The sequence below is a fragment of the Mobula birostris genome, chromosome 8 (genome assembly GCF_030028105.1).
Source record: "Mobula birostris isolate sMobBir1 chromosome 8, sMobBir1.hap1, whole genome shotgun sequence".
NCBI classification, from domain to species: domain Eukaryota; kingdom Metazoa; phylum Chordata; class Chondrichthyes; order Myliobatiformes; family Myliobatidae; genus Mobula; species Mobula birostris.
Genome location: NC_092377.1, coordinates 123,620,930 through 123,693,018, shown reverse-complemented (window position 1 = coordinate 123,693,018; position 72,089 = coordinate 123,620,930). Strand labels below are relative to the sequence as shown.

The 72,089-nt window shown below is 43.5% G+C and overlaps 1 protein-coding gene and 1 long non-coding RNA gene across 3 annotated transcripts; one reads left to right on the top strand and one right to left on the bottom strand.

The window, feature by feature from the left end:
* Positions 1 to 15,012: 15,012 nt before the first annotated feature.
* Positions 15,013 to 28,255, bottom strand: LOC140202306 (uncharacterized). 2 transcript variants are annotated; one of them, XR_011887065.1, is made up of 3 exons: positions 28,141 to 28,255; positions 20,015 to 20,122; positions 15,013 to 16,096 (listed from the first exon to the last, which is right to left on the bottom strand). It is a non-coding gene; the product is annotated as an uncharacterized lncRNA (long non-coding RNA). The 2 variants fall into 2 exon arrangements; XR_011887066.1 differs by lacking the exon at positions 28,141 to 28,255 and adding an exon at positions 21,677 to 21,745.
* Positions 28,256 to 28,722: 467 nt separating this feature from the next.
* LOC140202305 (Schwann cell myelin protein-like) lies at positions 28,723 to 47,446 on the top strand. Its single transcript, XM_072267207.1, has 7 exons — positions 28,723 to 28,937; positions 29,895 to 30,263; positions 34,515 to 34,817; positions 37,319 to 37,606; positions 38,551 to 38,641; positions 44,549 to 44,597; positions 46,374 to 47,446. The coding sequence occupies exons 1-7, from the start codon at positions 28,895 to 28,897 to the stop codon at positions 46,530 to 46,532; spliced, it is 1,302 nt and encodes a 433-aa protein (XP_072123308.1). The 5' UTR covers positions 28,723 to 28,894; the 3' UTR covers positions 46,533 to 47,446.
* The last annotated feature ends 24,643 nt before the right edge of the window (positions 47,447 to 72,089 follow it).

Below are 72,089 nucleotides of genomic sequence, written 5' to 3'. Positions count from 1 at the left end.
TGCGAGTTGCCCCGCGCTCGGGGACAAGCGGCATGGCCGGGTGACGAAGGATATCTGCAGTCCAGGACCCCGTTCTTCGCTCGAGGGCCAGCGAGCAGGAGGCATGAGAGTCCACGAGGGCCTATCATTAGTCTAGCACCGAGTTCGGGCTCTCGTCAGCTGCCAGTCCGGTTGACAATACCGAAGTTCGAAGCCCGAATGTTGGACGTTGAACGTCGAAGCCAGTGGCCAAAGACTGGAGGCCTGAAGCTTGTCGTGGGATGGGAGGACACTCTGTGAATAGGTGTGTGTTGTTTTGTGGCATGTGTTCAGTGTTATTCTGTCCAGTATGTTGTGCATACAATGTTGCCACCAGAATCTGAGGCGGTACTTCAGGGCTGCTTCCAGCATATCCCTAAGTTGTGTCGGTTGTTAACGTAAACTGTACATTTCACTGTGGCGTTCGATATACAAGTGATAACTCAATGAATTTGAATATGAAGCTTGCGTTGGGGCGCCCGTGGTCCAAGTAAAGGTGCACGGAACGCACAAGACCTACCTATGGTAGAGAATAGAAGTGGTAAATTCATTCATTACTACCTTACCTCCCATTTTTCTATTTTCTATTTATGATTATAATTTAAATTTTTAATATTTACTAATTTTAACTATTTTTAATATTTTTAACATTTAATATTTGTAATTCAGTGAGTGTGAAGCGCAGATTCAAATATCGCTGTGATGATTGTACGTTCTAGTACTAGTTGTTTGGCGACAATAAAGTATAAAGTATAAAAGTATAAATGTAGGGGACATAGGCATAAGGTAAGGGAACAGTTAGAGGAGATGTGAACGGCTCTTTCTCTCCCAGTAGAGCGTGGTCACCACTTGGAACTCACGAAGTAAATACTATTCCAGGAAATGATCCTCTGCAACTGGAAATTTGTAATCCTCGAGGAGTTACTAAGACCAGTTCCTTCAAGTATTCTGTTCACTTCCTCACGTTCTCACGTTTCCTTACGTGGTAGGAGTGGTCAATCGGCTTGCACTGCATTCACTATCACAGGCACTATCAACTTCTCAGAACTGTCACGATTCTCTTCTCAGCCACTCACCAGCTAGGGCAATGTGTGGTGTCTAATTCTCATTCGACATCTTTAGTCTACATCGACCCCAGTGAAGCCTTTGGCAATGGGACCTCTGGGAGACTGGCTCAGAGTTTTGGGGTTCATGGGATCCAGGAGAAATTGCTAATTGGACCCCCAACATCTTCTAACCAATCGGTTGCAGAACTAGATGGTGGACGGACGGTTGTAAGAGTGTTTGACCAGTTATACTTATACCGATTGGTATTGAGTTATTTACAGTGGTTGTGAACATCAGTAATTCCGAGGTTATCGTAAGATGTATGATTAGTACATTTGCAAATGACAAGAAAATTGTGGGCGGTGTTGATACTGAAGGCGAGAGTCTTGAGATGTCCGTCATTTGGACAGAGAGGTGTCAGATGCAGCTTAGAATGACAGTGTCACAGAGCAATGCAACAGACCAGACCAATATATGATCTCTGGCCCAACTAGTCCATGCTAATCAAACTGTTCCTGATTACCTGCGTTCGCTCCGTATCCCTCGACCCCCTTCTCGCCATATATCTTTACAAGCGCTTCTTAAGTGATAACATTGTACTTAACTCCACCACCTCCTATGGCAGGCAACTTTTCAAACTTTTTAAACAGTCGCTGGGTGGTTGGAGTCTGGAATACGATGGAAGACTTAGTGGTCGAGGCATATATTAATTATCCTCTGGTACAAAGGCTGCCTCACCCCAGGAAAAATTTAGAACTTTTCCCTCTTACCCTAAACCTCTGATCCCAAGTTTTGGACTCCACTACATTGTATAAACAAAAGCCTTGTTACAGTCCCACTTTTCTCTCATAATTTCAAAATCATATAATTTCAAAAAACACAGCCTGATGTTCCGAAGAAGAAAGATCTAGCCTACACACATAAAAATTGGTGGTGAAAGCAGCAGGCCAGGCAGCATCTATAGAAAGCGGTACAGTCGACCACTTCCTATAGATGCTGTCTGGCCTGCTGCGTTCACCAGCAATTTTTATGTGTGTTGCTTGAAATTCCAGCATCTGCAGATTTCCTCGTGTTTGCGAAGATCTAGCCTATACAACCTTTCTCTTTAAATCCAGTATGTAAATCATAACAACTTTGTCCTGAATGCTGAAAGGTGCTGCACTTTCATAATAAATGTAGGATGTTCAGAATGAATGACAGGACTCCAGAGGATGGATAAGGAGGATAAAAGAAGAAGAAGGCAGGTATAATTTCTGTTTTCATTAGCTGAGGGATAGAGAGCAAGGAGGATGTGACATTGTTTTATACCACACTGGCTGGCTCAACTCTGGAATCACGTGCTGAGCCTAAATATGATGTCCTGTATCTAGCCCTCACCTGGAACAGTACATGCAGCCCACATCTGTTCCATACTGTGTGCAACCCACAATGGGGTCCTATGAGTAGTTCACATCTGGACCCCTGTGTACCGCACACATTTGGATTTTGGTGTACAGACCACTTTTGGAGTTTTGCGTGTAGCACATAACTGGATTCCTGTGTACAATGGGCGCCTACATCACTGTGTCCAGTTCTGTTCGCCTCACTATGGGAAGGAGGTGACTGTACTATAGAGGATATCGAGGAGATTCTTCAGGACGTTGCCTAAGATGTAGGATTTCATTTATGGGGAGAAACTTGAATGGTTGAACACAATTTCCCTGTATAAGGGAGCAGTTTTCAGAAGATAAGAAGAGCAAATACCACACCTTAAATTGATTGGACATACTGTAGAAATAACGTAAGGGAAGATATTTAGAAAAGTGTATGAGAGGACTTTTTAAACAGTCGCTGGGTGGTTGGAGTCTGGAATGCGATGCAATGCCCGGTGGTCGAGGTAAACGTCTCTCAATGTTTAAGAAACATTTGCAGGAACACTTGAATTGCCAAGGCAGATTCTGAAAATTGACAGAGGAACAATGAGACGGAACGACTTTGTTGGCTTCTACCAGATTTCGTCAAGTGCAGAGTCTGCGCTCCGGGAATCCCAGGCACTATGCCATGTCCCAGATTGGCTCACGAAGGTTTTTACTCAAAAATAGCCGCAAACATTCAGGTTGGGTTAATGTACTTTATATGGAAATTTAAAAACAATATAACTGACCCATAATTAAATTCAAGAAGATAAAGTAAACTGGAGCAAATATTTAAAAACGCAAACACGAGGAAATCTGCAGATGCTGGAATTTCAAGCAACACACACAAAAAATGCCGGTGAACGTAGCAGGCCAGGCAGCATCTATAGCAAGAGGTACAGTCGACGTTTCGGGCCGAGACCCTTCTTCAGGACTAACTGAAACAAGAGATAGTGAGAGATTTGAAAGTGGTCGGGGGAGGGGAGATCAGAAATGATAGGAGAAGACAGGAGGGGGAGGGATGGAGCTAAGATCTGGAAAGTTGACTGGCAAAAAGGACACGAGGCTGGAGAACGGAGAGAGGATCAAGGGACGGGAGGCCTAGGGAGAAAGAAAGTTGGAAGGGGGAAGCCCAGAAGATGGGCAAGGAGTGTGGTGAGAGCGACAGTGGGAGAAAAAGGAGAGAGAGAGAAAATAATAATAATAATAATAATAATAATAAAATAAATATCGGATGAGGTACAAAGGGGAGGTGGGGCATTAACAGTTAGAGAAATCAGTGTTCATGCCATCAGGTTGGAGGCTACCCAGACTGAATAGAAGGTGTTGTTCCTCCAACTCGAGTGTGGCTTCATCTTGACAGTAGATGAGGCCGTGATTAACATATCAGAATGGGAATGGGACGTGGAATTAATATGTGTGGCCACTGGGAGATCCTGCTTTCCCTGGCCTCCTCTACTGTCAAGATGAAGCCACACTCAGGTTGGAGGAACAACACCTTATATTCCATCTGGGTAGCCTCTAACCTGATGGCATGAAAATTGACTTCTCTAACTTCCGTTAATGCCCCAACTACCCTTCGTACCCCATGCGTTATTTATTAATTTTTTTTTCTATCTCTCCTTTTTCTCCCAATGTCCCTCTCACTATACTCCCTGCCCATCCTCTGGGCTTCTCGCCTCCCCTTTTCTTTCTCCCTAAGCCTCCCGTCCCATAATCCTTTCCCTTCTCCAGCCTTGTGTCACTTTTGCCAATCAACTTTCCAGCTTCTAGCTCCACCCCTCCCCTTCCTGTCTTCCCCCTCCCCTCCCAATTTCAAATCTCTTACTATCTCTTCTTTCAGTTAGTCCTGACGAAGGTCTCGGCCCGAAACGTCGACCGTACCTTTTCCCATAGATGCTGCCTGGCCTGCTGCGTTCACCAGCATTTTTTGTGTGTGTTGCTTGGAGCAAATGCTTGTATTTTTTCACTGGAATCTGGGAGTATGGAAGTGACTACTTTGGGGTCCAGTGGAAATGTGGAAAAAAGCCGCCCCCTCCCAGCTGTACGTGGCAAAATGCAGGCGTGCGGGGTCAGTGGATTAATTGTCTGGCTAGCCCTAACCCGTGTGCTGCTGAAGGTTAGAATATAGTGGAAGTTTGGTAGAACGGAATGGGATCAGCGACCCATGGGGCGAGATCTTGCAGACAGTTGACAAACTACCAAATAATCTTTTAAATATACTTCTTCTTCTTCTTCTTCTTCTTCTTTTGAACTGCGATCAATTTCAGCCTATATCTTCCATTTTAAGGATGTATCTTTGAGTCGAATAAACGATTCGTCACTTCTGCTGTTTCCTGAGTAATTCTGGGCGGATGAGAGTGGAGGGTGGGCCGGTTGCTAATGGCTGGGCACTAACATATGACTGGCTCCATGACACACACGCAGTTTCAAACGTCGAGTAAGATTAAAATCCTCCAGAACGAGAGCGGGAAACAGAATTTCAGTGCCGACTGCCTGCGATTGATCCATCTCTTCTCGCTGATGTCAACGGTCGGAAGGTTCATGAGTCTTGGGGCCCATGCAGCCGCTTTCGGGAGCACCTTATGCCCTGCAGACATCGGGTTACTGCACAGGTTCACTCGCGTCAGCGCTGAACACGCTCCGAAGATGTGGACTCACCTCGGGGACTATGCAGTTCATGTTTGCTGCGTTATTGTTACCCTTTTTTAAAAACTATTTTCCCGAATTGAACAAGGCGTTTCAGTTCTCAATTGTTCTCTCGCTGTGTCCTGCAGCCATCAGGTTCCAGGACCGGCTTCACTCGCCTCAACGGCTATGTGTTTGTGGCCTCACTTTCGGGGTCACTGCGGTCACTGTAATTTGTTTACTTTTTACTGTGTGCATGATAAGTTCTTTTCCCCCCACACATCAGGTGTTTGAGGGCATTGCTGCGTGCGTTTCTTTTCTTTAAACGGGTTCTATTATTTTTCTTTGTTATTGTCGCTGCCTGAATGAAGACAAATCTTCTCTGTATACCGAATAGATACTTTGAGCACAAATGTACTTTGAACTTTGACCATTTTTCCCCAGATGTGGACGCCGGGATCCAGATCAAGTCGCAGCAACGCGACTTCTTCGTTATCGAAGGCCGCAACTTCACCATCGCAGCTGACATTAATATTACCCAGGGAGACACCATTGCCTCGGCTTTCTGGGCTAAAAAGAATGGAGAGCGTCAGATAATTGTCGATTGCTTGCTGGACCAGGTTGAGATAGCAAGCTACTCGAGGTACAAGGGTCGAGGATGGTGCGCAATGCAAGCATAGAGCATAACGTTAACACTCACAAAACTCACGCCAAAAGACAGCGGCGATTATGAGCTCAAGATTACGTTAAATTCCGGTGAAATCGGCACAGTGCACTTCACCGGAAAACTCTACGGTAAGTGATTAACATACGAGTCATGTTGAAGTTTTTTTTGTTCAGATCATATCCATTGACATGGGCCTGCACATCCAGTAAATTAATGCAATGACCTCCATTTCTGCATAATCACAGTATATTAAAATCATAGCAAGCATCAGTTAACATACAACACTCAGACACACACACACACATACATACACACACACACACCCACACACACACACACACACACACACACACACACACCATGCTGGAAGAACTCAGCATGTCAGATAGCGTCCATGGAAGGAAATAAACAGGACCGAGGTCATTCATCAGGACTAGAAAGGAAGGGACACAATAGGAAATTAACATGAACTTAAATTAACATAAATGCTACATAATTCACATTTCATAATAAACAGGAACAGGACATTAGTTCAAGCTAAGCGAAAGAAAGCAGACCGAGGGGACGTCCGAACGTTTCACGAAACGAGTGGACATGGAGAACTGTAGCACTCGTAGAACAAATAACAGTAAAACACAGGACAGGCCCTTCGGCCTTGATGTCGCTGCTGACAACTATTCCAAATTAAAGTAATCTCATCTGCTGACAGATGATCTATATTTTGGTGTCTCATTGCCCTTCATGTGTCTGTCTCAGCACCTTTGTCGTATTTCCCTTCGCCACCACCGCTAGCAGCGGATTCCACGCACGCACCACTCTTCGCGTGTAGAAAAAAAAAACTTGCCTCACACACATCCTTTAATTTCCCGTCTATCACCTTAAATGCATGGCCTCTATATTCAACAGTATGGAAAATGCCTCTCAAAATTTTATTAACCCCAGCAGTATTTCCCTACTTTCGATTATCACCGCTTCAGGAAGAAGGATAGAAAAGACAAGCACTCCGCTGGTCAGTTAGCACCCGAGAAGAGAAAAAATAAATATCTGCAGACTGTGACCGGCCTTGGGGACGAGGGTGGGGTTGCGGGGAGGGACAGGGAGATTGAGAGGGAGAGGGAGAGGGAGAGGGAAAGAGGGAAAGGGGGGGGGGAGAGAGAGAAAGAGAGGGAGAGATTGAGATTGATTTGTATTCTCCAATTTTCCGTCATCCGCCCATGTTTTGATTTTAAATCAGCATCTTGGTTCGAAACCTCGACACTTTATTCCCTTCCAGATGCCAGACCTGATGATTTCGTTTGGCATTTTGTGGTCATTGTTTAGGATTACTAGTATTTGCATGATCGCTTATGATTTCAATTTTAAATCTGCTATTTTTAGTACCTGTGTTTAACGTCACTATCGTACCCCACTGGCAAAAGATCGATCGACAGACCAACCTTACCCTGACATGTAAGGTCTCAGAAGGAACGGACCCAATATTTAACTGGACTACAAGCAACGAGACTATCGCCCACAGCAGCAAGTATGTGATGTCAGCAAACAGCAGTGTCCTAACCATTCTTGAATTCGGGTCTTCTGACTGCCACGTATACACATGTATTGTTAACAATGATGCCAATGTGGAGAAGAAACTTTTCAATGTTTCCGGTAAGTAGTACATTGAGGACGATTCAATGGAAACAAAACTGACCGCAGACTTTGCGAACCGTGACAAGGACAACTACTGGAGGACCTCAGCAGTTAAGCAGCTTCAGAATAACGTATCGGGCCCAGAGCCTTCAAAGGACTGAGGGTAGCGAGCAGAGATGGACTGTTTATAGAGGCGAGCCTCCTCTGGCAGTGTATAGGTGGAACGGGGTGAGAAGAGGATTGATTGGCGGATGGGGTCAGGAGCAGGAAGCATGAGTATGTAAGGAGACCTTTGGGTGGTGATGGTTGGAGGAAACACAAGGCCGCAGATTAAGAAATTTGATCGGGTAGAAGGCGGCGATTGGGACCAGATGAACGAGGGATGGCGGACAGGTTGGGACAGCTGGATAAGGAGGAGCAAAAGGTACTGATTGGATAAAACGCTTGAATGATACGCAGATTGGACACAGTGGGGGAGAGCAGTGTAAATAGTGTCTGTGGCTACGAAGGGAAGTGCGTTGAAAATTAAAATGCAAAAGAATCTGAAACAACAGAATGAAAATAAAACACAAACACGAGGAAATCTGCAGATGCTGGAATTTCAAGCAACATACACAAAAAAAGCTGCTGAACGCAGCAGGCCAGGCAGCATCTATGGGAAGAGGTACAGTCGACGTTTCGGGCCGAGACCCTTCGTCAGGACTAACTACAAAGGGTCTCGGCCCGAAACGTCGACTGTACCTCTCCCTATAGATGCTGCCTGGCCTGCTGCGTTCACCAGCATTTTTTGCGTCTGTTGCATGAAAATAAAAATACAGAACTTTGAACAGTCCTACACAGCATGAGCTCGACATTTCTCGATAATCTACCACCCTTTTAACCCACTCTACCATTAGTCTAACTTCCCCACTTACACAGCGCATGACCCTCCACTTATCAATTTCCCATGTGCCTATCTAAATGACACTAATGTACCAGCTTCTACCACCATCGCCAACAGTACTTTGCAGGTACCCACTATTCTCTATTTAAAATAAATAACTCTGACATCTCCTCTAATCTTTCCCCTATTCTCTTTAAAATGACATCTTCTTGTATGAACTATTTCTGCCCTGGCAAACAGCCATCAATAGTCCACTGCCTACATGCCTCTTATAATCTTATAGAGATCTATCAGGCTGCCTCCCGTCCTTCATCGTGCTCCAAAGCAAATGTTCACTCATTCTTTCCTCATAAATCGAGTAGTCCTAGAAACCGAGACCATCTGTGAGCAAGGCAATTCTGCATCCAGACTCTCACCTTTTCAAGGATCTCATGCCTGATGACCTCCTAGATGAATCTTCCACGTGGAACATTCTTAAAAGTCTTATCAGTATCGAATATGCGATCCATCTACACCAAATGCACCAGCCTACCTTCTTCAAATCGTTTAGTATTTCCTCGGAAATGTCGATCAGGCTCGTTAGGCACGACCTGCCACTCACAACGCAAGGATGACTATCCATAATTAGACTACCCTTTCCCAAATGCTCGGAAATCCAGTCCCGAAGCACGTCTCTCCTTTGGATTCCCATGACTGATGTAGACTCACTGGTCAATAATTGACAGTCTTTAATCTTCTGGGACTAATCCCGTGGCCAGTGAGGATGCAGAGATCAGCGTTAACGTCCCAACAATCTCTTCTCTTACTTACCGTAGTGGCCTGCGACTATTCACAGCAGCTTTTACGGGGTAAACAAAAGTTGCCACCGTCCTATTTCAACGTACGTCTGATGATTTCAAGCTACGCAATGTGCTGCAGTCCGAGTCGACTGAGGTTTGCAGTCAATTAACGAGTGACCGTCATGGTCGCTTTTCTTGTGATCATAAGACCCCTTTGGACTTTGTTCCTCTCGTATGCCGCAAGGCGTTTCGCTGATTATTGGATGCGAGCAGGGCCAGATCGAGGGGGCCTAGTCCTCGGTCGTTGCGAGGACTAGGTCTGAAGTCACGTTGTTGCCTGTTTGTAGCCGCTCGGCGTGATGGGACCACGCCGTTGTGCTTCACTGGGGGTGGTGTGGCACCATGTGTAGAACGGAGTTGCAGTTGCCCTCTCAGCGTTTTGCTGGATAGAAGACAAACTCTCTTGTGGCCGAATGCACATTTTTTAGCGGCACTCATTGGACTCGGGCGTCGAGCTGTGCTATCGCTTGCTTTTCAGCCGCCGGAGGAGAGACGTCCGAGCCGGGGGCGGCGTAATGCAGTTGTGGCGACTGAGGACTTAAAATGGTTTGAGCGGTCTGAAATATATACATGAATATTTGACTGGTTGTGTTTTTACTAATCTATATGTGCTGGTATATGCAACCACTGGGCCTCAAAGCCAAGGATTCGCGTATCGGGAGTCGAGCGTCGGGGCGAGAAATGGACTTACTTGTCTGCATCAAGTAACGGTGACGCGAGGTGTGCCGTGGGTGGGGGGGATGTGGTGGGTGTCGGAACTCTTATTACCTTATTGCCATCTTGTGTGTGCGTACTGTATGTGACTGTTGGTGACATCTTTTCATATTGACCCCGAGGTAACGCTGTCTCGTTTGGCGATATGAATGAGTATTCATTAATGGTTAAATGACAATTAAACTTGATTTGAGTTGAATGGAATTATATCCCGTTTGAGGAATGATCACTCCCAAAGTTTATTAAAAGTTCCAGCTGCCTGTTTCTTTACATTGCCATATTCCAACACAATAGCCTGTTCTGCGTTGAGCTGTCATTCGCCAGGATCTCTTGCACTGCTGAATAATGAACCAATTGATCTAAGAACAGAAGCAGAATCTGTGGAAAAAAAAGCCAGTCAACTCCACCCACCCTCCGCTGAGGGACTTAGAAAGATAAAAGGGACAGTGTCAAGGGCTGGGAATGTGGGGAGGGCACAGGCGGAATCACTGGACGAGTAGGCAGGTAGTGATCCATAGGCACTAACATGGTCTTTGTGAAATATGACAACGATGCAATGTTTTATAGACCGGGGAGCGATGTATGGGCTGGCGATGACGTATATACTGGGTGGTGGTGTATAGACTGGATGATGATATATACCTGTATATATATACTGGGTGATGATGTCTAGACCGGGTAATGATATATAGACTAAGTGATTTTGAAGAGACTGACTGATGTATAGACTGGGTGAAGTATAGCCGGGGATGTTTTACAGACTCTGTGATACTGTACATATCGGGTGCTGTTACTGCTAAGCTTCCCTTTTCTCACTCTCTTACTGTTCCTAGTGTAGTAAATGGCTGTTGAGTGTTCTTTATGCCAGATGTTGGAGTCCTGGGAGACGCAGTCTTCCGGGAAACTACATCTGCGTGAAGTGTATCCGGCTGTAGCTCATTGAATACCGTGTTAGGGATCTGGAGCAGCAGCTGGATGACCTTCGGCTTATATGGGAGAGTGAAGAGATATTTGATCAGAGTAACAGGGAAGGAGTCACCCCGAAGTTGCAGGAGGGAAGTAGCTGGGAAACTGTCGGGAGAAATGGGGAAATAGTCAATTAGCGCAGCACAATGCCGTGACCATTCCCCCGAATAATGTACCATTTTGGATACTGTTGTGGGGGATGACATCCCAGGTGAATGACAGAGGGACCATGTTACTGGCACTGAGCATGGGTCTGAGGTGCAGAATGGAAAGAGGGAGAAGAGGGGAGCATAGTGATAGTCAATAGTCTGACTCAATAGTCAGGATATTCTGTGTACATACTGGGACACTCGAATGGTATGTTGCCTCTGAGGTGCTATGGTCACGGAGCTCCGTATCATGTTCAAAACATTTTGGAGAGGGAGGGAGAGTAGCCAGATATCTTGGTACATGTCCGTATTAATGACATAGGATAGAAAACTTTTTTTATGGAGTGGTATTTTAACATTTGAAACACTCTTGCTGTATGTTAGTTTGTAAAGTGCGAAAGATAAGACTGTATATATTGTGTATGTAGTAAACTTTATACCTTTGTATGTTCTTTGTGTAAATTGTTAATTGTTAAAATTTTGTTCTTCAGCAGACCATTCTTTTTTTTAATTTTGGAGGGAGGTGTTACATACCTCAAGGGATCTTGTGAGAATGATGTAAAGGTCTTTTGGAGGTCACCTGATGTAGTTTTCCCGCCGATGTGAGTTCACGTGAGGACATGTTCACCACGTGTATATAAGGGAAGACCCCAGATGAGGCAGTTAGTTTTTATTTTTTAGTTTTTAGTTTTCCAGCTAGAACGTTAGTCTGTCTCCGTTTCTGTTGAGTATTTGTTTTTATGACGCAGTTTCATCTTTTTAAAACGGAGTGTTACGTTCTGTTGCAAGGTACAATAGTACTGGACTGGCAATTTTTGCTAGATGTGTTGATGTACCTTTTTCCAGCAGTATTGCAGAGGGAAGACTTCATCGAAGTACAGGATATGAAGGGTTAAAATAAATCGGGTATGTTTGGCAATTTAATAAAAGATCGACCTTATTGAGCCTTCGTTGAAGAAGGAGCGACCTGCATCAAGGATAACTCTTGACAAAAGACTAAGGAAGTTCATGCGGGATTTGCTCTCTAGAAACTGAAGTCAGTTGTTTTAAGCAGTTTATTTCCTTCATCGTGAATCCTTTGAACTGAACCAGCAGGAAAGTCATGTCTATGAAGAAATCCTTCTCCAGAGAGGTCTCTCCCAATTGAATCTATAAATCTGTCGGACTTTAGAATTTACCATTTTAAGAACTGTGTTTGACGTTACTGCATTAAGAACTGTTTTCGCATTTAACGCTTTAAGAACCAGTGCCAAGTGACAATTCGTTGAAAGGCCGCATAGCGATTAACTTCCGGTTAAGGTTTTCGTTTGTTTTTTATTGTTTATCCGTGTTTAATGAATGTTTGGTTGTTTTTATATAACCTGTCTCGATTGATATTCATTGTTGCCGGTTACGTAACATCCCTGAGTATAGTCAGAGACTGAAGACTGCAGCACCAGTAGAGAGGCCCAAGAAAGTATGGAAAAGGCAAGCACAGGAGCAGCTACAGGACTGCTTTGAATCATTGGACTGGACTGTAGTCAACGATTCATCTTTGAACCTGAATGAGTATGCTGCAGTCATTGCCGACTTCATTAAAATCTGCGTGGATGAGTGTGTGCCTAGAAGACTTTCAGTAGATCCCCAAACCAAAAGTCGTGAATGAACCAGGAGGTTTATAGTCTGCTGAAGGCTAGTTTGGTGGCATTCAAGTCTGGCGCCCCAGGCCGATATGAGAAAACCAGGTATGATTTGAGAGGGACTATCTCAAGAACGAAGAGACAATTTCGAACGACGTTGGAGGCAACATCGGATGCACGACAACTCCGGCAGGGTTTGCAAGACAGAACTTCCTACAAAGCGAAACCCAACAGCATGAATGGCATCGATGTTTCACTACCAGATGAACGCAACACCTGCTGTACCTGCTTTGAAAGGGAGAACACGACTAAGCTATGAAGATCCATGCTGCGCCTGATGACCCTGTGATCTCTGTCTCAGAGGCCGATATTAGGCTGTCTTTAAAGAGAGTGAATCCTTGAAAGGCGTAAGGTCCCGATTGGGTAGCTGGTAAGGCTCTGAATACCTGTGCCGAACAATTAGCGGAAGTATTCAAGGACATCTTCAACCTGTCACTGCTACGGGCGGAAGTTCCCACTTGCTTCAAAAAGGCAACAGTTATACCAGTACCTAATAAGAATAATGTGAGCTGTCTTAATGACTATCGCCGAGTAGCACTCACATGGACAGTGATGAAATGCTTTGAGAGGTTGTTTATGACTAGACTGAACTCCTGCCTGACCAAGGACCTAGACTCCTTGTAACTTGCCTAACGCCACAATACGTCAATGGCAGATGCAATTTTAATGGCTCTTCACACGGCTTTAGACCACCTGGACAACACAAACACCTTTATCAGGATGCTGTTCATTGCCTATAGCTGAGCATTTAATACGATAATTACCACAATCCTAATAGAGAAGTTACAGAACCTGGGCCTCTGTCCCTCCCTCTACAACTGAACCCTCGACTTCCTAACCGGAGGACCACAATCTGTGCGGATTGATGATAACATATCCTACTCGCTGACAATCATCACTGGGGCACCTCAGGGGCATGTGCTTACCCCACTGTTCTACTCTCCATATAAACATGAAGGTGTGGTTAGGCATAGCTCAAATACCATCTATAAATTTTCTGACGATATACCTATTGTTGGTAGAATCTCAGATGGTGCGAGAGGGCAGACAAGAGTGAGATATGCCAACTAGGGGAGTGGTGCCGCAACAAAACATGGCAATCAACGTTAGTAAGATGAAAGAGCTGATTGTGAACTTTAGGGTGGGTAAGACGAAGGAAAATATACCAATCTTCACAGAGGGATGAGAAGTGGAGAAATTGAGCAGTTTCAAGTTCCTGGGTGTCAAGATCTCTGAGGAACTAACCTGATCCCAACATATCGATGCAGTTATAAAGAAGGCAAGACAGCGGCTATACTTCATTAGGAGTTTGAAGAGATTTGAGATGTCAACAAATACACTCAAAAACTTCTATAGACGTACCGTGGAGAGCATTCTGACAGGCTGCATCACTGTCTGACATGGAGGTGGGGTGTTGGGCTACTGCACAGGACCGAATGAAGCTGCAGAGGATTGTAAATCTAATCAGCTATATCTTGCGTACTAGCCTACAAAATACCCAGGACGTCTTCAGGGAGCAGTGTCTCAGAAAGGCAGCGTCCATTATTAAGGACCTTCAGCACACAGAGCATGCCCTTTTCTCTCTATCACCATCAGACAGGAGGCATCTGGTCTCGCTGTTGTGTTCAAACATCCCAGTCAGATGGTTAATTGGTTTGTATTTGGTGTAAGTAGGGTGCAGGGGAAAAAGCGATGCTATGGGATTAATGAGAGCCAGCATAGACCGAGAGGAACAAAAACCTTAAATATCCTGAGGAATTAGAACATAATTCAATCAAAATCAGTCAGACAATTCCATAACCGGAGGCCTTGCATGAACTATGAGTTCCACAATTTGCCGTGGGCCAGATCAGAGGTATTCAAGTCCGTCAATCATTAAAGTAACAACAGGTCCAGTTGCGATGGCCGGAAACTCTCACAGGCGGAGTTGCAATTCCCTACTAAATTTGAATCAATAAAGATTGCTGATCAATTTCAAAGCCATCTCTGCTCGCTGTGACCGTCAAAACATAAAGCATGGAACAATCATCACGAACTCCCTCAGCCCCCGATTATTCTGTGATTTAAGTTTTTGAGTGCATTCTCCAGCAGATTGAAGCCACGGAAAGCACCCGGTGCAGAAAAGGTAACTAACCGAGTACTAATAACCCGTGCTGTTCAACTGGCTGGGGTGTTCACCAATATCTTTAACCTCTTGCTTCGGCAGGCTGAGTTGAACACCTGCTTTAAGCAGACATCAGTTAAACCAATAGCTAGGAAGAAGGTCCGGTAGCAATGTTATCCATTGCGATCAAATGTTTTGAGAGGTTGGTGATGAATTGCTTGGATCCTTCATTCCTTCACTTGGATTCGCTTTAAATTACATGTCGGCATGAAAGCTCGAGAGTAGATGCCTTTTTATTTACTCTCACACACATCTGTTCGCGGGTTCAAAGATACAAATAGAAACATAGAAGGCTAAGTGAGTCAGACAGAAAAAAATGCATCAGGTTATTTCGATAACGGTGGTTGCTCTTTTTTGCTTGCTAATAGATAGGGTGATCATAGTACGCCAATGTTTCATCAGATGTTGCAGAATTGTTAACATGTATTGGATGATTATTTTCTTTATTTTGTATTTTTTTTTCTCAGCTCAAGCTGGTAAAACCTGGCTAAAAGTGCCTAGCCAAGCACATTCATTTCTCAATTGTTAGAACATTTTGGAGCATTCTAGTGGTGCTTAGTATCGTGACATTATGAAGTTTTATTGTGTTTGCCTATTGTTTAATGCCACTGGGTAGAGGCATTGGGATGATGCCGGTGGTAGATTTTTCTGACTGGACAATGTATAACCTGCTCATGTTCCATAGACGTTCAATTTCCTCTTTTAATTCAGCATATTTCTGATGTTCTTCACTTACTGATTTTTTGTATGTTGTGTGTGGTCGGAATGTCTATATCCATTAAGTAAGTTGTTCTTGTTTGTTTATCCTGTATTATTATATCAGGACTGTTGTTATGGATTGTCCTATTTATAATAATGGATCGGTCATAATATAGTTTGAAGGAATCTAACTCTAAAACTGGATCAGTCTTGTATTTATTGTAGGGTATCGTGTCTTTTATGTTTATATTTTAAATCAGAGTTTTGGTAAACGACGTTTGCCACTTGACTGTGCCTGTGCAAATAATCAGATTGAGTTAAACTGCTGCAGGATCCTGTAATGTGTTGGATTATTTCTGGTTTCCCTTGGCATTTTATACATTTACCTTCTTGACTTTGCTGGTCTTTTATTATGTATTTTGATAATATTTTGGTCATCCACCTGCTTCAGTATTGCCACAAAGAGCACCTCCCCTTTTCTGAGAAAGGGTTTCCGACTCTGATCCAGGCGTTTCACAATTCCTTCTCGACATCCAGTCTGCTCAGATCATGGGAATGTCTTGCATGGCGAGTGTTTCTCTTCTATATGTTGACTTCTGTACAGTGAAGGTTTCTTCTTTCTGCATTGGTTTGAAATAGATAAGGTATTCTTAGTACTGTACACCAAATCTTCATCAGATGTAGCAATTTCACAAACATTGGGCGTAGTTTATATATATTCAGACCTTCCATAACCATGAGCGCGGGACAGAGTCAAATGCTCTTTGCTAGTCAATATGAGGCTATCAGGGAGGAAATTTGAATCATAAATTGGAAACAGATGTTCTCAGGGTTACGTACAGAAGACACGTGGCAAATTTTCAGGGAATATTTGCACAGGTTTCTGCATAGGTACATTTCAGTGAGGCAGGGAAAGGATAGTAGGGTACAGGAACGGTGGTGTACAAAGGCTGTTGTAAATCTAGTGAAGAAGAAAAGAAGAGCTGACAAAAGGTTCAAAAAACTAGGTAATGACAGAGATCTAGATAATTATCAGTCTAGCAGAAAGGAGGTTAAGAAATTAGGAGAACAAAAAAGGGCCATGGAAAGGCCTCGGCGGACAGTATTAAGGAAAGTCCGGAGACATTCTACAGGTATGTGAAGAGCAAGATGATAAGATGTGAGAGAATTGGACCAATCAAGTGTGACAGTGGAAGAGTGTGTATGAAAATTTGATTCAGTATTCACTATGGAAAATGATCTTGCCGATTGTAGGGATGACTTGTAGCGGACTGCAATGCTTGAACATTTAGATATTAAGGAAGAGGATGTGCTAGAGATTTTGGAAAGCATCAAGTTGGATAAGTCACCGGGATCGGATGACATGTACCCCAGTCTACCCTGGGAAGCGAGGGAGGAGATTGTTGAGCCCCTGGCGATGATCTTTGCATCATCAATGAGGACGGAAGAGGTTCCAGAGGTTTGGACGGTTGCGGATATTGCTCTCTTATTCAAGAAAGGGAGTAGAGATAGCCCAGGAATTTATAGGCCAGTAATTCTTACTTCGGTGGTTGGTGAGTTGATGGAGAGATTCCTGAGAGGCAGGATTTATGATTATTTGGAGAGGCATAAGATGATTAGGAATAGTCATCATGGCTTTGTCAAAGGCAGGTCGTGCCTTACGAGCCTGATTGAATTTTTTGAGGATGTGACTAAACACACTGGTGAAGGTAGAGCCGTAGATGTAGTGTATATGGATTTTTGCAAGGCGTTTGATGATTAACCCCATGCAAGGCTTATTGAGAAAATAAGGATGTATGGGATCCAAGGGGACATTGCTTTGTGGATCCAGAACTGGCTTGACCACAGAAGGCAAAGAGTGATTGTAGACGGGTCATACAGGGAGTTAGATATGGCCTTTGTAGCTACGGGGATCGCAGGGTATGGAGGGAAGGCTGGTGCAGGGTTCTCAGTTGGATGATCAGCCATGATCATAATAAATGGCGGTGCAGGCTCGAAGGGCCGAATGGCCTACTCCTGCACCTATTTTCTATGTTTCTATGTTTCTATATACTGCATGTGGACCGACAACCAGTGTATTGCCTCAGGGATCTGTTCTGGGACCACTACTCTTCGTGATTTTTATAAATGACCTGGATGATGAATTGGAGGGATGGGTTAGTAACTTTGCTGATGACATAATGCTTGGGGTGTTGTGAGTAGTGTGGAAGACTGTCAGAGGTTACATCGGGACATTGATAGGATGCAAAACTGGACTGAGAAGTGGCAGAATGAGATCTACCCAGATACGTAAGTGTCGGTGGTTCATTTTGGTAGGTCGAATATGTGGCAGAATGTCGCATTAATGGTAAGAGGTTCAGAGGTATCTTAGGTTCCGATCCATAGGACACTCAAAGGTGTTACGCAGATTGACTCTGTGGTTAAGAAGGCATACGGTGCATTGGCCTTCATCAACCGTGGATAGAGTTTAAGAACAGAGAAGCATTGTTGCAGCTATATAGGACCCTGCTCAAACCCCATTTGGAGTACTGTGCTCAGCTCTCGTCACCACAGTACATGAAGGACGTGGAAACCATAGAAATAGTGCAGAGAAGATTTACAATGACGTTGCCTGGATTGAGGACCATGCCTTATGAGAATAGGTTAAGTCAATTCGGCCTTTTCTCCTTGGAGCGACGGAGGATGAGAGGTGACCTGAGGTGTACAAGGTAATGAGAGGCGTCGTTCTTGTGGATAGTCAGAGTTGTGTTTTTTCCCCAGGACTGACATGGCTAGCCCGAGAAGGCATAGTTTTAAGGTGCTTTGAAGAAGGTACAGTGGAGATGTCAGGCGTAAGTTTTTTACGCAGAGCGTGGTGAATGCGTGGAATGGGCTGCCGGCGGCGGCGGTGGAGGCGGATACGATAGGGTCTTTTAAGAGACTCCTGGATAGGTAAATGGAGCTTAGAAAAATAGAGGGCAATGGGTAAGCCTAGACAGTTTTAAGGTAAGGACATGTTCAGCAGAACTTTGTGGGCTGAAGGGCCTGTATTGTGTTGCAGGTTTTCTACGTTTCTATGTTTCTATGACAACATTCAAGTTTCTTACAATTCCTCCATGTTTCATTAAGGATTACAGATCCTATTAGCTGTTATTATTCACATAGTTTCATAGCCTTACGGCATCCTTTCTGCTCTTCTGTAACTATATAATGCTTATCTAAATGAGCGGTGACTAGTTGCGAGATTTATGATGTTACAATTATGATATATAGTTTGGAGGAAATGTTTTGTTGGATCTTTTGTGATTTCTCGCTTAGGTTAGAAACATGCCTTATTTTATTCTAATTTATTTTTCTTTCTGTTTGTATTTGCACAGTTTGTTACCTTTTGCACTCTGATTTTCCGCCGTTTTGTTGCGATCTTTCATTTATTCTGTTATGGCTATTGGCTTTACTGAGTTTGCCCACTGGAAAATGAATCTCAGGGTTGCATATGGTCAGTTATATGTACGTTAATTATAAATTACTCAAAATTGAATTAAATGTTCAAACGTGTTTCTTATTATTTCAGAATCTGAAGGTTTCAGTTTCTGCAGAGAAGCATTTAAACGTTCCTACATTTCTTTGATCGGGCCACCGGTGGTCACTAGTGTGGTCGTCGCTTTGTTGCTGGTGAGTGTGTCCAGGAATGAGGTAACTACTTTGCAGAATGCGTTCCCCACATCCCTGCCACTGCAGAGTGTGAGGATAGGGACGGGCGGGGGGGGGGCGGGGGGTGGTGGGGAGGACATCGACTCAGACCATGAGAGGCCTGGGTCGGGCATTTTCATGCCTTACAAGCGTTAGAATAAAAACATTGCAAATCACCATGCACACGCCGCGCCCCCCGCCCACCCCGTCCCTGCCACTGGAGAGTGTGAGGATGAAAGCACTTCAAATCACCAAGCAAATGCAGTCACCCACATTTCTCTCGCTTGACAATCTAAGAAGAACATCTCCATTCAATGCATTGGAGGAGGGGGCGGTGGGGTGGTAGTGGTGTTGGAGTGTTTCGCTAGAGGGAGGGGTGCAAGAGAGGTGGAAAATGTGTGTGTGTGTGGGGGATGTAGTAGAGAGAGAAGAAAGAGTTGGAAACGCAATAGAAAAGTAGGGGCAGCGAGCGGAAGGTACGGTGCAGACACAAGAGGGACGCAAAGGTGTTGGTGAGGGGGCGAGAGAGAGAAAGGCAGGGGGGAGGATAAGGTTGTGGGTGGGAGAGACAGATGGATGGAATGGGAAAGATGGACGGCGAAGGTATGAAGGTCGTCTCAACAGAAACTGAGAAGTATATGGTCACCAATTGTAGTTATCCCGCTCTAGGGCCTTTAGCCCTTCGGCCCATCACGTCCACGCTGATTAATCCAAATCTAATTTTCCCGCAGATTTCTTATAAACAACATCTCCGAGAAAAGTGATGGTCCTCTAAGGTGCCGGAAAGGCATCCCAGTGTGTGAAAAGTAAGTTCTAACAAAGTAAGTGGAGAGGAAGCAGCTGGAAGAGGTTCACAGTCTCATTGTTACCATTGAAGTTTAAGACGTCTAGACGCTGGAAGCAGAATCAATAAGGAAACGAATCGTACAGGACTCCTTGTCGGCCACAGTCGGATAAATACATCGTTTGTCGAATACCTTGGAAGGAATTATGACAATTAACTAATCACACTGGCTATTGCTATACACGAATCTCTTTATTGTGGATATAATGCATTGTACATGTGACATAATAGGATTACGTGCCATTCGGCCATTCAAATCTGCTCCATCATTTCGTCATGACAGATCGATTTCCAGACCCAAACTCCGACCTTCTCTACACATCCCTATATGCCCTGACTAATCAAGAATCCGCCCATCTCTGCTTTACATATACACAAATGGTTTGGTTAAAACGTATGTATCAAACTCCTTCTTATCTAGACCTTTACCTTTTCTATATATCTTCTCCCAGCTTCTTACTTCATCCCTCCTATCTCATCCACCTGCGTTGTCCTATCACCTTCGGGCTTGTCCTCCTACCTCTGTACCACCTTCTTATTCTTACTTCCCCCTTTCGTTTGCAGTCCTGCTGAAAGTCCTTGGCTAGAAATGTCGACATCTTATTTCCACAAATGCTGCCGAACCTGCCCAATTATTTCACTGTTATGTGTGCATTTCGAGGAACTATCAGGATGTTTCCTGAAACTGAATGTTTTCGTTACCTGGAGAGTTGTGATTTTCAGAGGTTATTCTCACTGGAGCTCATGAAGAAGCATACAAAACCTGAACGGGATATATTCAGTACATAGTCAGAGTCCTCTAAACAGGATTTGTATTTACAATTTTTTGTGTGTGGCTTTCCCGCCTTCATAGCTCAAAAACGAGCTAAGAGTCACGTTGTATTAGCTTAATCTATTAGACAGGTTAGCTTGGAACAGTATGCACAATTCAGGTATTACAGACAGCATGCAAATTTTTTGACGAAGATGGAGAGGACGTTAACATAGAGGTTGCCTGGAATGGAGATTATTACCAAAAAGGAGAGTTTAGAGGAACCTGGATTATTTCCTCTTCAACGTCAAACACTAACGATTTTCGTGATTTTCATTGGGCGAAGGATTTATCATTTTACGACCCACTGGATTATTATGTCCAGTGCGTATCAGGTTTCCTACCAACTAATACTAACTGGTCGACCAAATAACACGGAACGGAGGCAAACGTAAAAACAACATCCCACCTCTCACCCTAGATAGAGTCAGCTCTCTCAAATGGGAATAACAACTTCCCACCTCTCACCCTAGAAGAATTAAGGATCACAGCTAAAATCCAACAAAGCTGCTGGCATAGATGTGATTCTTAATTAATTCCTTAAGCATCTTGGACCTAAAGCACTCCATTGGCTTCTGTCCCTTATTAACTGTTGCCTAAGATCATTAAAATTACCTAAAAAGTGAACAGCCAAAGATGTTGCTCTCCTAAACCCCAATAAAGACCCCAAAATTCCTAAAAATATTACAGACGGATTTTCCTCCTCTGCACCCTCTATGAATTCTACGAAAGATCCATACTGAAAAGAATATCCCCCTTAGTCGAAGGTCTTGTAACACCAGACCAAGCCGGGTTCAGGCCAGGCCACTCTTGCTGCGGTCAAGTCCTGAAATTAACCTCGTATATTCAGGATGGATTTCAAATGTGGCAACTTACAGAGGCAGTATTCGTTGACTTATCAACAGCATACGACATTGTGAATCGCAGAGGCCTTCTACCGAAAGTATCTAAAATGTTAAAGAAGGAAACCACAGTCAAAGTAATAATTAGCCTCGTAGAAAATCGCTGATTTCATGTAGAAATGAAAGGAATTAAGAGTAGGTGGCGTCCACAAAAGAACTGACTACCACAGGGAGCATTTGGCACCTCTATTTAATGTTTACACAAATTACCAACCAACCTTTCCTAACACACGCAGGTTTATCATTGCAGATGACCTATGCACAGCAGCACAAGCTAATTCTTTCCAAGAAGTTAAAGTACGACTTACAGCAGTCTTCGAAGCAATGAAGCAGTATTATGAAAAATGGTCACTGAACTCAAATACATCAAAAAGTCAAGTGTGTGTATTCCACCTAAGGAATCGAGAAGCAGCTCAGAAACTCAAGATCTTCTGGTGTGGGAAGAAGTACGAAAATCACCCGACTCCAGTTTACGTGGGCGTGACACTGGAGAGGACGCTTTCATTTGACACCCACATCCAAAAACTCCGAGGGAAAGTTGGCTCTCGCAATTCTCTCTTGGAAAAATTAGCAGTCAAAATGGGAAGAAATATTCTATTTTAACTTCATCTGTCCACCGGACTTGCTTCCAAAATGCATCAGGCTTGTTTAGATGTTCCTTTGAACCTTCTGAATAGAAAAGGTATGCTTGGAGAAAAAAAATGCAAAATTTCATGAGCAGTCCCAGACTCCAACTGTTAAAGGTTGGGGTGGATCGATCATGGTTTGGGCTTGTGTTGCAGCCAGTGGCACGGGGAACATTTAGTGGTAGAGGGAAGAAAGAATTTAATCACGTACCAGCAAATTCTGGAAGCAAACATCACACCGTCTGTAAATAAGCCAAAGATGAAAAGAGGATGGCGTCTACAGCAGGATAATGAACCTAAACGCACCTCAAAATCCACAATGGACTACCACAAGAGGCGCAAGCTGAAGGTTTTGCCATGACCCTCACAGCCCCCTGACCTAAACATCATCGAAAATCTCTGGATAGACCTCAAAAGAGCAGTGCATGCAAGACGACCCAAGAATCTCACAGAACTCGAAGGCTTTTGCAAGGAAGAATGGGCGAAAATCCCACAAACAAGAATCGAAAGACTCTTATCTTGCTACAAAAAGCGTTTGCAAGCTGTGATACTTGCCAAAGGGGGTGTTGCTAAGTACTGCCATGCAGGGTGCCCATACTTTTGCTTCAGGCCCTTTTCAGTTTTTGTTATTTTGAAACTGTAAAAGATGGAAATAAAAACAAGTTTTCTGCTTAAGATATTCATGAAATGTGTCACCTTTAACTTTATGCCTTTTGGAAATCAGTTCATCTTTTACTCGCTTCGCTGTTCATAGGGACATAAATTTTGACCAGGGGTGCCCAAACTTTTGCATGCCACCGTATCTACATAGCTCAAACATTCCCCGGACAGCTCGTCACATGTATTCACAATTCTTTGCTTCAACAAATTACTCCTTGGGCTCCTTTTAATTTTGTCTCCTGTCAGTTTAAGCCCCTATCCCAGGGAACAGATTCCTTCCAACACCACTGATGATTTTATGCAACTCTATAAGATTAGTCGACTGTCTCCTATGCTCCAAGGAATAAAGACCCAGCCTGCCTTATACTTCCTTATACTTCCATCTACCGAGATCTAGCAGCATCGTGTGAACATTTTCGGAAGAGTTTCCAGCTTAACTTCTTCCAACAAGGTGAACAACATTGAACACAGTAATCAAATGAGAACTTAACAATGTCTTGTAGATCAGTAACATGGCATCCCAACATGTATTTGCTGATAGGTAAATGTGCCAAAGAACTTTTGTTCGCTGACTATTAGTAAACAGTCAATATATAGAACAAAATAGTAGTGTGCGGAAGAAGCTCTTCGTTCCATGCTATTGTTCCATTTTTTTTATTAAACTTAACCCAACATAGCCCTTCATTCCTCATTAATACGTCTGCCTGTCTGCGTCCTTCAAGGGCGTCGTTTATTTGTGGCTACCACCACCACAGTTTCGCGTTCCTTGCAATTTTCACCAGCTGTGCTTTAGAAAAAAAAATAAATAACCGTGGCACTCTGGTACGTTTTCCTCCAGTCACCTGAAGGGTATGTCATCTGTTATTAGCCATTGACGCACCAGAGATAAACGCACTGCGCGCCACACGATCAACACTTGTTATTATCTTGTATACCTCTATCAAGTTGCCTCGAATCTTCCTTTACTGAAAAAAAAAGAAAAGCCCTACTTCGATCAACCTCTCCAGATAAGATATGCTCTCTAATTCCGGTCTCTTAAGATTGTTTCAGCCGGGAGTGGCAATGGGGTCAAGCCCACACTAACTGTTAAACATTTCCAATGACTTGAGCCTAAAATAGCCTCTGACAACAAAGTCCGCACCTGGCTTTCACTTGTGGCGTCGTTACTAAGCCCGGTGAAACCATTTCCACAGACAGGAGAAGGGTTACTGGCTCCTTAAAACCAGTCGCTTCCGGAAGGTGGGTCTCGTCAGCTGTGGTTGGCAACTCATCCAGGAGAAGGAAAACTAATCTCAAACCTCCGCTGCCTTGCAGCTATACCCACACATGGAGAAGACTTCGGGAATGAACTCCGAGGGAAAATCCGGTACTGGAGTCCCTAACGAGTTCAACACTAAATGGTTACTCCTGCGACACTGCTAGAACCAAACCAGTATCAGTCTTTGCTGTTCTTTGGGTTCATCAATGCGTAGGGGCTGCGGATGGAGGCTGGCTACGTGGAAATAGTTTGCTCTCCAAATTGTACTGCCCAGGCTTGCGTCTCTGGATAGCTAGTAGATAATACCCACAGCCAACTCTGACCGACGGCGGCCCCCAATCCAGGCAGCATCCTGTAAATCTCCTCCGCACTCTCTCTAAAGTTTCTACATCCTGCGTATATAAACCCAAAGAGTATTGAGTACAGTAATCCAACTGGCTAAGCAGAGTTTTATGAAAATTCAATGTTACCCTGAGGCTCTTGAAATGAGTTCCCCGACAAATGAATGCTACTTCAGCATTGGTCGTTTCAGATGACTATCATAAAACTTAGAATTAGTTCCAGGTTGACGTCGTAAAATCTTCTTTCTTGTGGTAGCAATGCATTGTAATACATAATAAAAACTGAACGTTCAAAATTAGTATTACATATTTCTATATAAGTAGTGGAAATAGAAAACAAATCAAAAAGGGAAAATATTGAGGTCTATCACTGTAACATTATTCATTGAGAAATCTGGTGACGGAGGGGAGGAAGCAGTTGGGCCTAGCTCAGGTAGCACCTTTGTTGGCATGGGCTCTGCATTTCCAGGACACGTTGTCTTCCTTAACAGTGATAAATGCATCCAGATGGAATATATTTAACATCCTGTGCCCACTGCCTTCTGGGCTGAGAACCAGTGGTGAAGAAATTTTCCCCATTTCAGTTCTCTTCCGAGGCTATAATCCATGGTTCATAACTGTAATAATCAGGAGGGTCTTCCTTGTATTTCGTTTTGGAATTTACTCGTTTACATGAGAACTTCCCTTAAAATTGAGCTGAAACTGACAAAATCTTTATCCCGTAATACCACCCAAACTTTTGGTTCCCACCCTGCATAGCAAGAATAACATGCTTAAGGTAACGAGATTTATATTGTACACAGTATAATCCATTAAGGTCAGCACTGCTTGCTCTCCTGCTGAAATCACCGTCGAAAGATTTTCTCCATTATGATTCAAGATAAAACTGTATCTTCCTGTACTAAATTATGTACGGCAAATAACAACGAAGTATGAGAGGATCAGCTGATTGGGAGCAGCTGGTATCACAGATGTTCATGCCCGAAATGAGGGCACCATGAAAAGACGAGCTGACGAGTGTTCAGGAGCAGCGTGTTCCAAGAAGGATAAGGATAATAGGTAAAGGGAACTACAGATGTCCCGTGGGCTTCTAAATTTATTCCAGAAGTGTCATAACGTGTAGTAAATTTTAATGAAGGATAACTTCGAACTAGGCTCTTTAGAATGTAAAGATTCAGGGAAATGTTCAAATAAGCGACCAGGATGGGTCAGCGGAGATATGAAATGTTCTTATCAAGCAGGGTCAAAGGTCAAGGATAATCTCTAAGCTTTATATCGTTACATGATAAAAAAAAAGTTTGCAACTAGGGAGATAAAGTTCCACTGAGGAACAGTTGTATTCTGATCCAGTGGTAAAGCAGAGGTATGATGAGAAATAGGTTGTGCAGTTTTGTTTTTTTTTTTCTTTTTCTTTAACCGAAGAGACTAGGCCTTTTCTGAAGTGGGATCTGGACCAGGCACAAATAGGCATCCATTAGTCTCGTGATACCATGGATTTGCGCCTTGGAAGGTTTCCAGGGCAAGGTTGTATGGAAGACCGGCCGTTGTCCATTCTGTAAGTCTCCCCTCTCCACGCCACCGATGTTGTCCAAAGGAAGGGCACTAGGGCCGATACAGCTTGGCACCGGTGTCGTCGCAGAACAATGTGTGGTTAAGTGCCTTGCTCAAGGACAGAACACGCTGCCTCAGCTGAAGCTCGAGCTAGCAACCTTCAGATCACTGGACCGACGCCTTAACCACTTGGCCACACGCCAACAGTACTAGGCACAAAACCGGGCTGATAAATGGCAGATAGTATTTAATGCAGACAAGTGTGAGCTGTTGCAATTTGGATGGACCAAAGAAGGTTTGTCCTTATTTATGATTTAGAGATACAGCGAGGAATAGGCCCTTCCAGCCCGTCAAGCTATGCTCCTCCAGAAACCGCTGGCAATCGTGATTAACTCTAAACGAATTGCGTGACAATTTACCAATACCAATTAACATACCGGTGCGTCTTTGGACAGTGGGAGAATACCGAGATTCCTTACAGAACAGCACCGGGATTGAACCTCGAACTTCAGAACAGATCGAGCTGTAATAGCTTCGCTCCAGTTTCCAGACTACCATGGGGCTACATGATATTCTTACACGGTGCGTGGTAGGGCACTGCGGACTGCAGTAGAGCAGAGGAATCTGAGAATCAGATTCATAATATCTTTTAAGGTGGCATCACAGAAAGATAATCCGTAAGGAAAGCCTTCAGCACACCGACAGTCGTGACGCTGGGAGGTTGTGGTGAAGCTTTATAAAGCGTTGCTGGGACCTAATTTTAATGTTGTACCCACCTATCGGAAAAGTATCAGTAAGAATGAAAGACTGCGGAAAAAATACAAGGGTGATGCCAGGACCTTAGGACCTGAATTACAGGGGAAGGTTGAATACTTTCTTCTTTACCCTTTATTGTCGGCAAACAATTGATACTAGAACGTACAAACATCACAGCGATATTTGATTCTGCGCTACCCGCTCCCTGGTGTACAAACTGATAGTAAATATTAAACATTTAAATTATAAATCACAAATAGGACATAGATAATGGAAAGTAAGACAGTGCAAAAAAAGAAAAAATACGAGAGACTGGTCCGGACATTTGGAGGGTAGGGTGCAGATCTGGGTTAGGATCCGTTCAGCAGTCTTATCACAGTTGGAAAGAAGATGTCTCCAAATCTGGCCATACAACTCTTCACGTTCCCGAGCCTTCTCCCGGAGGGAAGAGGGATGAAAAGTGTGTTCGTTGGGTCGGTCGTGTCCTTGATTATCCTGGCAGTACTGCTCCGACAGCGTGAGGTGTAAAGTGGGTCCAGGGACGGAAGATTGGTTTATGTCTTTTTTTTTGAGACTTTATTCCATAGCGGATAATAGAAAGGGGAAATTTGATATAAGTATACAAAATATGAGGGGCAAAGGTAGTGTAAATGTAAGAACTTTTTCACTGGGTTTGTGTGAGACCTAAAATAGGGGTTATTGTTTAATAGTGAAATGTGAGATAATTACAGTGAACATGTGATGGAACTAATTCACCCAGAGGGTGGGAAGAGCTTCGCACGAGCTGTCACTGGAAGCTGGTTCGATTTCAAATTTCTAAGAGACATTTGTACAGGTACACCGATGGCAGAGGTATGGAGGATATGGTGCGGGCACAAGTACATAGGTCTTTGCGGATTAGTAGATCGGCACGCAGATTATGGGGCAATGGTTCTGACATACAGCGATTTAGGAAGATTTAGAAGTTAAACATTCAAATACGCGTGAGGTGATTGCTGAAGCATGGAGAAAGATATTTGGGTCTTCACGAGGAGCGGCGATATATCGGAGGACTTGAGAGTAGCATATTTTCCTTTGCTCAAAAGGCAAATTAGAATAATTGACGTAATTATACATCAAGATGTCTAGCCGTCAGTTAAAGGAAAGTTATGAAGATAATGCCCAGGGCACATGCCACATAAAGCATCCTTCAAAAATCTTAATCATGTTTTTAAAACATCTAATATCTTCAAAAGGTCGTACTTACAGTCCTGAAAAAAAAACGCATCTGTCTCATCCCTCAATATTCTCTCCAAAGACCTCTGATAAATAATATGACTCATGCTGGTCTGTAATACATGACTTATCCCTATTTTCCTTTGCAGAAATGTTGACTCTTCCCAGGTGACCTTACTTGTGGCATTTGGATAGACAGCTGTCCTGTCGTCTGGGTGTGTACGCAACTCACTGCGGTCATTTTACAGGAAGCATGATGACGCCCGTTAACATGTTTACTGAAACAGCCCTCGTACTCTTGACATTTCGATGCGAGAGTAACTCGAAGGCGGCAAATAGTAATTTCCGGAGAAAGTACCTACACGACAAACACCAACTTTCATCCCACGCAAATAACACGGGTTGAGAGAAGTTCTTTCCCGCTGATAGAAGTCAACTGTTTCTCGAGATAATAATAAATACAATTGTGTCCCAGTGCGCGGCTGTGGTCGGACACCAGACTGGCCTATTGCATTTCGTGATTGCGGTGGTCCATTCTTGGGAGGTTTAACCTAATTTTACTTCCGTGAAGTTCTTACGCTTCTGTTCTTTGATGGTGAAGGGGTATTGCAAACGCAGCCTGCGGCGGTGCGAATGGAAGCAGCACAGTTTGATCTCCTGAAGTATAGCGACCGTTCGACAAACAACTGGTACAAGCGCTAAAGAGACGTTTAAGTGCATAAAAAGGGCTCGATTGTGGAATTGCTGTTTTTGTTTTTAATTTTCAGTATCCAGCTACTACAACCATGGCATTTGCTCTGCTGATTTCCATTCTGTTTCATGCTACAGGTATGCATTAAAAATATTGCTAATACAGCCCTGGATAAATTATTCCTATTGCACACCAAGTTGTTGTGTGCTCGAGAGATAACAACACAATTTAATGTAAATATGATATGTCAAGAAGAGACAGACGGATATACAGCGTGGAGCCAGGCCCTCCAGCATAGCTCTTCCATGCCAACTAATCTTCCACGACTAATGTACTCTCCTTGAGCTAGTCCAGTTGTCCGCGTTAGGCCCATTTCTCGCTATACCTTTTTCATCTGCGCATCTGTCCTGTTTATTTAAAGGCCGTGATTGTATCTACACCTTCAATGTCTCTGACAGCCCGAACCACATTCCCGCCACCCTCTGTGTCAATGTTGACTTTCAATTCCTTTTGACATCTTTCTCCTCTTTATTTAAACCAACGATCTTTGTTCGCTTCACACTCTACTACCCTTGGAAAGAGACCATGGCCATTAAACTTATGGCAGAAATCCGTAATTTTGCAAACATCTAGAATGTCATCATACGCTTCTCTGTTATAGCCAGGCTTCTGACCTTTCCTTAGAACATGAGTACTTCAACTCCGGTTGAGTCTTCGCGAAATTCTTTCCTTTTTTAAAAGAAAAAAAATCATTTGTTGCTATCTTTCATTTCGTAGGTCGCCCAGAAATGCATAGAGCTCTCCAAGTGTAGATTCAGCAATATGTTGTTAGCTGTAACATGACACCGCAACACCTGTAGTTATTTCCGTGGCAGATAATACGTGACAAAAAAACATCGTTACGGCCTGCTCTACGTTGGTCTCCACTTCCAAAGGACAATATACCACAGCTCTAGGGTCCTTTGTTCTACAACACTAATTCAGTCGATTGTATTTAATTTTCGAAGTCAGTCCGGTGTAGTTGTCCGCGTCAAGTACCATCAATCATACTTTCACCTCATTGTATGGATAAATGATTGATTTTTTTGTTTCAGTTGTACAGACTATGTCACTTTCTGTGAATGTTCCGCGGACACTCTGGGCTGTGTACGGTAGCTGTATGGAGATCCAGTGCACATTTGACCAGAGGACGGGACTCTATAACCCAAGCGGTATGTGGTTAAAAGGGGGATCTGATCCTCTAGAGAAAGAGGTCTTTACTATCTACAGGAAAGGAAAAATGTCCTCTACTTATGAACGACGAGCAGAATTCACTGGCAATCTAGCTCAGAATGGATGTTCCTTACGGATTACAGGCGTCAGCTTTGCTGACAAAGGCGTCTATTGCTTCAGGGTGACCTTGGAATACTTAAGTGGGCTAACGAAAGGAAATGAGCATGGCTGCGTCACAGTTTCTGTTATAAGTAAGTTTTCTTCTAGATCTGCGTTTCTAGTTTATAGTGAAACTTTACAGATACGTATTATGTATATACGCATTATGTATATCGATATATATCGTCTCCCGTGTTTCTTCTCCAACCTTTGGTTTTGCACCTACAGCTGTCCGAATGTTTGTTAGCTGGTGACCCCGATTTATTGTTGACATGATAACATCTATTATAGCCAGGCATCTATTGTATTTGTCATAATCTAATCTCATGTTCTAATCTAATCTATTCCCCTACTCACTGTGTTCTAGCACAACCTACACGTCTAAGGTAATGTTGCCTCTGCAAAACATCAGTCAGCATATGATTTGTACGTTAAGGCCACTGCAGTTAATAACGTTGCTATTCCACATGCAGAATATCTAGATGTGTTATGCCATCCATGAATAATCTCGGATAAGATTAGAAACGGAACAACTGATCGGATTTCTCCATGAAGGGGTCCGCGGAGGCTATACTTCTCTCAACTTTCTCAATGTGAAATTTCCAACATTAAATGCATCTAATGATGTCGCCATAAGATTCTTCCACTGTTCTATACGTTTCAGCTCACTCTCTTTATGTACAGCAGGAGCACTTCGTGAATTAAAATGTTACCCACGATCAATGCACGATCAACTTTCTGCTTTTTGTCCCGATCTTAAACTGTAATTTTCAGTATGTGACTCCTGTTTCTGCAAACAGAGCCAGGCTAACCGTTAAGCTGTTAGAAGTCTTCAAAATGTTGTACATTTCCATAAAATCAGCACTTTGCTAAATGGAAGAGAGTATAGTTATAACCTGCAACACACATAAAAGTTGCTGGGAAACGCAGCAGGCCAGGCAGCATCTCTAAGAATAGGTACGGTCGACGTTTCAGGCCGAGACCCTTCGTCAGGACTAATTGAAAGAAGAGCTAGTAAGAAACTTGGCGCCTTTCTCTCTGTCTCTCTCAAACACACACACACACACACACACACACACACACACGCACATAGAGAAAAAAATACACAGACAGAAGTTGATCTGGAAACATTAATGAACTGATGCCTCTCTGCTAAAACATGTCGTTCGAATGTCTGATGATGTGCATTCGCGGCCAATCTTTATTACTATTTTACGTTCTCAGACAACCACTTAGTGATTAAAACATCCCAACAATAAATGTTGAATGGGCACATGTCCGTGTCTTTAACGTTTGGAGACGAGAAGTCCATAGGATTACAAGGAGAATTAGGCCTTTAGGCCCATTGAGTCTGCTCAGCCATTTCATTAAGATCGATCCATTTCCCTTTCACAACATGACTACTCAAGAGCACATCACCTCTGCCTTAAATACTTCTAATAACCTGGCCAGCTCTTCCGCCTGTGGTAACGAATTCCAAGGATTTACCAGACTCTAACTAAAGAAATTCCTCGTTACCTGCGTTGGAAAGGTGCGTCCCTCTATTCTGAGGTTATCCCCTCTGGTATTAGAATCGCCAACTCTCACAGACATTCTCTGCACATTCACTCTATCTAGGCCTTTCAACATTCGATATGTTTCAATGAGACGCCAACCTATTCTTTTTATATACCAGCGAATACAGGCCCACAGCTATCAAACGTTCCTCATATGATAAACCTTTTATAACTGCAATAACTTTCGTGAACCTACTTTGATCCGTCTCTAATGTCAGCACATTCTTTCCTAGATAGGGGATCAAAACTGCTAAAACTATTCCAAGTAAATCCTCAACATTACAATAAATCCCCAGAATTATATCCTTGTTTGTATTGTCTTATACTCTCGAAATCAATGCTAATATTTCATTTGTATATGATGGTCACTGTCTCCTATGGGGTTCATTAACGCAAGTTCCCTAATTAAATCCGTTTAGTACAGAGTACTCAATCCAGGATATATATTCACGAGTGGATTCAATAAGTAGCTGTTCGAAAAGGCCATTTCAAAGTTATTTTAGAAATTTTCTATCTTCGAATGAAGCAGCAACCTGATTTTCTGAATCTACGTACACATTCAAACCCTCCATGAGTTCGAAACCTTGTCCAGCAGGATAACCAACTGATTGCAATTTTGCCTTATTGATATGCCTGTCGATCCTCACAGACTCATAAAGAACACTGCATCTATTTGATCACCAGATGCCCCATTCTCAGCACTGCTACTAAGCTTCCCATCACATGCTTAACTGTTCGAAACAACATGCCCGCAAGCATATTGATCCACTTCAGGTTGAGGCGTAACATGTCCCTTTTGTCCAGGACATACATTCCTCAGAAGAGATCCCAATGTTTGAAAAATCAGGTGGCTCCTCCACCATTTCCTTTGTTGTGCATTCCCTATGATTTTTCATCCTATTTCTACCCTTACTGGCGTGTGGGAAAAACAGAAACCAGAGATTGCTATCCATCAGGCCTTGCTTTTCAGTTTTCTTCCAAGTTCCCTAAATTCCCACTTCATAACCCCCTCCATTTTCCTACTTATGGCATTGGTGCCAATATGCACAAGACGCTATTTATCTCCATTAGAATGTCGTGGACATGACCACAAAGTCCTTTACCCTGGCACTTGGGAGGCAGTTCATCCGGGTGTGCTTATCTTCCTCAGGATCTCGTGTCTATTCCTTTAACTGTGGAATCTCTTAGCCCTTCCGTAATTACCCTCTCTCCTTTTCCTTCCGAACCACTTCAGGCTTAGAGCCGGAGAACCTGTCGCTGCAGCTCCTCTAGGATAGATTGTTCCCCAAATATTATCCAAAGCATTATACTGAATATTGAAAGGAACGTCCGCAGGGGCACACTGAACTGGCTGCCCAGTTCTTTTCCCTCTACGGACAGTCACACATTTAGCTTAATTTTGCAACTTACGGGTGATTATCTCCATATACTGTAGCTCATAACAATGGCCTCCTCTGTTTCCCGTATGAGGCGAAGGTCGTCGAGCTGCCACTCTAACTTCTTGAGACTTGCTATGAGCAACTACAGAGCAGCTACCTGTGGTGCAGGTCTGTCTACCCGGGAGGCTGGACATCTCCCAGAGTGCCGAATAACAAACAATCAAAAAATAGATAATACAGCCTCTGAATCCATTTGCACTGCTATAACAATGTACTTAAGACCTCTTATTGTTGAAACTCGGGAGCAAAAGCCTCACGACTCTAAGACTAGTCCACTGCAATAATTGCCATTCCGCTTGTCCTTTTCTTATTTTATTTACCATTGCTGTTGAATGGCGACTTCATCTGGCCGCCGGGAAACGCTGAAAACACCGAGGAGCAAAGGGATCTGGGAGTTCAGATACATAATTCCCTGAAAGTGGCGTCACAGGTAGGCAGGGTTGTAAAGAAGGCTTTTGGCATCCTGGTATTCATAAATCAATGTACTGGGTATAGGAGTTGGGATGTTATGGTGAGGTTGTATCGGACATTGGTGAGGCCAAATTTGGAGTATTGTGTGCAGTTCTGGACACTTAACTGTAGGAAGGATATCAGTAAGATTGAAAGAGTGCAGAGAAGATTTACTAGGATGTTGCCGCCGTATTCAGGAGTTGAGTTAGAGGGAAAGATTGAACAGGTTCGAATTTTATCCTTGGAACGTAGAAGAATAAGGGGAGATTTGATAGAGGTTTACAAAATTATGAGGGGTATAGACAGAGTAAATGCGAATAGACTCTTTCCACTTAGATTAGGAGAGAAAAATACGAGAGGACATGGCTTTAGGGTGAAAGGGGAAAGCTTCAGAGGGAACATTAGGGGGGACTTCTTCACTCAGATTGTGGTAGGAGTGTGAAACGAGCTGCCATCTGAAGTGGTAAATGCGGCCTCACCCTTAAGTTTTAAGAATAAATTGGATAGGTACATGGATGGGAGAGGTCTGGAGGATTATGGACTGGGTGCAGGTCAATGGGACTGGCACAATAAATTTTCGGCAGTGAGTCGTAGGGCCGAATGGCCTGGTTTCTGTGCTGTAATGTTCTATGGTTCTGAGGTTCTAACAGGCGATTGCGATTTTATTACATTGAGTTAATATTGACGGTGGAAATCTGTCCTACCGAGGAGTGAGACAATAATCTTCCAATTATTTTATTTTTGAATTAAAAGTATTTGACAAATATGATTGTATGATACTATATGCACAGCATCTGAAGTACATCTTAGGGAAATGTTTGTTTGATGATCAACTTCAATAAAAAAAACAAATTACCAAAAAAGTATTTCATGATATATCAATTACCTTTATCAACAGCTGAACCACAGATATCAGTTCCTCAAGACGTCGTCGCTGGGCGAATGAGCTACTTGACCTGCTCACTAAATCACAGTTGTCCATCCACCCGATTCAGGCTAAAATGGATTCTCGACGAAGAACTGATGGCAATTACTCAAGTTTCAAAAGAAAACGGCAAGACTATTCAGATTCCTCAGAATATCTCCACCAAATTCACATTCACTCCTTCACCGAACCATGACAGTAAACGTATTGGTTGTGAACTTACAACGGATGATACCAGCCGGAGAAAGACGGCATATTTTACGCTGGATGTTCACTGTGAGTGCTTTTCAAAGCTATAGTCTATAATGGTAAACAGGAATTCACCCGAAGCTTTCCTTAAATAATAATTATTTCCTTTATGGTTCCTTAATACTTTTCTGGTCTTATGGTTTAAGGGGGCGAGGATATACAGTCCAAAGTGATGATTACGGGGTAAGGTTTACATTTAGATATCGGAGTGGACCCTGTATTATTCTGCCAAGCAGCTTGCTCTGGTACATTAATCTGATTGACGTGGAGGGTCTCTCGAGGTGGCACTTGTGTTTCCATGGTTTCTGACAATGCATTTTAAAAGGTTACGAGTAGCGTGTCAGTCACAAATTAATGCCAACAGTGATTTCGCGACTGAATGGGCCTATTGTTAAGCTTCTATAATTGACCTGAAGATTGTTATGTACTGGACTGCTCGAGGGCTTTGCCACTGCCCTTAATTATTTTTATTTTGTACCAGTGTAGGCACATTAGCCGATGAGTGCTCCAAAATCAAGCATTAGCAATGAAACAATGCAGTGAATCAGAACCGGTCTAATTGCCCCGTGCCCGCCCAGTTTGCATACATTGTCGTGACTGGGTTCTGACCGCAGATATTTTTTTCTCTCACGCAGCGACCACGTTTTCTTAAGACCCAACGACAGATTGACCTCTCCTTGCCATAAGCATGCAAAAGGATTTTCTGACGTCTCTTGCAATACAACCTCTCTGACCAATATTACATTACTTAATTTTTGAACGCACAGGAGGCAATTTGATAAAATTGGTTCATTGTGGGCAATTATCTTCGCCATAGTACAGGGAACATCATCTGATTAAGTTAAAGAGTGTGCAAGCACGATTCACGGGACTCGACACGTGGAGAGACTAGATGGGCGGTTCTGTTTTATCTAAAGCGGAGTAGTGGGGCTGCATAAAACTCCGATGACTATTGACAGAGCGGATCTAGGCAAATCCCTTTCTCAGTGTACCGCCTGAGGGCCCAGATTTAATGCGGGCATGAAGGGCAACATTCTTTACGCAAATAACAGAAGGTTTCGGCAACATGCTGCTTGAGGGTGTAGTAGAAGGGAGTACAATTAATAGATATTTGTTTGCTTCATGGATATGAAAGGTATAAGGCGTTTTGGACTAAACGAGGGCAAATGAGTGTGACTCAGGGCAGCAGATTGTTCAGCATGAGGGAATAAGTCCAAAGGGCCCTTTTCCGTGCTGGATATAGGCATCCGTTCGTCTTGCGAGAACATGGATCTGCGCATGTAAAGTCTTCACTGATTGGGCAAGGTTGTATGGAAGACCGGCAGTTGCCCATGCTGCAAGTCTCCCCTCTCCACAACACCGTTGTTGTCTAAGGGAAGGGCAAGTGCCGATACGGCTTGGCACTAGTGTCGTCGCAGAGCATTCTGTGGGTAAGCGCCTTGCTCAAGGACACAACACGCTGCCTCGACTGGGGCTCCACCTCACGACCTTCAGATCACTAGTTCAATGCCTTAAACATTTGATCACGTGCCCACAGCATGCTAGATAACACCATGACATTATAACAATAAATGGAACACGTACACTGCTTCCACACCATCGTTGCCAGCAGTCTTTCACTTAAATTGTCACCTATACTTTTGCAGAAAAACGTAGATGCAATTTTCTTGATACATTATCATGAAGAACGCCTTTGTGATCGTCATGCGCCTCCACAGAATCAATTTGAATAATGTTTTCTGGCTTCCAACCCTTCTTGTTATCACCATTTTTCGCACTAACTAGAATAAAACTTTCAAAGGGAATGTGTGAGATCCACACCATGATCACACGAGGACGCAACTGAACCCAGGTTCAGTGTGCGTCCTGAATGAAACATGTTAAAATTAAATCTTAGTCATTGAAACTCAGATATATGCAGTGGACAGTTATTTGGGTAGATCATTCCCGTCCCATTCCCTACTAGTATATAATCTGAAGTACTTAATGACATTGCAACCTCTCTCTGGGTTAATTATACACTGCAAATTCTAGCTAGTTTTGTTGGGGTGAGTGAGGGGTAGAGTTTGAGAAATGTGTGAAGAGTGAAAAGAAAGGTTCAAAAATATCATGCCAATTCATGTGAAATAATGGTTACTGTTGAGTTAGTATTGGCCCCGGATCAATGCTTCTTAGTTCCCCGAGATAATAAGACCTTGCCCAGCACAAGGAAGATATTCCGGTGCTTCAGTCCGTTCACGATATTAAAATTCTTTTGGTCTGGTATTAGATTTCTCATGGGAAGGTAACACAGCGGGTCCAGGTAAATCTGTGCCGGAGACGGCTGGGGTGGGCGGGGGTGTGAAGTTGTTGCAGAATTTTCAACGTTTCTTGTTGAGACGCTGTAAGTCTAGAAGGTATGGAGTCAATATAAAGTGGAGAGCGGAGAGAGGGTTAGTGAGAGAGGAACTAGAGGATGAAATCTCAATCCGCTTTATTTCACGAACTGAATGGCGCATGATACCTGTACAAATGACTTAATTCTTTAGATCCACCCGAGAATGTGTCCGGCCCGACCTGCACAAGCTTTGAGAATTGGATCAACTGTACGTGTAAGGTGAAAGCCAAACCAGCAGCAACCATCACCTGGAGAGTCAATGGGAAGGCTCTATACGGGCAGAGCAAAGGTTTCCATGTCACCGGCTTCATGCTGGAGAAATTCGTCACGCAGGGCTCACTGATATTGAGTCACCAGGCTGGTGTTGGACAACTCATCTCCTGCGTCGCGGTGAACGTACACGGTACTAGTAACGGAACATTCCACCGCGAATCATCAGGTAAGGACTGAGGTGTAATTGTTGCCATCACAGAATGAAAGATCAGCAATACTGAACATGAGGGATCGTAGCTGTCTCTCTAGCTCTTAACCTCTCTTTCTCTGTCTCCTTTTCCCTCTCCCTCTCTCACGCACTCTCATTCCCTTTCTCTCTTGTTTTCTGCAAATCTTTCGCAATCTATATGCAATACCTTTTCGATTGTTTGAAATGTTCCCACACACTTATGCACATTGCATTGCACAAATGACGCCACCTTTTCTTTTTGTAAAGAAACAGCTACTTTATTTGAAGATTCCGACATCGCTTTGCATCTTTATTTGATCTCTTCCGCGTTGAATTCGGTTTTTCTTCATCGTACACACGAAAATAGTTACATTGCCCGAAGTAGTGTAACACTCCTAACAGCGTAGGCCGATCTGTGGGTTCAAACACCAGAGCAATCATTTCTAAATTGTCATTAGAGCATTCCTTTCGTTATGTAGAAAAAAAAGACTTTTAATATCATGTTTACAAAAATTACATGTTTGAAGTTTGGATGTACCTCCTCAAAGAAATCCATCTGCGCAAACGTACTTCCATTTGTTTCAGTGTCCGTTCAAAGCACTGCATTCGTGTTAGTTGTGCCCATTCTTTGCAGCCGTGGCTGGTATGTAACATAGTGTAAACGCAAGAGATTCTACTGTTGCTAAAAAAATCATAGTAACACGTGCACAATGCTGGAGGAGCTTATGAGCTCAGGCAGCATCTATGGAAATGAATAAACAGACGAAGTTTCGGTAGACACTTTTGAGCAGTTCCCGATGAACAGCCTCGGCCCGAAACGTCGACTGTTTATTCCTTTCTAACGATGTTGCCTGGCCTGCTGTTTTCCTCATGTATGGTATGCCAATGTGCTTTTGAATTGTGATGTGCTATTGAACTAAAATTCTCTTTATTGAAACTAGTTTCAGGATCGTTGCTGAGGGACTTTGCCATTGCAGCAGGAATAACAGCAGTGATGGTCATCGTGATCTTAACGATTCTATTTGCCTACAGGTTCGTGCATTACGACATTGAATTTGAGATAAAAGGACGACTGAAATTATGAAAAAAAAAGCAATCGTTCAAACAATTGACAACTGGGAGCCTTCGGGAGAAATTATTTAGACAATGACTTCACGGTCAGACCATTCCGTGGAAATGAAGAGAGTGGGAGTTTACAGGCAATTTGACAAAGTAACAGTAACAATGGCATCAGGAAGGCTGGTTTCCTGCTTCGATGTACGAGAGTAGAAGTATAGAACTCAGTCTGGAGTTTAATTACACCACTGCTATTGCGAGAACAAAGTCTTGTGTGATGACAAGTACTAAAAGGAATTCAGAAAAGTTAATTAGGGACACGTTTTTTTTTTTCTGGTAAGTCCACGCCAGACATGTGAACGGTGTTCAAAGATCAATTGCACAGAGTGTAGCAGTGGAATGTTCCTGTTAGAAGAAAAGACGTGGATGGAAAGATAAGACGCAGCCTTGTACTTCCGGAGTGGTGATGGATTTTGTCTCGAAGGAAAAGGAAAAGTATGCAAAGATTCGGAAGTTAGGATCAAACGAAGCACATCAGGATTATAAACGAGTCAGGAGTCAGGAACGAGCGAAAGGAAGGAATTAGGAAAGCGAGGGAGGGGGTTGGAGGGGAAGCGGGGGGGTGGGGGAATGACAAGTCAGTGGCCAGCAGGAATAAGGTGAAACCCAAGGATTTATGTGCATAAATTAAGAACAATATGATAACTAGGGATGGGTTGGAACCACCCAGCGAAAAAGGGGAGAATATTTGCTTGGATGCGGAGAATGTGAATGAGGTACTTAATGAGTACTTTTTTTCAGCATTTACCAAAGAGAAAGATATCGATGATTAGGAGATCAGTGCTGAGTGTGTGAATGCGTTAGAATGTTTTTCCAGGTCAACGAGGAGGAACTGTTCGGCCTCTTCATGTGTGTTAAGGCGGATGATCCCAGGCCTAATGGGATTCACACCAAGTCATTGAAAGAAGCAAGTGATTAGATTGACGGGGCCTTGACCAGTATCTTCGAGGCCTCTCTAGCTACAGAAGAGGTCCCGGAGGATTGGCGAGTGGCGAATATTGTGTCTCTATGTAAGAAGGGGAAATACTGGGAACAATAGACCAGTGAGTCTCGAGTCAGCTGTACGGAAATTACTGGAGTAAATTCTTAGGGATATGTCAAATAAGAATTCAGAAATACATGGACAACCAACAGGAATTCTGCAGATGCTGGAAATTCAAGCAACACACATCAAAGTTGCTGGTGAACGCAGCAGGCCAGGCAGCATCTCTAGGAAGATGTACAGTCGACGTTTCAGGCCGAGACCCTTCCAAGGGTCTCGGCCTGAAACGTCGACTATACCTCTTCCTAGAGATGCTGCCTGGCCTGCTGCATTCACCAGCAACTTTGATCTGTGTTGTTAGAAATACATGGCCTGATTAGGGAGAGCCAGCATGGCTTTGTGCGCGGCACATCGTGCCTTACCAACTTGATTGAATTTTTTTGTCAAGGCGACGAGACCGATTGATTAGCTGGACAGTGGATGTTGTGCAAAAGGATTTTAGTAAGCCGTTCGTCAACGTCCCTTGTGGGAGGCTAATCCAGAAGATTAAGAGACATGGGGTCCGCGAGGAATCAACTGGATGCTGAAAAGGCTGGCGCATAGAAAACAGATGGCAGTGATTGAAGGGTCTTATTGGGGCTGCAGGTGTTCCGCAGGGAACGGAGTTGGGAGCTCTGCTGTTTGTGATGCATTTAAATCACCTGCATGAAATACAGGCGGGTGGATTAGTAAATTTGGGGCTAATTCTAAGATTGGTAGAGTTGTGGATGGTGTAGAAGAACATAGCGCAAGATATAGTGGTGCTAGAAAATTTGTGAACCCTGTAGAGTTTCCTCTATTTCTGCATAAATATGATCCAAATTATGATCGGATCTCTACGTATCCCAAAACTGGATAAAGGGAACCCAATTAAAAAAATAATACAAATCATTATGCTTGTTCATTTATTTATTGAGAAAAATAATGCAATATTTCGTGTATTTTTTTGGAAAAAGTACGTGAACCTCTGGGATAATGCTTTCTACATAAGCGACTTGGAGTCAGGTGTTGTGTTCAATCTGATGAGATTGAAAGTGCTGATTGTAGAAGAACCCTGCCCTGTAAAAAATACAGAGCTAGCACGTCTCTCACGAAATAAATTGCTTAAATGCCTCGAAAAAACTTTCAGAGGACCTTAGAAGAGGAATAGCAGAGATGCTTGAAGCCATAAAAGGTCATAAAAGCTTTTCTAAAGACCTGAGTGTTCATCAGTCGACAGTAAGAGAATGAAGGGAACTCAGTATTGTTGCTACTCTCCCGGGGAGTGGGCATTCTGCAAATATCACGTCAAAAGCATAACATGCAATGCTGAAGGAGGTGCAAATGAACCCAAGTGCAGCAGCAAAAGACCTGCAGAAATCTGTCGAAATGCTCAAATGTCGGTTCCTGTGTCCACTATAAGAATAAAAAAAAAACACCACTATTCAAGAATGATGTTCATGGTAGAACAACACGGAGAAAATCACTGGTTTCCAAAAAGAGAAACAAAAACAACACAAAACATTGCTGCATGTCTCAAGTTTGAAAGCGAATACCTGGACGTTCTACAACGTTTCTGGAACAACGCCGTGTGGCCAGATGGGACAAGAGTTCAACATTTGGCAGAAATGCACATTGCTATGTTTGGAGAAAAAAGGGCACAACACACCAACACCACACCCTCATCCCAATCGCGAAGCATGGTGGAGGGAGCATCATGATTTTGGGCTGCTTGCTGCCCCAAAATTCTAGATTGTATCATGACATTTTACAGGAGAATAACAGGGTAGTAGTCCATCACCTGAGGCTCAATAGAAGACAATGAACCGAAAACAAACAAGAGTAAATCAACAACAGAGTGGTATAAAAAAGAAGAAATTTCGTGTTTTGTACTGGTTTAATCAGAGGCCTGCCCTTAATCCCGTAGAAATGTTATAGAAGAACCTAAAGCAACAGTTCGTGTAAGCAAGCCCACCAACATCCCAGTATTGAAGCTGCTTTCTAAGGACGAATTAACTAAAATTCCTCCAAGCCGATGTGCAAGTCTGATAAACAGTTCTTGGAAACGTTTGGTTGAAATTATTGCTGTACAAGGGGGACAGACAAGTTACTGAATGTTCACATACTTTTCCGACAAAGACGTGTAATATTGGGTCTTTCTTCTCAGTCAATGAATGGGCATGCGTTTTGATGTTACTTATTTAACTGGGATCTCTTTTTCTAGTTTCAGAACTTACGTGAAGATCACATCACAGGTTAGATCATGTTTGTAATGCAGAAATAGAGAACATTCTACAGGGTTCACAAACTTTCCAGTATCACGATCAATCAGATATGGGCAGGTAAATAGGAGATGGAGTTTAATCCAGATAAATGTATGGTTTTGCAATTGGTAAAAGGCACTGTTAAGTACTGAAGTTAAAACACTCTAACAGTACACTGCTAAGGGTAAGTTTCTTGAAAGTGCTGCTCAGTAGGTCGATATTTGGATCCAAATTCAAAGCTAGTTGAAAGTGACCACAGGTCGATAAGGTCGATACGAAATATTATTGAGTAGTTGCTTTTATTAATGGAGGCGCTGTGATGAAAAGACAAGACATGGTGTTTCAATTTATAAAACTCTAGGTAGGCACCCTCTGAAATATTGCATACAGTTCTAGACACCCCACTATAGGAAGGATGTTAAGGCTATGGAGGGGTGTAGAAGAAATGTACCAGGACGCTGCCGTCCTTAGAGGTCACGAGAGGCTGAATAAACCTGAGTTGTTTTCTCTGGAATGGCAGAGTCTGAGGGAGATCTGCTAGAAATTTATCGAATTATGAGAGACATATAACGAGTGGATAAGAAGTATCTTCTTCCCCAAGGTTGAAATTCATTATACTAGAACACATGCATTGAAGGTGAAAAAGGGGTATGTTCAAGGGGGATGCGAGGGGTATGTTTGTTACTCAGAGAATGTTGGATGTCTGGAATGCACCGCCTTTATTGGCGATTGAGGCAAACACATTAAGAGGTTTTAAATAGACGTTTGGACAGGCAAATGGCTGCAAGGAAGCTCGGGGTATTTGGGTGTTGTGCTGGTAAGAGGGATAAACGGTTCCATGTATTTGATTTGCCTTTTTGCTGGTTCGGTGCAACATTGTGGGCCAAATGGACTGCCCCTGCGCCGTGCTGTTCCGGGTCTACGATCTATAACGTCAGATTCGGTTTATGGTTCTGCAGACAAACACGAAGAGTTATTTAACCTTACTGCAGCTTTCCTGTATTATTATCATATTTCTATTTTTTTCATAGATCAAGCTCGGAAAACCCGACATACAAGCATAGCCAAGCACAGTCATTTTTTAATTGCTAGGAACTTTGGGACTATTGCAGTGTTGTTTAGTATTGTGGTTATCTAGATATTTACGTAAATATTGCCCGGTGAGCCTAATTGTTTAAAGCTATTGTGTAGTGATTAGGGAATGACACTAGATGTAGATATTACCACTGGGACAATGTATACCCTGCTCATGTTCCATGGTCTTTCTATGTCGTCTTTTACTTCAGCATATGTCTGGTGTTTTCTGCTTAATAGTTTCTGGATCGTATGTGCATTTTGAATGGCTGTATGTATTAAGTACATTGTTCTTGTTTGTTTACCCTCTTTTGTTATTTTCGGATGGTTATTATGGATTGTCCTATCTGTACTAATGAATCAGCTGTATATAATATGTAGGACCCTGTCTGTAAAACTGGATCAGGCTTGTATTTATAGTAAAGTTTATTGTTTTTTTGTGAATTTTGTATTTTAGTGTAATATATTTGTGAATGATGTTTTGCCTCTTGATTGTACCAGTGTAAGTAATCAGATTGAATTAAGCTTCTGCAGGATCTTCTAATGTTTTGGACTATCTCTGGTTTCTCCTGACATTTTCTGCATTTAAGTGGTGGTCTCTTATGATGTATTTTTGATAGTTCTTGAGTTAAAAATCTTGTCCTGTATTGGCATATGAGATCCCTGTCTTCAGATCTCTGCGAGGCACTCTACGTTTTTTCTCTCGATAACTATACTGCTCAAGAAGGGTCAGACCTTTCTCTTGGTTGCCTTCTTCTTCGACAGTGATAATTTTCTCGGATTTTTCAGTTGCGCTTTCACTTAAGTTTACTGGTATGTACTTCTTATTGGAGTTCCACATGCTCACGTGGAATATTAAATAATGTTTTCATTGATGAAAATATATCATCACAAGTTTCATTTGACTGTTGTGCTGTTTTTTTTTACGTCTGTTATTCCTCTTCCTCCTTCGAGTAAAAGTCGAGTACACACTGTACAACCTAGGTAACCTTCGAGTGCACCCTATGTTTTCAAAAAAAATATGATTCCTTTCTTATTTTTCTTTGTAAATGTGCAGATCAGTTGCGGACCAAGGTATTGCACCGAATAGATACGTTAATATACTTATAGAGAAAGTGATTGTTGCCTTTGTTATAGTTTTACATTGGAGGTCTGTTTTGCAGATAGGAAATTCTATCGAAAGTTTTCCCTTTATCACGCTATGATCTTTTTTCTTTGCTTGCTGATGTCCCAGTTAGGTATCTGTTTCATATTCATCCATCGATTATGATTATTCTATTTTTATTTTTTTTTCTTCTCAACTCAAGGTGGCAAAGCCTGGAATTCGGAAAAAACCATGCTCTTCTATTTTTCAATTGGTCGGAACATTCTGACTATTCTTGTAGTGTTTATTCTTGTCACTTTATGTATATATTGCCTTGTCGGCCTAATTGTTTAATACTATTGTTATTGTAATATCATTATTATTTTATCATTATTTGTTAGGAAAATAAGAAGAACTTCCCGTTTTGACGCACAGGCGGACGAGAGTTCGGTGAGTTACTCAGATCTCCACAACACGGCTGAGAGAGAATCGACAAAGTTTCTGCATCTGATGAAGATTCCGAACTTATTTTCGCATTATTAGCAGTTATTATTGTTCAGCAGATACCATAGAAAGTCAGTTGCCGACATATAGTATATAGTGGTGTGTTCCTCTACGCTAAGCCACTAAGCATAGAGCGGAACATTTGTTGCTTATTGAAGTCAAAATATATCTCGTCCAAATCATTGCCGTCGTAGTACAGCCAGTGAAATAAGCACAGGTACACAACTAGTTCCCGGGTGTCTGGAAGAATTAATTGCCAATTCAGAGAGCGGAAAAATCTGACTAAATCGCCTCCAGGTTGAATAAAAAGTGCAGAGTTTAAACAGAAGGTCAATTTGTACTAAATACTCCTAGTAACAAACTGCTTAGCTTCAAATTTAGAATCCCAACCGGAGGAACATACCTATCTTTTCCCAAAATTATCTTGAAACAAGGCATAATCATCACTAAAATCTGTGTTCCCCTGCACATACTTCTGTCATCTGCCCTGCAGCTTATCCTAAAGGGATGTGTAGGATTGCACTCCCCTTGATGAAGACCTATGTAATGATTGAGGTATCTTTCCTGAACACATTTGGCAATCTCTTTCCCATCCACCCCTTTTATAAAATCGGTGACCACCTATTATTTTGGATGTTAAAATCCCCAATTAGCACAAGCTTAGATTTTATTTTTGCTGCAGTCCGCGATCTCTCTGCAAACTTGTTCTTCTAAATATTTTTGTGATGGTTCATAACATTGCCCCATGAACAGGGTCATAAATTCCTTACTCCTCAATTCCACCCATATAGCCTCGCAAGATGAGCTCTGCAGTCTGTCCTGACTAAGCACCGCCGTGATATTTTCCCTAACTAGGATCGCTGATCCTCCCCATTTAATCTTTCTCACTCCATGGCCTCTAAAACAACAGAACCCTGGAATATATAGTGCCCGTCATGCCTCTCAGTAAACAAATCTCACTAATGACTATAATGTCATAATTCCACATGCTGATCCATGGCCTAAGCTCAATCACCTTTCCGACAATACCCTTGCATTGAAATATACGCAGCTCAGAAAGTTATTCTCGACTTGCTCGGCTAATGATACTTGATTTTGTATCCAGCATTATCCACAACGATTCCACTATCTGTTCTGGTATTCTGGTTCCTATCTACAAGTTTGGGTCGAGTGAGCAGCAACGCAACTGCTTCCCGAAATGGCTTTGGAAAGGAAGTGAGAATTAGAACCATTAAGGGAGAGGTGAACATTTGGAAGCATTTGGCGCATGGTGGGGTAACCTGTGAAGTAGTTTGGTTCAACAGGGAGGGTTATGGGGAAGAAAGTGGATAAAGATGTTTGTTGGTTTGTGGGAGAATTGAGCGGAGGATAGAAATGGGAGGACCGCGGGATTAGAAGAAGAGGATGGGGGAAAAAATGGAATTACCAAAAATGGGTAATCCCAATGCATATTCCATTGGATGGAGACTACCCGGCGGAATATTATTCGTTGATCCTTCAATTTAATGTGAAAATTATCCAGACAGTGGAGGAAGCTTAATGTGGGCAGGTCTGTGTAGGTAGGGGTACTGAAATAGTCTGCAGATAGAGTTCGGTGTGGTGAAGGAGTTCCTTTAGCAAATTACATGTTGCTCCAGATAGCTTTCTCTGCATTCTCTTTGAGTGCTGTTGGAGTCGGGAGCTCTCCTGAGACTAATATTTAATGTACAACCACTGTTCCAGGAACCAGACTTGCACCAGTCTAGCGATACCAGAGGAAACACATCACCCCATGGGGAAAACGTGATCTATTCCGCCTTCAGCATTTCAAACTTTCACAGAAATCAGAGACATCACCAGAATGAAGAGAAGAGTGAATATGCAGCTATAAAGTGTAAATGATTAGTTTTTGTCTATACAGTGTAAGTAAACGGAAAACGTTAACGTATGTTGATTTTGGACCTGGGACATATATTCCCTGCAAACTTCGACATCCTTACAAATCATTCTTATCTGAGGTCCTTTCGGTAATAATCTCTACGATTGCTCTGGCGTGTCTTATTTTGTCGTACTTTGCTGTGTCACAATGATACATTCGGCAATCTCCTGTCTACCAGCATTTTAACTTGTGGCTAAGATAACGCGAAAATATCGGCGAGAACATTTCCCCTAGCTTCCTACAAAGTTAGGGAACACACTTGATCAAGTCCTGTGGATTTTTCTACATTAATATACCTTAAAGTTGCCAGAACCTCCAGGTTATTATTTCAATCACAGGGCCATAATTGCATAATATCCCGTTGCCGTGGTGGTGGTGGTGGTGGTGGTGGTGGGTTGGCTGGTTTGGTGAATACATAAACACATTCTTTACTTTTTAAACCCATGATTCTCGACCATGTATAGATGACACGAACATGCATTACGGAAAATAGCAATGAGGAACTTTTTGCTACAAATACAACAGTAAAAATGGAATTTCTTCTATTTGCTTGATTAGTTAAATTTAGAGCCGCCTGAAAAAAAAATAAACCTCGACTTCAATTCGCTCGTTGTTTCCATAAAAAACATTCTTCCTGTGTTGGCGGGCTGGGCAGCGTTCAGGATCTGCGTCTACGTTTGTGATATTTTTCTGTCCTCCAGAGCAATTAAGGTAAACCATATGGCCCTAAGATATCGGAGGACAATTAGGAAATCGAGTCTGCTCCTCCATTTCGACAAGGCTGATCCAATTTTCCACTCAGTCCCAATCCGCTGTCCTCCTCGTGTATCATTTTATTCCCTGACCTATCAGGAATTTATCAACCTTAAATATAGACCTCCATAGACTTGGCTTCCAGAGCTGCCGGTGACAAATAATTCCAGATTCACCACTCTCTGGCTAACGAAATTCCGCCTCACTTCTGTTCTAGACAGACGGTCCCCCATCCAGAGGCTGTGTCCTCTGGTCTTAGACTCGCCCATGAGAGGAAACATCCTTTCTTAGTTAATGGGCCCAAACCTGCTCAAAATATTTTAATTGAGGAGCAATCAGTGCTTTATAAAAACAGTCAACATTACATCTTTGCTTTTATATTCTAGTCCTCTTAGAATGAATGCTAACATCACATTTGCCTTTCTCACCACAAACGCAAACTGTTATTAACCTTCAAGGAATCCTACGCAGTATCCCAAGTCCCTCTTCTCCTCAGATACTTGTCTCAGCTCTCCATTTAGACAGTAGTCAACCCTTTCATTTCTTCTACCAAATGGCATGGCCATACACTTCTCGACACAGTATTCGTCTGCAACTTTTTGAACATTCTCCTAATCTTTCTGAGTACTTCTGTGGCCTCACTACTACCTCAAAACTACTGGACTCTCCACTTACCTTCGTATCATCTGCAAGCATTGAAACCATGTCATCAATTCCAGCATTCAAAGCATTGACAGATAACATAAGAAATAATCGGTTCTAAGACAGACTTCACAGAACACCAATAGTCACCGTCAGCTAACCAGTAAAGGCTCACTCTATTTTCACGCTTTGCATCCTACCAATCACCGATTGCTTTATCGATGCATGCAAGCATTGGTGCAAAACTCATAATAGTTATCTAATTACTTCTCCACTCCATCTCCTTGCTTTATGCCAAAATGCCAGGTCGTTTTGTCCTTTGTTGATTTACAATAAACTCTGCGTCGCGTTTCCTGATGATTAGCGTTTGATTGAGCCCTGATTGCAAAGTCATACAGCATGGAAATAGTCTCTTCGGTCCAACTCATCAGTGTCCAATAAGGTGCTAATTTAACCTGATGCCATATGCTTTCTCTGGCGCACTTCTCTTTAAAACCTTTGGCTCCACGTACTTTTCCAAATGCCTTTTAAATGGTGTGAATATGTACGCCTGATCCACTGCATCTGGCAGTTCATTCCCACTGCTCCCTGGCCTTTAGCATTATCATGGAAAAGGATAGAACCAGAGAGGACAGGTAATTTTTTTAATTGGGAAAGGGCAAATTATGAGGCTATAAAGCTGGAACTTGTGGGTGTGAATTGGGATGATGTTTTCGCAGGGAAATGTACTATGCACATGTGGTCGGTGTTTAGAGATCTCTTGCAGGATGTTAGGGATAAATTTGTACCGGTGAGGAAGATAAAGAATGTAGGGTGAACGAATCACGGGTGACAAGTGAGGTGGAAAATCTAGTCAGGTGGAAGAAGGCAGCATACATGAGGTTTAGGAAGCAAGGATCAGATGGGTCTATTGAGGAATATAGGGAAACAAGATAGGAGCTTAAGAAGGGGCTGAGAAGAGCAAGAAGAGGGCATGAGAAGGCTTTGTGGAGTAGGGTAAAGGAAAACCCCAAGGCATTCTTCAATTATGTGAAGAAAAAAAAGGATGACAGGAGTGGAGGTAGGATCGATTAGAGATAAATGTGGATAGATGTGCCTGGAGGCTGTGGAAGTGAGCGAGGTCCTCAATGAACACTTCTCTTCGGTATTCGTCAATGAGAGGGAACTTGATGATGGTGAGGATAATATGAGTCAGGTTGTTGTTCTAGAGCATGTTGATATTAAGGGAGAGGAGGTGTTGGAGTTTTTAAAATACATGAGGACGGATAAGTCCTCGGGGCCTGACAGAATACTCTCCTGGCTGCTCCATGAGGCGAGGGAAGAGATTGCTGATCCTCTGGCTAGGATCTTTATGTCCTCGTTGTCCACGGGAAAGGTGCCTGAGGATTGGAGGGAGGCGAATGTTTTCCCCTTGTTCAAAAGTGGTAGTAGGGATCGTTCGGTTAATTATAGAGCAGTGAGCCTTACGTCTGTGGTGGGAAAGCTGTTGGAAAAGGTTCTTTGAGATAGGATCTATGGACATTTAGAAAATCATGGTCTGATCAGGAACAGTTAAAATGGCTTTGTGACGGGCAGATCGTGTCTAACAAGCCTGATAGAGTTCTTTGAGGAGGTGACCAGGCATATAGATGAGGGTAGTGCTGTGGATGTGATCTATATGGATTTTATTTTGGCATTTGACAAGGTTCCACGCGGTAGGCTTATTCAGAAAGTCAGAAGGAATGGGATCCAGGGAAGATTGGCCAGGTGGATTCAAAATTGGCTTGCCGGCAGAAGGCAAAGGGTCGTGGTGGAGGGAGTACATTCAGATTGGAGGATTGTGACTAGTGGTATCCCACAAGGATCTAGTCTGTGACCTCTACTTTTCGTGATTTTTATTAAGGACCTGGATGCGGGGGTTGAAGGGTGGGTTGGCAAGTTTGCAGACGACACAAAGGTTGGTGGTGTTGTAGATAGTGTAGAGGCTTGTCGAAGATTGCAGAGAGACATTGATAGGATGCAGAAGTGGGCTGAGAAGTGGCAGATGGAGTTCAACCCGGAGAAGTGTGAGGTAGTACACTTTGGAAGGACAAACTCCAAGGCAGAGTACAAATTAAATGGCAGGATGCTTGGTAGTGTGGAGGAGCAGAGGCATCTGGGGGTACATGCCCACAGATCCCTGAAAGTTGCCTCCCAGGTAGATAGGGTTGTTGAGAAAGCTTATGGGGTGTTAGCTTTCATAAGTCGAGGGATAGAGTTTAAGAGTCGCGATGTAATGATGCAGCTCTATAAAACTCTGGTTAGGCCACACTTGGAGTACTGTGTCCAGTTCTGATCACCTCACTATATGAAGGATGTGGAAGCATTGGAAAGGGTACAGAGGAGATTTACCAGGATGCTTCCTGGTTTAGAGAGTATGCATTATGATCAGAGATTAAGGGAGCTAGGGCTTTACTCTATGGAGAGAAGGACGATCAGAGGAGACATGATAGAGGTGTACAAGATAATAGGATGAATAGATGAAGTGGATAGCCAGCTCCTCTTCCCCAGGGCACCACTGCTCAATACAAGAGAACATGGCTTTAAGGTAAGAGGTGGGAAGTTCAAGGGGGATATTAGAGGAAGGTGTTTTTACTCAGAGAGTGGTTGGTGCGTGGAATGCACTTCCTGAGTCAGTGGTGGAGGCAGATACACTAGTGAAGTTTTACAGACTACTAGACAGGTATATGGAGGAATTTCATGTGGGGGTTATATGGGAGGCAGGGTTTGAGGGTCGGCACAGCATTGTGGGCCGAAGAGTCTGTAATGTGCTGTACTATTCTATGTTCTATTCCGTATTCTCTCCACACTTTGAATAAAGAAGTTAACACTCATGCCCCTACGTACTGTCTCCTCGCACATAACACCATCGGGCATCTAGTGGTTGACATGTTTTCAGCATCTGGGGCCGATTCGTTGGTTTAGGTCAGGGGTAGGCAACTTCTGGCCCGCGGGCCAGATTAGGCCCGCGAAGGTAATTTGACCAACTCGCGAGCGATTTTTCATTATTCTGCGTGATTCACGCGACCACACTGATGGACATGCATGGTGTCTCGTAACACTGGTCCTATGTTCCGTCTTGTTCCAAACCAAACACTGCTATATACGAAAAAAGGGAAGGCAGACTCCCTTATCAATATGTATCAGATACTCTCCGTGCACGCGCATGTTTTCAGAAGGGATCGTTCAAATTTGTGATCAGAAACATTGTCACTGTGTTTTAACAAGAAATCCACGCTAAATATCCAAATATATACATGTGCTACGGTACTTGATGAATAACTTGCGTTTCGAAATAAAATCAACGAAAAAAAAATCGAATGGCAATGAATGGGAGTACAGACTTGAGAGACACTATTCAACTCGCAGTGTTAGTGCGAGGAGTGACCTCAACTTTTCGGTTACTGGAGCACACATTTTTGAAGAATTTATTCAATTAATTCCTATGAAGGACACTGTTACTGGAGGAGACATTTTTGAAGCTTTGCTGAAAATGATATCAGAAATGAAACTTAATGTGTCGTAGCTAATTGGGATCACAACTGATGGCGCACCAGCAATGGTGGGACAGAAAAAAAAAAACTAGACTGAGATCTTTGATTACTAATTGGCATCCTTGGTTAAGCACAAATTTTTTTTAGCATGTGTTATTCTTTAATTTGAGGCAAGACGTAACTCGATGTATTTAAAAGGATAATTCCCATATTTCAAGTTTTTATGGCATTTATCTGGCCCACCGTCCGCTGATGAATACGCAATCTGGGCCACAGAGGCTAAAAGGTTGCCGACCGCTGGTTTAGATACGGCCGCTGAAATAACCCGCATATAAAATAGCACTGCAGGATGTTTGCTCCCTCTCACTTTGTCCTCGGAACGATTGGGAAGGTATATTCAGCGCACTCATATCTATGTGTCTCTTTGCCGAAAATTTAGTTTTGTAATTTGTGTAACTTGGGGGAACAAATATCAAGTCGAATTTTCTAGTGTTTGTAAATAAATAAATATTTTACATATTCGCAGGCAGCGTTCTTGTCTCACTCACCAAACGCGTGAACCCGCGTCAACGATATAGATATATATATATATTTTTTTTTTTTTTGCGGTGAGAATAGCAGGGTTTGTTGTTTCAGCAGAAAATACACTTCTTTACAAGGTTATTTTGAAGAAATCTCGCGGGGAGGGGCGAGTCTCGAGTTGGACAGATAACAGTGTTGGCTTTGGTAGTCTAGCTAACTTACTGATGATTTACGGAATGCTGGTGGATTGGTCAAATCTGTCAGACTTTGCCGGGGTGCAAATTGGACACCACACTGAGCCCAAACTTAAACTGCTGAGTTTTCCCAAGAGAAAGGATTGCCAGCGGCATGGTTTCTGGCTGGTTGCAGCCATTGGAAGGCCCCAGCTCAAAATGATTGTGGTTCTTAACAACGAGGAAGAAAAACATAAATCAGCGCTGTATCATTCTGACAGAATCACTGTTGATGGCCAGGACTTGGACTGCAAGGTCAGAAGATCAGAATATAGAGTTAGCTTGTCAGCTAAGGAAGGTACAGCAGTCAGCGTGTGCTAATCAGCTTAATTGGCAGATCGACCTGTTAAACTCGAGCTTTAATGCGGGCGGGCGATGATCCGACTGTGGGGCTGGGGGATGGGGATGTCTGGCCGGAAGAAGAAACTGAGAGAGCGAGAGGGTGGTGTGAAACCCACGGTTTATCCCTCGAAAAGCTTCCACTCTCCCCTGCGTACCCTAAACAGTACAGGCCAACCTAGTGATCACGCTTTCCTACACCTGCCACGGGGGGCATTGCTCCGCACCTTCTCCCTCGAGGGGAAAGAAGAGGATCAGAAACGTGTGAGGATGTCACAATGGGCCACTTCCGAGATAACAGATAAAAGGGAGTTCTCTGCTGATGAATTAGCGAGGTTAAAGTACAGGGACAGAGAGAAACTTGGAACGAATGGCTGGTATGGAGGAGGATGATTTCGGAGTGAACCTATCTAACAGAGAGATGGGTTTTAGGGAACCTATCGTCCCAACGCGCCATCAATAACTTGTAGATATCGTTGCTTGATTTTCCTGAGCATAATATATCACCCTGATATTGAACAATAGCGGCGGTTAAATTCAGGTTACCTTCTCTCCTTGAAGGGAATTTAAAACCACAAGCGGAGTGCAGCATTGTAGACGGAAGGACTAAAGTTGTACGCTAGTGAGCTCCTATTACGGAATTATGCACCGGTAATGAGAACCCGCCAGAGGGTGTTGCATTAACTTCTGTAATGATAGGGCATGTGGCTACCCGGCGGCTTCCAAAATAAAAGGGGTACCGCTGTCATTAAGAGCACATGCTGTTGATCGTTCTGTAAGTACAGGGTGCATGAAGCTACGCACGGAATTTAGATAAGCAGACGGGGAGTCGGGAATGCTGCATGACCCGTAAAGAAATGTTGTTAGCATTGCTTAAAACTGGGGTCTCGGAGGAGCAGGTCAGTGGGTTTTCCACCACTACCCTCGACACAAGGTGAAGGGAGAACTACCGGGGAAGCGATAAACAGCGGGCTGGTACATTCTTTGTACTCTCCCAGTAAGGGTCCCGTTTGTCCTCTGCCAGATTCCTCACATTCAATTCAGGATTCCCGACAAAGTACCATGGTCGTGGCAACACTCACAGCACGCTGGAGGAACTCAGCTGGTCGTGTAGCATCCGTGGTAACGAACAGTCAACGTTTCGGGCTGGAACCCCTCGTCAAGATAGAAGAAGGAGGGAGCAGGGTGACTATAAAGAAGGTGGGGGGAAGGAGAAGGCTGGTAGGAGCCAGATGAAAAACCAGTAAAGGGAAAGATAAATGGGTAGGGGAGGGGATAGGTACGAAAAGTGAAGACGGAATAGGGGAAAGCACAATGCGTAGTAGAAGGCGGCGGAACAATGAGGGGGTTGATAGGCAACTGTGGGAGGGGGCAGATTGAAACTGGGTGGGGAAAGGGAACGGGAGGGAATTACCGGAAGTTGGAGAGTTCAATGTTCATGCCGAGCGGCTGGAGACTACCCAGACCATATATGAGGCGTTGCTTCTCCATCCTGAGTTTAGCCTCATCATGGCAGTAGAGGAGGCCATGTTTGGGCATATCCGAATGGGAATGTGAAGCAGAGTTGCAGTGGGTGGCAACCGGGAGATCCAGTCTGTTGTGGCGGACGGAGCGGAGGTGCTCGACGAAGCGGTCCCCAATCTGCGTCGGGTCTCACCGATGTATAAGAAGCCGCACCGGGAGCACCGGATGCAATAGATGACCCCAGCAGAATCACAAGTGAAGTGTTGCCTCACTTGCGAGGACTGTTTGGGACCCTGAATGGTGGTGAGAGAGGAGGCGAAGGGATAAGTGTAGCACTTACTGTCGCAGGGATAACTGCCGGGTGGGAGATTCGTGGGGAGGGAAGTGTGGACCAGAGAGTCGCGGAGGGAAAGCAGAGAAGGGTAGAGAGGGAAAGATGTGTTTAGTAGTTGGGTCCCGTTGACAGTGGCGGAAGTTGCGGAAGTGGTCGTGCTTCGACAGAAGTGCGAATCAGGAGGATGCTTAGCGACTTCGCGCAGCATCCCTCTTTCTGTTGATGGAGTGTGAACGATTTGAATGTGAGGTGTGTATATAAAACATAGAACATAGAATGGTACAGGACAGTACAGGCACTTCGGCCCACAATGTTATGCCGACCCTCAAACGCTGCCTCCCATGTAACCCCCAAACTTAAATTCCTCAATATACCTGTCTACTAGTCTTTTAAATTTCATTAGTGTATCGAACTCCACCACTGACTCAGGCAGTGCATTCCACGTACCAACCACCCTCTGAGGAAAAGAACGTTCCTCTAATATCCCCCTTCAACTTCCCACCCCTAACTTTAAAGTCATGTCTTCTTGTAATGAGCAGTGGTGCCCAGGGGAAGAGGCGCTGGCTGTCCACTCTATCTATTCCTCTTAATATCTTGTATACCTCTATCATGTCTCCTCTCATACTCCTTCTCTCCAAAGTGTAGAGCTCTATCTCCCTTAATTTCTGATCATAATCCATACTCGTCAAGCCAGGCAGCATCCTGGTGAATCTCCTCTGTGCCCTTTCCAGTGTTTCCACATCCTTCCTATGTAAGGTGACCAGAACTGGACACAGTACTCCAAATGTGGCCTAACGAGAATTTTATAGAGCTGCATCATTACTTCGCTACTCTTAAATTCTATCCTTCGGCTTATGAAAGTTACCACCCCATAAGCTTTCTTAACTACCCTATCTACCTGTGAGGCAGCTTTCAGGGATCTGTGGACATATACCCCAGATCCCTCTGCTCCTCCACACTACCAAGTATCCTGCCATTTGCTTTGTACTCTGCCTTGGAGTTTGTCCTTCCAAAGTGTACCACCTCACACTTCTCCGGGTTGAACTCCACCTGCCACTTCTCAGACGACTTCTGCATCCTGTCATGTCTTTATAATCTTCGACAATCCTCCACACTATCTGCAATACCACCAAACTTTGTGCCGTCTGCAAACTTGTCAACCCAGCCCTCTGCCCCATATCCAGGTCGTTCATAAAAATCACGAGAAGTAGAGATGTCAGAGCTGATTCTTGTGGTACACTACTAGTCACAACCCTCCAATCCGAATATACTCCCTCCACCACGACCCGCTATCATTTGCAGGCAAGTCAATTCTGAATCCACCTGGCCAAACTTCCCTGTATCCCATGACTTCTGAGTTTCTGAATAAGCCTACTGTGTGGAACTTTGTCAAATGCCTTACTAAAATCCAAATAGATAACATCCATTGCACTACCCTCATTTATATGCATGGTCACCTCCCAAAAGAAATCGATCAGGCTTGTTAGACACGATCTGCCCTTCACAAAGCCATGCTGACTGTCCTTGATCGGACCATAAATCTCTAAATGCCCATACATCCTATGTCTAAGAATATTTTCCAACAGCTTTGCCACCACGAACCTAAGGCTCACGGGTCTATAATTATCCGGACTACCCGCACTACCTTTTTTAAAAACAAGGGGACAGCATTCGTCCCCTCCAATCCTCCGGTACTATTTCTGGGGACAACGAGTACATAAGTATCCTACCCAGTGGCCCAGCAATCTCTTCCCCTGCCTTGTGGAGAAGCCTGGGGAACATTCCTTCAGGCCCGGGGGACTTATCCGTCGTAATGTATTTTAATAACTCCAACACCTCCTCTACCTTAATATCAACATGCCCCAGAACATCAACCTCACTCATATTGTCCTCACCATCATCAAGTTCCCTCTCATTGTTGAATATCGAAGAGAAGTATTCATTGAGGACCTCGCTCACTTCCACAGCCTCCAGGCACATCTTCCCACCTTTATCTCTAATCGGTCCTACCTTCACTCCTGTCATCCTTTTTTTCTTGACATAATTGAAGAATGCCTTGGGGTTTTCCTTTACCCTACTCGCCAAGGCCTTCTCATGTCCCCTTCTTGCTCTTCTCAGTCCTTTCTTCAGCTCCTTTCTTGCTTCCCTATATTCCTCAATAGACCCATCTGGTCCTTGCTTCCTAAACCTCATGTATGCTGCCTTCTTCCACCTGACTAGATTTTCCACCTCACTTGTCACCCATGGTTCCTGCACCCTACCATTCTTTATCTTCCTCACCGGGACAAATTTATTCCTAACATCCCGCAAGAGATCTCTAAACATCGACCATATGTCCATAGCACATTTCCCTGCAAAAACATTATCCCAATTCACACCCGCAAGTTCTAGCCTTATAGCTTCATAATTTGCCTTTCCCCAGTTAAAAAAAAATCCTGTCTTCTCTGATTCTATCCTTTCCCATGATAATGCTAAAGGCCGGAGAGCGGTGGTCACTGTCCCTCAGATGCTCACCCACTGAAAAATCTGTGATCTGACCCGGTTCATTTCCTAGTATTGGATCTAGTATGGCATTCCCCCTGGTTGGCCTGTCCACATACTGTGACAGGAATCCATCCTGGACACACTTAACAAACTCTGCCCCATCTAAACCCTTGGAACTAATCAGGTACCAATCAGTATTAGGGAGGTTAAAGTCACCCATGATAACAACCCTGTTATTTTTGCACCTTTCCAAAATCTGCCTCCCAATTTGCTCCTCTCTATCTCTGCTGCTACCAGGGGGCCTATAGAATACCCCCAATAGAGTAACTGCTCCCTTCCTATTCTTGACTTCTACCCATACTGACTCAAAAGAGGATCCTGCTACATTACCCACCCTTTCCGTAGCTGTAATAGTATTCCTCAACAGTAATGCCACACCTTCTCCCATTTTTCCGCCCTCTCTATCCCTTTTAAAGCACTGAAATCCAGGAATATTGACAATCCATCCCTGCCCTGGTGCCAGCCAAGTCTCTGTAATAGCCACCAAATCATAATTCCATGTATGTATCCAAGCTCTCAGTTCATCACCTTTGTTCCTGATGCTTCTTGCATTGAGGTACACACCTTTCAACCCTTCTACCTCACTGTCTTTACACCGTTTATTCTGATTCTCTTTTCTCAAAGCCTCTCTGTATGTTAGATCTGGATTTACCCCATGCACTTTTTTCACTGCTCGATCGCTCTAGGTCCCATCACCTTGCAAATTAGTTTAAACCCTGCCGAAACATGCTAGCAAACCTACCTGCAAAGATATTTCTCCCTCTCGAGTTCAGGTGCAATCCATACAATCTGTACAGGTCCCAGTTTCCCCAGAAGAGATTCCAATGATCTAAAAATCTAAAACCCTGCTCCCTGCACCAACTCCTCAGCTACGCATTCAAATGCCATCTCCTCCAATTCTTACCATCACTGTCACGTAGCACTGGCAGCAATCCTGAGAACGCCAACCTTGAGGTCTTGTTCTTCAGCCTTCTGCCTAGTTCCCGAAACTCACACTTCAGGACCTCATCCCTCTTCCTGCCTATGTCGTTGGTCCCAACTTGTATCACGCTTTCTGGTTGCTTTCCCTCTCGTACTAGGATGTCGTGCACCCAGTCAGAGACATCCCGGACCCTGGCACCCGGGAGGCAACAAACCATGCGGGTGTCCTTCTCACGTCCACAAAATCTCCTGTCTGCTCCCCTGACTATAGAGTCTCCAATGACGACAGATCTCCTATTCTCCGTCCCATCCTATGCACCACCGGGTCAGACTTACTGCCGGAGGCCCTGCCACCGTGGCTCACACCTGGTCGGTCGTCTCTGCCAACAGTATCTAGGACGGTAAAATTATTATTCAGGGGAATGGCTACAGGAGTGCTCTGCACTACCTGTCTGCTCACCTTCACTTCCCCCCCTCTGACTGTCACCCAACGAGTTGCTTCCGACAGCCTAGGTGTGACTACTTCTCTGTAGCTCTCATCTTTGACGGCCTCATTCTTCCTTATGAGTCGAAGGTCATCCAATTGCTGCTCCAGATTCCTTACACGGTCTTCCATATCGCCCAGCCGTATGCAGTTCTGGGAGTTGTGACTCTGCGGGAGAGGGGATTTCCCCCAAACCTGCCACATCTCACATGAGAGGCACATCACCGTCTCAGGAGACATTGTAAAAACTAACTGCGAGGTAGCTTATCCTCCGCTTCTTCTCGTCGAAGCCTCTCGAGTCAAAGCCTCAAAGCTCCACTCCTTCACTGGCCCACTCACGTACTTGCCACCTCGCTTGAGCTATGCCTCTATTTATCTGTTTGAGCTTTTCAAAATGTTTGGTCACCTGACCTCGACTGCCCAATCAGCTGCTTTCTGAAATTAGTGATGTTTTCACTGCCAACTTTGATTCCCAAGATGTCTCTTATTTTTGTAATGTTGTTTCACTGTACACATTAAATAAATCAGGGAAGAAAACATACACTTGTCTAACGCCTCTCTTGATTTCCGATTAGGCGGAGGTCTTTCGAATCTCGATCGAGAGTTTTCTGTAATATTTAAAATAAATTATTGTGCTTCACTTTATCAAATGCTTTTGTCTAGTCGATAAAACAAACAAGCAACTCTTTTCGCACTTTAATAGCTCGTTCTGATAGTATACTTAACATCAATATTGCGTTTCTTGTTCCTTTGTCGTTCATAAAACCACATTGTTCTTTGCCTATTTCAGCTTGTATCTTACTTTTAGCTCCGGTCATCAAAATTCTTCGAAGTATCTTGGTGATATGACTCATTAAAATTATGGTCCTATGTTTTTCTCATTCTATTGCTTCAGGTTTCTTAGGAACAGTGGTAAATACTGACTTTATCATCTCTTCTGGTATTATTCTAGTCTCATAAATTTCATTGATTAAATCAGTAAGTTTTTCAATTCCATAATCGTTAGAGCCTTCAGCATTTTGGGCATCGAGGGAGAGAGGAAGAGGAGAGCTACCCGCAGTACCACCGATGTGGCAGAGAGGGCCTCAAGATGGCTATGGATCAAAGAGTCATAAGTAGCTAGCCATCTGGACACAAACTGGGGTCTGATCAGCCCTGGCTGAGTCACCTGGAGGAGGTCGTATGATGTTGAAAGACCCTAAACGCCCGATGATTCCAGGAACATCACTGACGATGTGTCCAGAAGCATCAGTAGATGTATGTACACAGCAAGGGCGATAAGTTGTTCTATTACTAATTCGTCAGGACCTGCTGCCTTCCCTTTCTTCATTTTATTTATTGAATTGCGAACTTCAGATTTTAAAATACTTGGACCTTTAATGTTTCTCTTAATTTCTGGTTTTCGCCTCGATCGTCTTCAACCAATTCCTGAATATACTCAATCCATCTGTTCAGAATCTCCTCTTTTTCCATGATAGTGGTACTGTCCTTTGCTTTCAAACATCCACATGAAGAACAGAGGAGCTTTTTACCAGTGATATTCTTGATTTGTTGATGTAGCCTTTTTTGGATCAGTAATAAGGATTCCTTCTATTTACTCACATTTCTGGTTTAATCATTCTTCTTTGTCTTTTTGAGATAAGCTTTTAACTTTTTTTATTTAAGAACTTATATTCTGTAGGGTTTGTTTTCTTCCGCCTCCTTTCTTCCATTAGATTTTTGATTTCATCTGTCATTCATATATTCTTTGTGCTTTTTTTTTACTTTTTTAGGAATCACTGACTTTGTTGATTCTACCAAGACATCCTTTGGAGAGTTAAATTTCATTTCTATATGATTACTATCATCTTCATCAGATCCTATTTCTAGACTTTGAGATCTATTCCTTACTTCAATTGTAAATGTTTGTCTTAAGTTTTCTTCTTTAATTAATTGCAAGTAGTCAAGGGGTTGTTCAGGTTTTTGCTTCTTTAGATTTACGAGTTGTACTTTTACATAATATACTGCTGGGTTATAGTCACTATTACAGTCTGCACCTGGAGATGTTTTGTATTGAGTCACTGAATTTCGAAATCTTTGGTTTATAGTAATAAAGTCAATTTGATTTCTATTGTCATCATGTGGACGTTTCCAGATCCAAAAGCGTCTTTGTTGGATTTTAAAGTAGGTAAACAATAAGATCATAAGACAAAGGATCAGAAGTCGGCCATTCGGCCCATCGAGTCTGCTCCGCCATTTTATCATGAGTTGATCCATTCTCCCATTTAGTCCCACTCCCCCGCCTTTTCACCATAACCTTTGATGTCCTGGCTACTCAGATACCTATCAATCTCTGCCTTAAATACTCCCAGTGACATTGCTTCCACTGCTGCCCGTGGCAAAAAAATCCATAGGTTCACCACCTTCTGGCTAAAAAAAAAAAAATCTTCGCATTTCTGTTCTGCATGGGCGCCCTTCTATCCTTAAGTCATAGCCTCTCGTATACTAGTCTCCCCCATCATGGGAAGCAACGTTGCCACATCCGCTCTATCCATGCCTTTCAACATTAGAAATGTTTTATAAGGTCTCCCCTCATTCTTCGAAACCCCAAGGAATACAGTCCAAAAGCGGACAAATGTTCCTTATATGTTAACCCTCTCATTCCCGGAACCATTTTAGTGAATCTTCTCTGTACCCTCTCCAACGTCAGATACATCCTTTCTTAAATAAGGAGACCAAAACTGCCCACAGTACTTCAAGTGAGGTCTCACCAGAGCCTTATAGAGCCTCAACATCACATGCCTGCTCCTGTACTCTATGCGTATAGAAATGAATGCCAAAATTGCCTTCGCCTTCTTCACTACCGAGTCAACCTGGGGGTTAACCTTAAGTGTATCCTGTACAGGACTCTCAAGTCCCGTTGCATCTCAGAACTTTAAATTATTTCCCCATTTAAATAATAGTCTGCCCGTTTATTATTTCTGCCAAAGTGCATAACCATACACTTTCCAACATTGTACTTAATTTGCTACTTCTTTGTCCATTCTTCCAAGCCATCCAAGTCTCTCTGCAGACTCTCCGTTTCCTCCACCTATCTTCGTATCGTCAACAAACTTAGCTACAAGGCCATCTATTCCATAATCCAAATCATTGATGTACAATATAAAAAGAAGCAGCCCCAACACGGACCCCTGTGGAACATCACTGGTAACCGGCAGCAACCAGAATAGGATTCCTTTATTCCCACTCGCTGTTTCCTGCCAACCAGCCAACGCTCTATCCACGTATGTAACTTTCCCGTAATTCCATGTGCTCTTATCTCGTTAAGTAGCCTCATGTGTGGCACATTGTCATAGGCCTTCTGAAAATCCAAATATACACCATTCACTGCATCTCCCTTGTCTAGCCTACTGGTAATTTCCTCAAAAAATTGTAATAGGTTTGTCAGGCAGGATTCTCCTTTAAGGCATCCATGCTGAGTTCTGTTTATCTTGTCATATGCCTCCAGGTACGTTATAACCTCATCCTTGACAATCGACTCCAACAACTTCCCAACCACCGATGTCAAGCAAACAGGTCTATAATTACATTTTTGCTTCCTTTCTCCCTTATTAAATACGGACTGACATTTGCAATCTTCCAGTCCTCCGGAACCATGCCAGAATCTATCGACTTTTGAAAGGTCATCGCTAATGCCTCCGCAATCTCCACAGCTACTTCCTTCAGAACACGCGGGTGCATTCCATCTGGTCCGAGTGATTTATCTACCTTTAGACTATTCAGTTTCCTGAGTACTTTCTCTGTCGTAATTCTGACTGCTCACACTTCTCTCCCCTGTCACCCTTGAGTGTCTGGTATATTCCTGATGTCTTCCTCAGTGAAGACTGATGGAAAATACTCGTTCAGTTCCTCTGCCATCTCCTTCTCTCCCATTACAATTTCTCCAGCATCATTTTCTTTCGGTCCTATATCTACTCTCACCTGTCTTTTACTCTTTGTATACTTGAAAAAAGCTTTTAGTATCCTCTTTGATATTATTTGCTAGCTTCCTTTCATAGTTAATATTTTCTCTCTTAATGACATTCTTAGTTTCCTTTTGTAAGGTTTTAATAACTTCCCAATCCTCTGTCTTCCCACTGATTTTTGCTTCCTTGTATGCCCTCTCCTTTGCTTTAACTTTGGCTTGATTTCTTTTGTCAACCACTGTTGCATCCTGTTTCCGTGCGAAAATTTCTTCTTTTCTGAAATATACCTGTCATACACGTTCCTCACTTCTCGCATAAACTCCAGCCACTGCTGTTCTGGCGTCTTTCCCGCCAGTGTCCCTTTCCAGTCAACTTTGGCCAGTTCCTCTCTCATGCTAGTGTAATTTCCTATACTGCACTGAAATAACGACACTTCAGATTTTGGCTTCTCTTATCGAAATGTCACAGTGAACTCAATCATGTTATGATCACTGCCTCCTAAGGGTTCCTTCACCTCAATCTCTCTAATCACCTCCGGTTCATTACACAATACCCAATCCAGTACAGCCGATCCCTAGTGGGCTCAACAACAAGCTGTTCTAAAAAGCCATCTCGCAGACATTCTACAAATTTTCTCTCTTGAGTTCCAATGCCGACCTGATTTTCCCAATCCACTCGCATGTTAAAATCCACCACAATTATCATAACACTGCCCTTCTCACAAGCCTTTTCTATTTCCTGTTGTAATTTGTAGTCCACATCCCTGCAGCTGTTTGGAGGCCTATAAATAACTGCCATTAGGGTCCTTTTACCCTTGCAATTTCTTAGCTCAACCCATAAAGATTCTGCACCTTCCGATCCTATATCACCGCTTCCTAAAGAATTAATATCATTTCTTACCAATAAAGCCACGCCTCCCCATCTGCCTACCATCCTATCCTTCCGATGCACCGTGTATCCTTAGACGTTCAGCTCCCAGAGACATGCATCCTTTATCCACGTCTCAGTGGCCGCAATATCAGACCTGCCAATCTGTAGCTGTACGACAAGATCATCCACCTTATTCCTTATGCTGCGTGCATTTATGTATAACACCTTAAGACCAGTATTTGGTACTTCTCGCTTTGTTTTCACTGCAACTTCATTGCACTGCAACTCATTCCAATGGCTACACATTTGCCCCATCACCTGCCTGTCTTTCCTGACATCTTTACTGCTCACTATCTTAGATTTAGTTCTGTTTTCCCCTTCCCAAGCTCTGTCATTCCGGTTCCCATCCCCATGCCAAATTAGTTTAAACCCTCCCTAAGAGCTCTATTAAACTTTCCCGCCAGGATATTGGTCCCCTTCGGGTTTAGGTGTAAGCCGTCCTCTTTGAACAGGCCATACTTCCCCGAGAAAGGATCCCAATTATCCAAGAATCTGAAGCCCTGCCCTCCTGCACCAGTCTATCAGCCACGCATTCATCTGCCTAATCCTACTATTCTTGCCCTAGCTAGCACGTAGCACAGATAGCAATCCCGAGATTACCACCCTGGAGGTCCCGCTTCTCAGCTTCCTTCCTAACTCCTGGAAATCTCTCTTCAGGACCACCTCCTTTGTCCTATCTATGTCATTAGTACCAACATGTACAAAGACAACTGGCTGCTCACCCTCTCCCTTCAGAATATTCAGGATCCGATTCCAGACATCCCGTACCCTGGCACCTGGGAGGCAACACACCATGCGAGTATCTCTATCAGGGTCACAGAATCTCCTATCCGTTCCCCTGACTATGGAATCTCCTGCGACTACCGCATTTCTCTTCTCCCTCCTTCTCTCCTGCACAACAGTGCCAGGCTCAGTGCCAGAGTCCCGGTCACCGTGGGCGTCCCTGTCAGGACATCCTCGTCAACAGCATCCAGAACAAGATATTTGTTGTGGAGGGGTACAGCCACAGGTGCGCTCTCCACTATCCGGGCATTTCCCTTCCCTATCTTGACAGTGATCCAGTTTTCTGACCCCTGTAGCCTAGGTATGACTCCCTCCCTGTAGCTCCTGTCTATCACCTCTTCACTTTCCCTCATAAGCAGTGGGTCATCAAGCCGCAGCTCCAGATCATTAACAGTGTCTCTGAGGAGCTGCATCTCGGTGCACCTGGCGCAGATGTGGCCATCAGGGAGGCTGGAGGTCGCCCAGGATTCCCACTTCTGACACCTTGATCAAAGCACTATCCCTGCACGCATGCTATCTAATTCTACAGAAATGAAACAGGAAAAAAATAAGTCTATTCACCCACTTACCTCGCCAAGCAGACAAACTTTTTAAACCGTTAGCTCGTACCGTTATCTGTGAGAGTCCTGCTGTTCCTGTTTGTCCGGGCCGATTCGCGAAAAGGGTGGGGGGTGGGGGAGAAAAAAAATGAGTTGGTGCTTCGCTCTCGCCTCTTGCCGTTTACCGCCGAAGCCCATTGAAGCCAAAGCCCTACACTCTGCTCCCATTCACTCCGCTGCCCGCTGTATAGGGTGGTCTCCTTTTTAAACTCTCCGCGCTGCCCTGCGGAGTCTTGTTCTCCTTGCACACGAAGTTTAAAAAAAAAAAACTGCCTTCCTTCAGAATTCAGCTCCCACGACGCTCTGTAGTCCCGATGCAAAAGACAGTCATTGGTAGCAAACTTCCTTTTCAAACTCTCTGCGCTGTCCGGTTGACGTCACGCGCCTGCGCAGTCTCGTTCTTCTTGCACTTCATAATGACCTGATTATTTTTCTTGCACCATTCTACCCATTTCTCACCTCTTTCATTTCTTTCACCTCGTCCAAATTTTCCTATGGTATTTCCATCAGAGCCTTTAGCATTTAGATCTCCCATGACAATAACAATATCTTTAGATTTGCATCCATTCTTTGCTTGTTCAAGCACTTCATAGAATTTATCTGTATCTTCATTTGTTCCATCTGTTGTTGGTGCATATACCTGAATGATTGCTAATTCAAATGGTTGTCCTCTGAATCTAACAAATAACACTCTTTCCGATATTGCCCAGTGTCCTAAAACACATTTTTGCCATTTTTTCATCCATAAGAATTCCTACTTCATTACTATGGGATGTTCCACATGAATAAACTAACGTTTTATTTCTAATCTGACATGTTCCAGAACCTACCCAACGCTCTGAAAGTCCCCAGTCAAGGCCTCATCACCGGTTTTATTTTGGATTCACACCCAGTACTTGCAGTTCTATACGAAGTGGAGTCTAGCCTGGGTTTGTTTCTTGTGCTTTCTGCATGCTAATTTGTTTCCTGTGCCTTAAAACTAATCTGTTACACTTTTATTGTGTCTTAATCTGTGACTTGTTTCCAACGCAATCGGTTTCAGGGAAAACTCGTATTTGACAGAGGACACATGAAATTTGAGGTGGAGCGGTTGAAATGAAGAGCACTTTATTCTGAGTATTCGATCCCCATATTTTGAGGGGGGGGGGGATTCCAGAAGTGTTTATTTTTGCGTCCAAATACCCAGCGGCTAATCAGAAGCAAGTGCATTTGTATACCCGTCTATTGCAGAATGGCATGTAGGTGGATGCTGACTGGTGGTGGGAGATCCTGTGCTACATTCCTGGGAATGCTGTTTGAACTTGAACAATGTACCAAATGTTCAGATTACCGAATTTGTACAAGGAATCCTTTCTACATCGTAGACGGGATGCCATTAATATCGATCCCTTTAATGCGAAAATTAATTCTGTTGGGGGGATATTATCCGGGAGCTCTCGTTTACGAACTCTGTTCTGGGTGGAGACTGGAGAGAGCAGTCTATTCCAGCTAAGATCGACCCAGAGTATGGTAACCGCTTTAAGAAACCTGAGTCTCATAGCCCTGGTGGAATAAATGAATTAAGGGCTGACATTTCTATATCTATCATGTGTATAATTGGAAAGTCCTGGCTCTTAAAGTTGTTTCCCCATCTGACAGCATTGGTGTAGGTGGTATGATGAACACAGGTACAAGATGACAAGGTGCATGTAAAGTGTGAGTAGGAAGAGTATCCTGGGATGTCTGTGTCTATGCTAAATGGTGCACACTTGGTGGACGCAAAATGGGACTTTCCGGATATGCATTTTCTAGGTCCACCCGTTGTCCCCTCTCTGTGGTGCTGTTGATGCGTGCTGTTGTATTTATATGACTCCAGTGCCCAGGATGAGCACTTTGCCTATGCTTGTCAGTACAATCAGGCTATTATAAAGGAAGGTAGGATTTGAGTGATAGGCTTTCTCAACATTGTACGGTGAGACTGCTCTAGGAACTGATGTTCAATGGCGTTAGATTACATGGTCACAGGAAAAGGTGGCCTTTTGGAGCGCAGGGAGGCTAGTAGACTGCTTCAGTATACTGGGGTTGACTATTGGATTTACAGTGCCAGGTATTGTCCCTTTTTTTTTGTGCAGCTTAGTAGGGTGGTCGTGAGTGTCACACAGGGCTAAAGGATGGATCATCATGGCATCATAATGTTTAAGGGTTGAGGGTGCCCTGTGTGTGGCGTGGCTATTTCTTCCGGTGGAACTCTGTTTCCGCCGTGGTTGGTTAGATTAGAAAATGTAGGTTCTTCTGCCATTTTTTGCCTACCTGTTGTCAAGTTTCAAATATCCTTTGCATAATATACCACGTGGAGAAGGCTTGCCCTCCCACATGTTGTCCCCAGAGCCATTGGGAAAGTATGCTCTACGCGCACTTCATGATTCTTACCTCTGTTCTAAAGGATCGCCCATCAATATTGAGGGTGTGCCCTCTAGTTCTGGATACATCCACCAGAGGAAACATCCTCTCCACATCTACCTTCTCTGGTCCTTTCACCATTCTATAGGATTCAGTTAGATTCCCTCAGATTCTTATAAAATCCAATGAGTAAAGGACCAAAGTTGCCAAACACATCTCACATGTTAATCCCTTCATTATCAGGATCATTCTCGCAAAGGTTCTCCGGATTCACCAATGAAACACATCCTTTCTGTGATATGGGGCCTAACTTTGTTGACAATACTCCAAATGTAGCTTAACTAGTGTCTTATAAAGGCTCAGCATTATCTCTTTGCTTTTATATTCTATTCAACAATTGTCAGCCATGCCATCCCCTTATCTATGCCAGTATTTTTCCGGTAACGTCATCGGAATTTATCTTGTTAACCACTTTATCAATCACCTTTTGAAAATCCAGATAAATGGCATCCACTGCCTCTCCTTTGTCCATCCTGCTTGTTAATTCCACAAATAACTCGAATAGATTTGCCAGGCAAGCTTTCCCATTACAGAAACCATGCTGACTTTGACTTACTTTATCATTAGTCTCCAAGTTCCTCGAAACTTTATCCTCAATACTAGACTCCCAACACTTTCAAAACCACTGAGGTTAGGCTAAATGACCTATAAATTTCTTCTTTTGCCCTTCTTACTTCCTGACGAGTGTGCTGACATTTTCAATGCTTCAGTCCTCAGGGACCATGCCAGAATCACAAAATTTTTGAAAGACCATGACCAGTGCATCCTTATCTCTTCAGCAAACGCTCTCAAGACCCTGGTCTGTAGTCCATCTGGCCCAGGTGACATATCCACCTTAAGATCTTTGAGCAACACACATCAAAGTTGCTGGTGAACGCAGCAAGCCAGGCAGCATCTCTAGGAAGAGGTGCAGCCGACGTTTCAGGTCGAGACCCTTCGTCCGGATTAACTGAAGGACGATTGAGTAAAAGATTTGAAAGTTGGAGGGGGTGGGGAGATTCAAAATGATAGGAGAAGACAGGAGGGGGAGGGATGGAGCAAAGAGCTGGACAGGTGATTGGCAAAAGGGATACGACAGGTTCATGGGAAAGGAGGTCCGGGAAGAAAGACAAGGGGGTGGGGGAAGCCCAGAGGATGGGCAAGGGGTATATTCAGAGGGACAGAGTGGGAAAAAGGAGAGTGAGAGAAAGAATGTGTGTATAAAAATAAGTAACAGATGGGGTACGAGGGGGAGCTGGTGCATTAGCGGAAGTTAGAAAAGTTGATGTTCATGCCATCAGGTTGGAGGCTACCCAGACGGAATATAAGGTGCTGTTCCTCCAACCTGAGTGTGGCTTCGTCTTTACAGTAGAGGAGGCCGTGGATAGACATGTCAGAATGGGAATCGGACGTGGAGTTAAAATATGTGGCCACTGGGAGATCCTGCTTTCTCTGGTGGACAGAGCGTAGGTGTTCAGCAAAGCGGTCTCCCAGTCTGCGTTGGGTCTCGCCAATATATAAAAGGCCACATCGGGAGCACCGGACGCAGGATATCACCCCAGCCGACGCAGAAGTGAAGTGTTGCCTCATCTGGAAGGACTGTTTGAGGTACTGAATGGTGGTAAGGGAGGAAGTGTAAGGGCATGTGTAGCACTTGTTCCGCTAACACGGATAAGTGCCAGGAGGGAGATCAGTGGGGAGGGATGGTGGCGGGGTGGGTGGGGATGGACAAGGGAGTCGCGTAGGGAGAGATCCTTGTGGAAAGCAGAGAGAAGCGGGGAGGGAAAGATGTGCTTAGTTGTGGGATCCCGTTGGAGGTGGCGGAAGTTACGGATAATAATATGTTGGACCCGGAGGCTGGTGGGGTGGTAAGTGAGGACCAGGGGAACCCTATTCCTAGTGCGGTGGCGGGAGGATGGAGTGAGAGCAGATGTACGTGAAATGGGGGAGATGCGTTTAAGAGCAGAGTTGATAGTGGAGAAAGGGAAGCTCCTTTCTTTAAAAACGGAAAACATCTCCCTCGTCCTAGAATGAAAAGCCTCATCCTGAGAGCAGATGCGTTCGAGACGGAGGAATTGCGAGAAAGGGATGGCGTTTTTGCAAGAGACAGGTGAGAAGAGGAATAGTCCAGATAGTTGTGAGAGTCAGTAGGCTTATAGTAGACATCAGTGGATAAACTGTCTCCAGAGACAGAGACAGAGACAGAAAGATCTTGAAAGGGGAGGGAGGTGTCGGAAATGGACCAGGTAAACTTGAGGGCAGGGTGAAAGTTGGAGGCAAAGTTAATAAAGTCAACGAGCTCTGCATGCGTTCTGGAAGCAGCACCAATGCAGTCGTCGATGTAGCGAAGGAAAAGTGGGGGACAGATACCAGAATAGGCACGGAACATAGATTGTTCCACAAAGCCAATAAAAAAAGCAGGCATAGCTAGGACCCATGCGGGTGCCCATAGCTACACCTTTAGTTTGGAGGAAGTGGGAGGAGCCAAAGGAGAAATTATTAAGAGTAAGGACTAATTCCGCTAGACGGAGCAGAGTGGTGGTAGAGGGGAACTGATTAGGACTGGAATCCAAAAAGAAGCGTAGAGCCTTGAGACCTTCCTGATGGGGGATGGAAGTATATAGGGACTGGACATTCATGGTGAAAATAAAGCGGTGGGGGCCAAGGAACTTAAAATCATCGAAAAGTTTAAGAGCGTGAGAAGTGTCACGAAAATAGGTAGGAAGGGATTGAACAAGGGGGGATAAAACCGTGTCGAGGTATGCAGAAACGAGTTCGGTGGGGCAGGAGCAAGCTGAGACAATAGGTCGGCCAGGACAGGCAGGTTTGTGGATCTTGGGTAGTAGATAGAAACAGGAAGTACGAGGTGTAGGAACTATAAGATTGGTAGCAGTGGAGATCCCCTGAGCGGATAAAATCGGTGATGGTGTGGGAGACAATGGCCTGGTGCTCCTTAGTGGGGTCACCATCGAGGGGTAAATAAGAGGAGGTATCCGCGAGCTGTCACTGTGCCTCGGCAAGGTAGAGGTCAGTGCGCCAGACTACAACAGCACCCCCCTTATCAGTGGGTTTAATCTCTCCCCCTCCCCCTCCAACTTTCAAAACTCTTACTCACTCTTCCTTCAGTTAGTCCTGACGAAGTGTCTCGGCCTGAAACGTCGACTGCACCTTTTCCTAGAGATGCTGCCTCGCCTGCTGCGTTCACCAGCAACTTTGATGTGTGTCGCTTGAATTTCCATCATCTGCAGAATTCCTGTTGTTTAAAATCTTTGAGTTTGCTTCGCACATTTTCTCTCCAGTCTCTCCAGCCCCTTGACAGTCACAGGTCTCTGGCACACTGCTGGTCTCTTCCACGGTGAAGACAGATGCAAAGTACCCCATACAGTGATCTGCCTGTTCTTGTCCAACATTCCTACCTAACCAGCATCGTGTTCCAGCGTTGAATATCAATCTAACCTCCATTTACTCTTTAAGAAACTGATTTTTTTGCTATTGTAATTCATATTATTCGATAGTCTGAACTAATATTTCATCTTTTTTCATTCTTATAGCTTTTTAGTTGCCTTTTGATTGATTTTAAAAGTTTCTTAACATCCAAATTCCTACTCACTTTTACTACTTGATATGCCCTTCGGTAGCTTTTATGCAGTCCTTCACATCCTTTGTCAGGCATAGTTGCCTACTTCTGCCACTTGAGAACTTCTTCCTCTGTAGGACATATCTATCCCTCGCTTTGAGAACTATTCCCAGAAACATCAGTCATCTCGGCTCTATGGTCATCCCCGTCAGTATCCCGCTCCAATCCATCTGGACAAGCTCCTCTCTCAGGTCTCTGTAGTTTTTTTATTCCACTGCCATACATTTACATATAAGTTATGTTTTTCTCTCACAAACTGTAGTATGCATTCAATCATATTATGATCACTTACATCCTCAGGGTCTTTTTACCTTAAGCTCCTTGATAAGATCTGTGTTACTACACAGCAGCCAGTCAATGATAGCCTTTTCTTGAGTAGGCTGAAGCACCAGCTGTACCAAAAAAACATCTCGTAGGATTTAACAAATTTCCTCTGTTGCAATTTGACACCAACCTGATTTTCCCAATCCCCTGGCATATTGAAGTCCCCGATTATAATTGTGCCATTATCTTTAATACATGGTTTTTCTGGCTCCCTTTGCAATCTCAGCCTTACATATTGCCTACTGTTTGGAGGCCCATTTATGATTCCCATGATAGTTTCTTTTACCCTTGTCTAAACTCGGCTACACAGATTCAAAATTCCTCTATGCACCTCTTTCTAAAGATGTAATTCCATCTCTTACCAACAGAGCCACGTGAACGCCTATGCTACTGCCTGTACTTTCAATACAACGTAATATCTGGTACCTTATTCTCAATCAGTCTGAATCATACAGACCAGATACAGACCTAAATTGGAAAACCTGCATGCTACATCCAACCAAAGAATACCTCACAAATAATTTCTTCTTTGAAATGATCCCTAGTTCAGCAAATTAGCGGAGGCATCATTGTGTCTTCATTAAAACACTGCTCAAACCATGCAACGAACAAACATAATGGAGTACATAAAAGAGTTCTACAAAAAATGGCAGCTTCCATCTCCAAGTACATGGCCGGATCGGCGACAATTGCCTGTCTGCCCCCAATAGCCTTGACCGAATTGAATTTGATATTTTCTTCCATATTTCGAATCCGCCATGTCCAATATCTGCTTCTCCGCCCTTTGATCCAGAGTAAATCCCTAGGGATCACACAGCAGTTTTTATGTCTTAGTGAATACAGCTGAAAAGCAACACCAGCATATATCGCTACATAAACTACCAGTAATAAAGATTTAAAAATATTAATACAAATATTAATATTTGCATGAAGAAATATGATAACGATATTTAACACCAATCAATATTACTTCAACACACTTCTTGTCATGAAGACAAACAAAATCACCAAAAAGAGATTTTAGAATACTTTTAGGCACACAAACAGTTTAAGTTACCAGAAAAGATCGACCGATAATGCATTATATAACAAAGAGCAAAGCAATAACACTATGTAAAGTAATACACAAACAAAGAT

Bases quoted from the DNA above. Each gene is read 5' to 3' on its own strand.
- LOC140202305 (XM_072267207.1), top strand. From the start codon at position 28,895: ATGGCATTTGCTCTGCTGATTTCCATTCTGTTTCATGCTACAG. The intron at 28,938-29,894 runs GTATGCATTAAA...TTTTTGTTTCAG, and splicing joins CATTCTGTTTCATGCTACAG to TTGTACAGACTATGTCACTT. The intron at 34,818-37,318 runs GTGAGTGCTTTT...TTAATTCTTTAG, and splicing joins TTTTACGCTGGATGTTCACT to ATCCACCCGAGAATGTGTCC.